The sequence below is a fragment of the Peromyscus californicus genome, unplaced genomic scaffold, assembly GCF_007827085.1.
Source record: "Peromyscus californicus insignis strain IS unplaced genomic scaffold, ASM782708v3 Scaffold_3__1_contigs__length_106647218, whole genome shotgun sequence".
Classification (NCBI taxonomy): Eukaryota; Metazoa; Chordata; class Mammalia; order Rodentia; family Cricetidae; genus Peromyscus; species Peromyscus californicus.
This window is the reverse complement of record NW_026294551.1, coordinates 96,609,183-96,676,561: the sequence shown is the minus strand read 5'-3', so window position 1 is coordinate 96,676,561 and position 67,379 is coordinate 96,609,183. Positions and strand designations below refer to the sequence as shown.

Below are 67,379 nucleotides of genomic sequence, written 5' to 3'. Positions count from 1 at the left end.
ATCTTGGCCATCGACACACGTGGATAACAAAAATATCCCCTCGCTAAGATCAGACCAAGCCTCTCTTTCCGCCTTCTGTCTCGCTACAGCTGCCTTTAATAATCTAACAAGTGAGATAAAAATTTGAACAAGAGGTGATGAGAAGTCTCTTCAGGTAAAGGTGCTTGCTGCCATGATAAGAGTTCGATCTCAGTAACCCACACAATGGAAGGAGAGAACCAACTCCCTCTAATGTCCTCTGACCTCCACACTCACGCTGTGACACTCGCATGCCCCTCCACACACATACACTAAATAAATAAAAGTAATTTGGATGAATATCCTAGTCATGTTGAGGAAAGAGACCATTTCCTAAAGAGTGTATACATGAGATCAGAGCTACACATGAGAACTGATCTTTGTTGGTAGAAGGGAAGAGTCCACAGTCCAAATGCTCCATTTAACAGAAGTGCCTTCCAGTGGGAAAATTCGCTAAGCAAAATGCTTATCTCTTCATGTGTTAAGATGCATGCATATTGATTACAACATTTCAATATAAAAGAGTGGAGCCAGGCACGGATAGCACATGCCTGAAACCCTAGCACTTTGGAGGAGGAGCAGAAAGATCAGGAACTCTAGGTCATCCTCAGCTTCATAGGGAGTTCAAAACCAGTCTAGTCAGCTTAAGACCAGATCTTACAAAAATAAATAAGGGGCTGGAGAAATGGCTTGCCAGTTAAGAACTCTTGCTTGTAGTCATGAAGACAGGAGTTCAGATCCTAACATCCGTGTAACAAGCTAGGCATCACCCCCAAGCCTATAATCCCAGCTGTGAGGGGGCAGAGGCAGGATGATCACTAAGCTTATTGGCTTCCAGCTTATAAGGAAAAACAGGAGCCTCAAGTTTAGGGAGAGAAAGAGCAGGCAAAGAGTTACAGAGAAAGACAGTCAGTACCCTCTTCCCCTAGTATATACACAGCATGGATACCCATGAGCTCACACATGCATGCACACACACTCACATAGACATACACACAAAAAAAACCCAAATAAATCTTTTTAAAATTAACTAAATAAATAAAATGAAAAACAGAAAGAAATAAACTAAGAAAAAATAGTAAAAACCATAGATTTTATTGGCACATACTGGTTATACACAGTCAGAGGTAGACTACATTTTATTATGACATATCTTTTTTATTTTGTGTGTATGAATGTGTTTGCCTGCATGTACATATGGGCATTGTGTTCCTGAAGAGGTCAGAAGAGGGTGCTGCACCCTCTGGAACTGGAGTTACAGATGGTGGTGAACTGCTGTATATGTGACGAGAACCAAACCTGTGTTAACAGCTGAGCCGTCTCTCAAGCTCATTGTGACAGCTCTAAACATACATGTAGCACATTTAGATCTTAGGTGGTTTGAACGAAAATGGTCCCTATAGCCCCATAGGGAGTAGTACTACTGGGGGTGTGGCCTTGTCTGAGTAGGTGAGGCCTTGTTGGAGGAAGTGGTCACTGGGGTGGGCTTTGAGGTCTCAGATGCTCAAGCCATGCCCAGAGTGGCAGTCACTTCCTGCTGCCTATGGATCCAGATGTAGAGCTCTCAGCTCCTTCTCCAGCACCATGTCTGCCTGTATGCTGCCATGCTTCCCACCATGATGATAATGAACTAAACCTCTGAACTGTAAGCCAGCTTCAGTTAAATGTTTTCCTTTATAAGAGTTGATGTGGTCATGGTGTCTCTTCACAGTGATTAAATCCTAAGACACTCATCATTTTTAATAGTCTCCTTTTCACTTTCTTATCTTTTTGCCCCCAGATTCCAAGTAGGAGAGAAAGTCCTGCTTATCTTTCTGAGTCTGGATTTTGCTTAACATAATCCCCTGTTCCATCCAATTTCTTGCAAATGACATAATTTCACTATTCTTTATGGCTGAATGAAACTCCAGTGTACAAACCGGACATAGTGACCCACACCTGTAATCCCAGTACTCAAGAGGTAGAGGCAGGAGGATCAGGTCAAGTCCAGTTACATATCAAGTTCTGGGCCAGCATGGGTTACCTGAGACCTGCCCTGCTCCTCAAAAGAATCCTCCATTGTGCATATGTCCCATGTTTTCTTTATCCACATCTACTGGTGACCATCTTGGCTGGTTCCATATCTTTTTTTTTTTTTTTAAGATTTATTTATTTATTATGTATAGTGTTCTGCCTGCATGTATGCCTGCAGGCCAGAAGAGGGCACCAGATCTCATTACAGATGGTTGTGAGCCACCATGTGGTTGCTGGGAATTGAACTCAGGACCTCTGGAAAAGTAGCCAGTGTTCTTAACTGCTGAGCCATCTCTCCAGCCCTCCATATCTTGTCTACTGTAAATAATGCAATAAACAAGGGTGTGTAGGTATCTCCATGGCTTGTTGACATAGATTCTAGAAGCAGTGTAGTTGAATCACATGGAAATTCCCTTTTTAGTTGTTTCAGGCACTGCATGTTGACATCCATATTATTTCCCATTATGTCCATCGGCCTTAGAGTTTCTTTTACTGTGAAGAGACACCACTACCAGGGCAACTCTTATAAAGAAAAAATATTTAATTTGGGTGGATTATATTTTTAGAGGTTTAGTCCATTTTCATCATGGTGCAACATGTTGGTGTACAGGCAGGCATGGTGATGGAGAAGTACCTGAGAGTCCTATATCTTGACTCATAGGCAACAGCATGTGAGTGATCTGAGACACTGGGTGTGGCTTGAGCATATATGAGACCTCAAAGCCCACCCCCACTGTGACATACTTCCTCCAACAAGGCCACACCTACTCCAACAAAGTCATACCTCCTAATAGTGCTACTCCCTATGAGTTTATGGGGTCTAATTGCATTCAAACTACTATAACATCTTTGCCAGCATCTGTTGTTTTCCTGGTGAAGCCCTGCTGTCTTTGCTAAGATAGAATTTCAGTGTTCTGATCTGTACTTCCTTGAGGGCAAAGTTCAGCTAATGCATTCTTTCACATAGTAAATTTTTAAAAAGTTCTTTCATTTTGAATTGTGTGTCTGTATGCGTGGGTATGTGCATATAAGTGCAAACTATGGAGGCCTTAAGAGAGTGTTGGGTTCCTTGGAAATAAAGCTACAGACAGTTGTGAACCACCAGATGTGGATGCTGGGAACCCAGTTCAGGTCTTTTGTAAGAATAGTGCATACTCTTAACTGATGACCCATAACTCCAGCCCCACACAGTGGTTTTTTTAAGTCTCATTTGAAGAAGGGAGGTCCCCATCTAAGAATTCAGTTCACAAAGTAGCCACAGAGGAATCCATGGTGTGTCCCACAACAGCCTTATGCTGTAGAAGCCATCCTCTTGCTGAGAAGCACCCTGAGCACATTGTGAAGCCACTCATATCCTCCTGGTAGGAGCTGCACCAGCTCATCTGAGGCATGCTTGGAGCCCTCAGTGGCCACTCCTGGACCAGTCCCAGTGTCCCCAGGGCTTGAAACAGGACTCGGCACTCTTTCATTAGCTTTTTATCATGGCCCATGACCTTACTTTTCACAGAAGTTGGTACCAGGAATGGGGTATTGCTGTGACAGGCCTAACCATACTGCTTGTTGGTGGAATGTAGACTTTGGACTGGGAAAGCAGTTGAATGCTTTAAGTAGGGCTTAATGGACCAAACTAGGAAGAGCATGGAAGACAATGGTGCTGAGGGTGATTTGAACTGTGGGAGCCTGGCTCAAGATGTTTCAAAGGAGAGGAATATTAGTAGGTGGCCTAGAGACCATTCTTGTGATAATTTGGTGAAGAGTGTGGCTGCTTTCTGCCCTTGTCCAAAAAAATCTGCCTGAGGCTAAATTGAAGAGTTTTGGATAAATAGTGTTGTCAGAGAAGATTTCAAGACAGCCTAGTATTGACGATGTCATGTAGTTAATGGTGATCATTTTTATGCAAATCCTCAATGAAAAGGAGCACGCTGAGTGTCTTAGCTGAAGAGACACCAAGACCACAACAGTGAAATTCTTATCAATGAAAACATTTAATTGAGGGGGCTCACTTATGGTTTTAGAGGTTCAGTCTATTTTTATTATGGTGGGGAGCATGATGGCATGCAGGCAAATGTGGTGCTGGAGCTGAGAATCCTACCTACATCTTGACTCAGGCAACAGGAAGTGAACTGACACACTGGGTGGTATTCCAAGCATAGGAATCCTCAAATCCCGCCCCCACCGTGACATACTTCCTCCAATAAGGCCACACCTCCTAATAGTGCCACTCCCTTTGGGGGCCATTTTCTTTCAAATCACCATGCTAAGAAAGGAAAAATACAAAATGTCCAGCTTGAGGAGATTAGGAACACCAGGAAGTGTAATGTTGGAGCCAAATCTAGTGCTCAAGGAGATAAAAAGTTTAAAGAAAAGTCTGGTACTCAATTGAATAAAAAGAAGTGGTAGCCTCAGGGCAAGAACCCACGAAGCTAAGCAAATTTCAAATTGTGAAAAGGAATTAAAGAAAAGCATACGCAGTGAAGAAAACCATCAGCAGCAGAAAGCTGGTGCAGATGTAAATCAACGAGGAGGCCAAGTTCCAGCCCCGTCAAGCAGCAGACTTGGCAGTTTTGACCAAGTGGTTCTGGCTTTAGAGTCAAGGATACAAGAAAGGAGTCATGAAATCTCCCTCCATAGCCAAGGAAAGCCGCTGAGGCCAGGCATGTATCAAGGGTGTCCCTGTGTAGAGGCCCAGAGAGGTCATTGTGTGAAGCTGTGAAGATGAAATCTGGATTGTGTTGGAGAACCCAAAATGTTGGAGATGCCAGAGTTGTGGGATAATGGACTAAACTTCTGAACTGTAAGCAAGCCCCCAATTAAATGTGTTCTTTTATCAGAGTGGCCGTGTCACGGTGTCTCTTCACAGCAATAGAACAGTGACTAGGACACTCCCTTTTCTCATTGGCTGCATGATCAGGAGGGTACAATCTGGGTCTTGTTTTTCCTTTTGCCACTTAAATTTGTCTTCTTATCATTATTTTCTTCAGCAAAAAACCATGCACAGGTTCAGCTATGGTCTGCATCCTGTTTATGTTAAAGTTTATCAGGTACATGACCTTATTGTGTCTGCAGATCATTAGGCACCTTGACTGTTAGCAGTTTTTCATTCTGAACATCTAGTTTTGGGGGTGGCCGTTAGACTAACTGTTCAATGGTAGTAGCTGTTCAGTTGGAACCTCCAGCTTGTCCAGCATGATCTGGAAAACCCCATTCCTGTCTCTTTATCTCCTAACCCCGCCCACTCAGAGTCTCCAAATGCCAAAAAGCCCAGTTCTACATTCTTGGCGCTTACTGCAACTGAAGTTGCCAGCCACCCAAGTCCCTGCCTAAAGAGCTCAGCTTCTGACCATACTTGGGCACAGACTCAGCTTGAGGTGGACACGTCATCACCCCTTGCCTACAACCTATAAAGTCTTTCTGCTCTAATTGTGGGGAGGCTTCTCTGTCCTCAATGTCTGTGACTAGAGAACTTACCTGGAAGTAGCTTTGCTCAAATAAACCTGTTCTTACACTTTTTCAATTCAGCTTGATCTGGCTTACGGAGTCATCAGAGAAACTTATCATGGGGCAGGTGGGAGAGGGCAAAAAAAACCTATTAGCAACTAGTAGACTGCCAGCAGGGGTCCAGTATCTTCTGTTTATCAACAATTGGATCTAAACTGACCCATGCTACTTTCATTTTGAAAATGAACCATTACATTTTATTTCTTATACTCTGTTCCACTGATCTACATCTTGGCACTCCTTTTATGTTTTTAAATTTTGAGTCAGGATCATTAGACTGCTCTGGTTAGCCTTGAACTCACTGTAAGTTCCAAGCTGTCCTCAAACTTGCAGTGGAATGTCCTTCCTTGCCCTCCCAAGTACTGTGATCACACGCATGCTCCACCACACCCAGTTTTGTGACTTAACTTCATAACTTGAAGTCTGTTCCCACTGGTCAAGTGACACACCAAGAAAGCTTGTGAAGACAATGTACCTGCTAAAACAAGCAAACCTGTTGACACAATGGCACACACCTTTATTTTTATTTTTTTATTTTATTTAATTAACTTTTTTCCATTTATTTTACATACCGACCACAATTTCTCTTCCCTCCTCTCTTTCCGTTACCACCCCAATCTACCCCCCTCCCCACCACTCCTCCTCCTTCTCCGTTCAGAAAGGGACAGGCCTCCCATGGGCTTGAACAAAGCATGGCACATCAAATTGGGGCAGGACTGCGCCCCTCCCCCTGCATCAAGGCTGAGCAAGGTAATCCAGCATGGGGAACAGGTTTCCAAAAGCCAGCCAAGTGCCAGGGACAAGTCCTGATCTCACTGCTAGGAGCGTTACAAGCAGATCAATCTATACAACTGTCACATATATGCAGAGGGCCTAGGTCCGTCCCATGCAGGCCCCCTATCTGTTGGTCCAAAGTCCATGAGCTTCCACAAGCTCAGGTCAGCTGTCTCTGTGGGTTCCCCCATCATGACGTTGACGACCCCCCTGGCTTGTCTGGCCTCCCTTTCTTCTTCTTCTTCTTCTTCTTCTTCTTCTTCTTCTTCTTCTTCTTCTTCTTCTTCTTCTTCAGATTTATTTATTATGTATGCAAGTGTTCTACCTGCATGTATGCAGGCAGGCCAGAAGAGGGCACCAGATCTAACTACAGATGGTTGTGAGCCACCATGTGGTTGCTGGGATTTGAACTCAGGACCTCTGGAAGAGTAACCACTGCTTTTAACCTCTGAGCCATCTCTCCAGCCCACCCCCCCCCCAGGGTCCTCCCTTTCTTAAACAGGACTCCTGGAGCTCAACCCACTGCTTGGCTGTGGATCTCTGCATCTGATTCCATCAGTTACTGGATAAAGGCTCTCTGATGACAATTAGGGTAGTCACCAATCTGTTTGCAGTAGATGACCGGTTCAGGCACCCTCTCCACTATTCCTAGGAGTCTTAGCTGGGGTCATGCTTGTAGATTCCTGGGGGTTTCCCTGGCACCAGGTTTCTTCCTAACCCCAAAATGGGTCCCCCATCAAGAATTCTCTTTCTTCACTCTCCCCCTCCATCTTGTCCCCAACCCGCCTCCCGAAACCAGCCCACCCAACCTGCTCCCTCAAGTTTCCATTTCTCCACCGCCCCCACCCCCAGTTTACCCAGGAGATCTCTTCTATTTCCCCTTCCCAGGGAAATCCATGCGTCCCTCTTTGGGCCTTCCTTGTTATCTAGTCTATGGCACATTCCTTTAATCCCAGCACTCGGGAAGCAGAGGCAGGCAGATCTCCGAGTTCGAGGCCAGCCTGGTGTACATAGTGAGTTCCAGGAAAGCCAGGGCTACATAGTGAGATCCTGGTGATGAAGAGAAAACTTTGGAATTTTTAGCTTTAGTCACCGTGGCTAGATCAGCAGTGGGAAACTAGATCAAGAAAGATAGGGGGGCTGGGGAGACAGTTCTCAGGTAGGGAAGTGCTTACTGAACAAGCATGAGGACCTGGGTTCAATCACTCAAGCCTACATGAAAAGTCAGGCATGATGACACATGCTTGTAATCCCAGCACTAGGATAGTGGAGACAGTAGGGTCCCTGGAGCTCACTGGCCAACCAGCCTAAACTACTTGGCAAGTTCCAGGTCAATGAGAGAGGCTCTATCTCAATAAAGGTGGATGGCTCCTAAGCAATGATACCAGAGGTTGGCCTCTGGCTTCCACATGTCATACATGTACACACACACACACACACACACACACACACACACACACACACACACACACCCCTACAAGTATATGCATCCACACAAACTCATACCCATACATACCCACACATAAAGACAAACAGCAAACCCCATATGCAGGACTGGCCTGACCAGGCCATGGCCCTGTGGCTGATCCCTGCAGCCCTGCCCTGGCACTTGTCTCCAAGTCTTCCTGAGGAAGAGAGGTGGAGGAAGAGGCGGGAACAAGGTAAATAAAGGATCTGGGAGGGTTCCTGGCATTTCAGGGTGTGGCCTTCCACCAACAGTAAGCCATTCATGGCCAGGTTCAGGCTGTTTCTACTCCTGCTGCTGGCCCTGCCACCACAGTCCTCCTCACTGCCATGGCCAGACACTGCACAGGGCACCATGGCAGGCCTGATCCTGACTGCGCTCGAGAAAGCCACCTTGTTCCTGGAGGGCAGGCTGCCTCTAATCAACCTGGATGGTGCAGTCGGATTCCAAGTGCTGGAAGGTATGTGAGCCTTGCTCCCAGGTGGATGCTAGGAAAGCCAGTTCCCCCAGGACCTGAGACCCTGGGTGAGGATCTGGGGCACTTCCTGAATGTGTGGTTCTCAGCCAGCTCTTATCAAACTTCACAGAATAAGGAAGGACTTAAAGGCAATATGAGAAAAGATTTGGCAATTATATTCTCGGAAGGAAAAGATTCCTTTGGCAGTCCTGACAGGCTGGAAACGGTAAGGGAATGCCACTCCCCTCGTCTAAGGGTGCCTGGAGACAAAACAGGAACCCCCCCCCCTTCATGCCCCACCTGCTTCCCTCCCCTTCCACCAAAGGCAGCTAAAGGTCCCAAGAAAACAGCCAAGTGTTTGTTAGCTTTGGGAGGCATAAGATCTGTAAGGAGTGGGCTGGAAACCGGCCAAGGCACACCAAGACACAATGGTGTGCATGCATTCAAGTACACATATGGGTTGCAGTGAGCTCCTGCCCAGTGTTGCAAAGATCCCATGCCTGGTGTCTGCCTAGGCCTGGGCAGTGGGCATCTCCATGGAGATTCCCATCCCCTCCAGGCTGAGATGAAGTGAGACAGAGACGTATGCAGCGGCACCAAATTCCTCTAGAAAATAAGAAGCATGAGCTAGATGTGGTGATGTGTGCTTGTAATCCTAGAGCTCAGGAGGCAGAGGCAGTGGTGTTATGATTTACACGTGCTGGCGGGTGGAGCCAAGGTGCCCCACGGCAGGTGAGAGACAGAGATGCCATGCAGACAGCGCTCAGTGGAGAGTTTTATTGGATGGGGGGGAAGAGAGAGGAGGAGAGAAAGAGGGAGAGAGAGAAGGGCAAGGGGTTCTAGAGGTACACACCTCATGGGAGGAAAGCGGAAAAGAGAGAAGAGAGGGAAATGGGCAGAGTTTTCCCTTAAGAATAGGCTTTTACGTCAGGGCATAGGGTGGCACCAAAGGTCAGGATCAGAATATTAACAGGAGGATCTCTGTGACACTGAGGCCAGCCTGATCTACATAGTGAGTTCTAGGACAGCCAGGGCTACATAGAGAGACCCTGTCTAAAAAATTTTAAAAAAAAAATTAAAAAAAAATCCAACAAAGAAACAAAGGATGGCCGGTGGTGGCGCACGCCTTTAATCCCAGCACACGGGAGGCAGAGGCAGGTGAATCTCTGTGAGTTCAAGGCCAGCCTGGTCTCTACAAAGTGAGTTTCAGAACAGGCTCCAAAAGCTACACAGAGAAACCCTGTCTTGGGGAAAAAAAGAAGAAGAAGAAGGAGGAGGAAGAGGAGGAGGAGGAGGAGGAGGAGGAGGAGGGGGAGGAGGAGGAGAGGAGGAGGAGGAGAAGAAGAAGCAAAGGATGAAGAAGGAGAAAGAGGAAGAGGAGAAGAGGGCAAGAGGGAGGGAAGGAGGAAGGACAGAGAGAGAAATAATAGTCATAATTTGCCTGGGGCTCGCTGGCTTTCCCGTTCGGCACAGCAGGTACGGTGCCAAGCCACCCTCCCATATTTTTAGGGACCTATGAAGATATCCTAAATGGTAGATGAGTAGACATTGGCTGTAAGAACAAATCCATGCCTCCAGATGCCTCCTGCAGTCTAGACTTCTCCTCTTACCCCTCACAGACTGCAGTCTCCTGAGTCAATACAAAAAGCTGAACTTCACTAAATGCTTTCTTTGTACAACAGAAAATGCTGTCTCCACACATAAGCTTACTTAATCCCTAAAACATCCCCTCAAGAGGTAACAGTTTATGATGATGAAGAAAGAGAGATTAAGTGACTTTTTTCTGGCCAGTTGATGAAGAAGCATAGAGAACCAAGATTTGAACGCAAGCCCAACTCTAGAATTCACGCTTAGCCACACCCACAGCCTAGATCAGCTTTATAGGAGCCTCATTTCCACTCAGGACCATGACTATAGCCTTGAGTGTTTCCCTGCTCACGTGTTTGGTCAGATGTTAGAATGAATGACTTCTGACCTCATCCTCCTCCAGTGCAACTTCGAGGAGTCCAGGGAAAATGGGCTTCCGACCCGCTGCTGCAGCCTCTCAGCTTGCGTGCTGGACAGCTGGCCAACACACTGTCTGTTCTACTCCAAAAATCCATCTTCTACCTCAAGCAGAGTGACCCCACATACCTAAGAGGTAAGAGCGGCGCGGGCCTACTGCATCAAAGGCAGCATCCTGGGCGCTCACTGAAATACCAGGTATGGGCACCTCCTGAAGCAAGGCAGGGTCAGGACAGTCTACATCAGTCGTCTGGAAGCCACAAGTGACCCAGCCACTTCCTGACTTTAATTCAGATTTCCCATCCTAGGCCAGAGGGACAGATCTGAGGTGGCCTGTCTCTTTGCACAGAGAATCTTAGTGCCTACCATTCTGTATTTTGCATCAAAAAAAAAAAAAGTTCATCACCTTGCCCTGTTTAAGCAGAGCAGTGGTTCTCAGCCTTCCTAGTGCTGTGTGACCCTTTAACACAGTTCCTCATGTTGTGGTGACCCCCAACCATAAAACTATGTTCATTGCTACTTCATAACTGTAATTTTGCTACTGTTATGAACCATAATGTAACTCTCTGTGTTTCCCAATAGTCTTAGGTGACCCCTGTGAAATGGGGCCGAGACCCACAGGTTGAGAACTCCTGCCACAGAGGCTCCTATCCTATCCTATAAGCCTGATTCATCTGTTCCTGATGAGGATAGGGCCATGTGCAGCACTGGTGTGTGCTGTGTGACACTTTTCCTGGGAAGACATGAATGTCTGTTCGCCCCAGATAGGGAAAAATGACAGACCAAAATAGCGATAGTAAACCGTGAGTTTTTCCGGCTTACTTGCAGGAGTGTGGGTGAGGGGTCACTCCCAGGAGTATGGAGGACTCACAGACAGCTGTATCCTTACAGCCCACCCCAGCATGGATGCCGATTACACAAGCTGGAATGTTACCGTCTGGAGATCTAGATCAGGTTCATTTTCCCTGCTAATTAAAGAATTAAAAGGCAGGAAGACTCTGGAGTACAGCAGGCAGCAGCAGGGAAAATCTCGGACAGCACAATCAGCAGAGGGAATAGGTGTGCACACGGCACAGCTCACGGAGAGTTGGCCCCCTTGCAAGGCAGAGGGGCTCTCCTGGAGGACTGGGGGTTTGAAGGGTGCTTTGTGAGCTGGAATGAGTCCCCTTCCCTTAATTTAGGATTGGTCAAACTGAGAGACACATACTTCAGATAAACATATCCTGGTCCAGCCTTGAGCACATCTGACTGGCCTGGACCAGTCACCAGAGGGGAGGCCTTACCAGCAGGAGAAAAAGCCACCAGGTCAGGGGAATGAGGAAGAAGCTGCCACCTTGAATGTCCATCTGTGGCCCCTCTCCCTGTGCCCATCAGATCTAATCCCTTCAGAACCAACGAGCTCTCCACATGACTTGTAGTCAGCTTGACAGGTCACATCTCTGCCAGGCAGCTTGGATGGTTTGAACCTCCCCACAGTCTTACTACACAGATGAACCAGGACCTTAATTAACACTGCATCCAGCCTTCCCAGAAGCCCCTGGCTGGCCAATGATTTCATAAGAGCTCCACTGGACACCCAACCCAAGAGGTCTGGAATTTTTCTATCAAGACCTCATAGTTCCATGGGATGCTGAGGATTTAGGCAAAGTCTGTCTGTAAATCCTTGCCATTGGTTAGGGGAAATGTTCATTCCCTGACAGAGTGACAGTGAGTGCATCTGGGTCATAACAGCTTCCTTTTAAATATTTTTAAAATGGTCATGTATGTGACTGTCTCACCTGCATATATGTCTGAGTCCCACGTGCATGCCTGGTCTCTGAAGGCTGTGTATTTAGGCAAATCCTATCCCCTATGGATTAGGGAAAATGTTCTGGTTTTGTTGTTTTAGAAAAGGGGACCACTGGGCAGTGGTGGCGCATGCCTTTAATCCCAGCACTGGGAGGCAGAGCCAGGCGGATCTCTGTGAGTTCGAGGCCAGCCTGTTCTACAGAGCGAGATCCAGGAAAGGCGCAAAGCTACACAGAGAAACCCTGTCTCGAAAAACCAAAAAAAAAAAAAGGGGACCAAGGGCTAGGGATGTAGCTCAGTTGGTAGAGGGCTTGTTGCCTAACGTGTACACAGTCCTGAGTTCCCTCCCAGCACTGTGTAAATCACTTGGGATGATGCACGCTCATAATCCCAGAATTTGCTGAGGTGGAGGCAAGGAGATCAGGAGCTCAAGGTCCTCTTTAGCTATATAGTTTAGTTTAAGGCCAGCCTGGACTATGTGAGATCTGATGGAAGAAAAGTAACTGGTGGGATTCAGACTTTATGCTCAGTCCAGGCAAGGCTCAGACAGAGCTGCCTCCTGCTGTGGGCTTAGGTCCCAGGAGGATGTCTTGCTAGTTTTATGTCAATTTGACAAAAGCTAGAGTCATTTATTTGGGAGGAGGGACTCAATGCTGACAAATGCCTCTGTAAGATGTTGGCACACTCCTTTAATCCCAGCACTCGGGGAGGGGGGCGGCAGAGGCAGGTGGATTTCTGTGAGTTCGGGGCCAGTCTGGTCTACAAAGTGAGTTCTAGAACAGCCAGGACTGTTATACAGAGAAAACCTGTCTTGAAAAAACCAAAAGTGAAAAAAAAAAAAAATGCCTGTAGGAGAGTCTGATCGATGATTGGTTGATTTGAGGGGGAGGGCAATCTCACTGTGGGTGGTATCACTCCTGGGAAGGCGGTCCTGGGTGCTATAAGAAAGCAGATTGAGCAAGCACTCCTCCATGGCCTCTGCATCAGCTCCTGCATACAGTTTCCTGCCCTGTTTGAGTTCCTTCCCTGACTTCCCTCAGTGGTGGAGCGTGACCTGAGAGTTGTAAGCTGAAATAAACCTTTTCCTTCCCAGTTTGCTTTTGGACATGGTGTTTCATCACAGCAGTAGAAACTCCACCTAAGGCAGAGGGGCATCCATTTTCTGGGCTGGGAATAACCATCAGTATTATAGCCCTTGGTTCCTGACCATTCAGCACACTTTCTGGAACCTCTCCTCTGCAGAGTTCCAACCAAGCATTCAGCCTGGGTTTTGGAAGTTGCCACATGCATGGACACGCACCAATGCCTCCCTGGTCTACCCCCAGCTGGAGCCCCTGGACTCATTCTCAGAGGAAAGCAGCGATGCGTGCCTGGTGCAACTGCTAGGAACCGGGTGGGTCCCCTATCTCCTCAGTACCTAAAAACCCCATGGTGTCCCCTGGGCCACAAGCAGAGCTTTGAGCAAATGTGCACAGGTACTCACCCTCTCCCACCCTGCTCCATGCAATCCAAATCTCACTTTCCCTGGATCACAGCATTTGAACTCCTCCTCAAAGTGGCTGAGTCCTGCACACAGGACAAAGCCTCAGTACCTGCCAGTCCCTGCAGGGCTCCAAGCACCTCTCACCCAGCCTCTGGGGGCAATACTGAACACAGTACCCAGCCTCTGGGGGCAGTACTGAACAGTCTTACGCCCCATTTCCTTCTGCAGCTGGCAGGCTTGCAGCAAGGTCTAGGGCATTTAAGTGCAGGGGGCAGGGCAGGATGGAGGGGGCATTGTCTTCTTAGCCTCTTTCAGAGAAGGTGCCAAGCCACAGCTGACCCACAGTGGGGCTGCACTCTAGGTGGTGACCTATACTGTCATAGAGGGTATGAGTAAGTATGTTGAGCCCAGACCACACTCCCCAGTTTGCTGGGTTTGGATGGTCCTTTATTTAGGAGACTGATAGGAAAGATACTTGGGGACTTCATGGAAGTGATAGGAAGTCTCAGACACTGGTGGCCTCCCAGTCCAGGACAGTTCAGCAGTACTTCTTCCTCTGAGCTAGATCAAGACCAGGACACAGTCAGTCATGGTATCATATACCTGTAATCCCAGCACTCAAAGAGGTTGAGACAGGAGGACTGGGCTACAGAATGAGACCTTGTCTCAACACAAAGTAAGACCCAGGACACCTGTATTTTGTTTGGCAACCTTTGTGCCCATCCCAGAACCCTCACCCTAATAACCACAGAGGGAAACACAGGGTGTGCAGGCTCTGGGTAGGATGGGAGGGAGCATTGTCCTCATCAGCCTGGTTTGTCTTCTCGCAGGACAGACAGGAGCCAGCCTTGCAGGCTCTCCAGTTTCTGCAGAACCCTTATGACCAAGGCCGGCTGCTCAGGCTACAGCCTGTCCCACCAGCTGCTCTTCTTCCTCTGGGCCAGAATGGTAAGCGCTGAGCAGAGAAGAAAAGCCTATTCTCAACTCCTTTTCTCTTCCCACAGCGTGGCGTGGTGACCTGTGAGGCTCCCTGGGCCACACTTTCTAGCAGCACTTGAAGCTGCCTTAGAGCGCCGCCTAGTGTTTGTCCTCACGTCAGGCACTACCGCTACCTACCTACATTGCCCACCCAAGCAAGATCCTCTCTGTCTCTACCGGTAGTGTCTAACCTTTGAATGCAGCACGACACAAAACTGTAATCCCACTTAAAACATTATAAAGTTTCTGAAATTCCTTTGTAACTCTACTGTGCAAATAATATCATCTCAGAATGTCAAAAGGTTGGACACACCTGCATGGCCTTCCCTTTCTGGAAAAAGACTTTGAGGCTCAGAAAGGCTAATTAGTGAGCCACAGTCACTCAGCTCCTAGCTGACAAGCCAGGATTTAAGCTGACTCTGATGACTCTGCAAAGCGGGCAGTGTGGCTGGGAAGGGAGGAGAGACCTGCCTCCAAATACAACCCCTGCCAGACCAGCTCAGAGCTGCAGGCCCTCCCTGACTGAGCATGTATCTCCCACACGCCCACTTCCTCATCTCCTACTGTCTGTCCCCCAGCAAGGGTGCACTGAAGGGCTGTTCCGCCAGAGCCAGCACTACATGAATGTCTTCTGTGCCAATATGATGGAACTGAACCGGAGAGCCGAGGCCATCAGATACGCTTATCCCACCCAAGACCTCTTCATGGAAAACAGTGAGCCTAGCCTTCTGCCCTCAGGGTAGAGTAGGGGGTGTTTACAAGGGGGCTGCATGCACATACTCCGGATTGCTAAATTAAGCAAGTAAACTCAGAAGGTACAGGTCTAGGGAGGTAGCTTAGTCAGTAAAGGGCTTGTGTTACAAGCACGAGGCCCTGAGTTTGATCCCCAGCACTCCTGTGAAAAAGTCAGGTATGGTGACACATGACACATGCTTGTAATCCCAGAGCAGAGGAGGCAGGGACAGGTGGATCCCCGGGGGCACTGAGGAGGTAGAGACAGATGGATCCCCCCAGACTTGGTGACCAGCAAGCTTAGGTGAATGGGCAAGTCCAAGGTCCTAAGAGATCCTGTCTTGAAAAATAAGGTGGGGCTGGCTAGACGGCTCAGGTGATTAAAAAAAAAAAGGTGTCCGCCTTTAAGCCTAAGGACATGAATTCAGTCCCTGAGATCCACGTGATGGAAGGGGAGAATCAGCTCCCACGAGCTATCCTCTGACCTCTACACATGCCACGGCACACACATGCCCACACACAATAGGAAAACAAATAATGTAATAAAAAAATAAGGTGGGCAGCTCTTTCTAGTTAACCTCTGGCCTCCACAGAAACTTGCATGCGTATTGCTTATTAGAGGCTTAAATGTAACTGACCATTGCATGTCTATTCGTCACAGTGACTGTTCTTTGCCCACCAAGTCTGATCTACTGACCAACTTGCAAATAGATGCCCCCCACCCCAAGGTCTTGGAGATAAAGAGAAAGGGAGCCCTTGGGTGGCTGCTTCTTTCCAAACACCACCTCCAAGCCTGACTCCTGCAACCCTGTGATAGGCAGTTCTAGGGCCTGGGAGCCTCTGGTGGCCAAGACAGAATATCCTTCCAGTCCCTGTATCCTAGAGCAAAGGAGACAGATGCATGCAGGTCCCTTAAGCACCCCCTCCTGTGGTGGCCCCAAGAACACAGGGCAGATGGTGGAGACAGACCTACAGAGGAGACTTGGTGTATTTGCAGTCATGTTCTGTGGTATGGCCGGCTTCTCCGACTTCTACAAGCTGCGCTGGCTGGAGGCTATTCTCAGCTGGCAGAAGCCCCAGCTGGGATGCTTTGGAAAGCCTGGTGAGTTGCCTGTCTGCCCTGGCTGGGAGCAGTGGTTGGTGGGGTCCAAGTTTTTGGGTCACTCAAGAAAAAAAATGTACTGGCACTGAGCACTAACTGTGATTTAGAACATATAAATAAATTCATTCCTCCAGCACTTCCTGAGCATCCATGAATGCACCGGACATTATCTAGGTGCTGAGAAAGTCAGAGCTGAAGGAAAGGGGCAGAAACCCCTTCCATATATAGATATGGTCATGACAAGTTCTGCCAAGAGCTGAGAAAGCACAGAACACTGGGGGAAGGCTCTTTAGACAGAAGGTATCAGGGAAGACCGCCAGGAGGGGATGACAGTTGAGAAGCCTGGATAAGCCTCTTCCAATCATGTGACATGTGACAGCAGGTTGTCTTCAATTTTCCTATCTGAAAATAAGTGAGCATAAGCATCACCACCTTCCACGAACCCCCAGATTGTGCCCGACAAAGGGCAGGCTCCCAGGAAGTGCCAATATCTCCATGAGATGCTTAGGGTCCTTAAAGCAGCAACCACATTTGAGATTAGAAGAAAGCTAAGGTGTGGTGAGGCCCTAAGGATGGATGGTGGATGAGTGGATGGATGGATGGATGGATGGATGGATGGATGGATGGATGGATGGGTATGTAGGTGGATGGATGGATACATGGGTGGATGGATACATGGGCTTATGTATGTATATATATGGATGGATGGATGGATGGATGGATGGATGGATGGATACATGGGTAGATGGATATGTGGGTAGATGGATGGATACATGGGTGGATGGATACATGGGTGTATATATGTATATATGGATGGATGGATGATGGATGGATAGATGGATATGTGGGTGGATGGATGGATGAATAGATGGATATGTGGGTGGATGGATGGATACATGGGGGGATGGATGGATGGGTTGATGGATGTATCTAAGGTATGCATGGTGATGTGCTAAGGCAATGGAGATGCAGCTCTGTCAACCTAGCCACTGAAGAGACTGAGGCTGGAGGATCAGAAGTCCAAGGCCTGCCTGGCCTCAGAGTGTGTTCCAGGCTGGCCTGAGCAATTTAGTGAGACCCTCCCTCAAAATAACAGTTGGGGTGCACTTCAAGTAGGCTTAGGGTGTAAAGACCTTTGCCACCAAATATGGTGACCTAGTCCTATGTGGTAGAAGAGAATTGACCCCCAAAAGTTGTTTTCTGTCCTCTATACATGTCACCCCCAAATAATTAAATGTAATAGTAATTTTATTTTTAATTTATCTGTATGTATGTGAGTATTTTTCCTGCATATATGTCTGTGTTCCATATGTATGCAGTGCCCACAGAGGCTGGAAGAGAGCTCAGGTCCTCTAGGACTGCAGTTATAGAAGGTTGTGAGCTGCCATGTTGGTGCTGGGAATCAAACCTGGGTCCTCTGGGAGAGCAGCCAGTGCTCTTGATTACTGATCTATTTCTCTGGCCCTGATAATAATTTTTAAAAGGGCGAGGTGGCAGAGGGCGGGCCCAGCATGTGCAAGACTCCATATTCAATCCAAAGTACCACAAACATAAATAAACAAAATAAGTAAGTAAAAGAAGTTTCAAAAACAGCTTTCAGTGGCTCACATCTATAGTACCAATGCTTGGGAGGCTAAGGCAGGAGGATTGATGTAAGTTCTAGGCCATGTTGGACTATGAAGTAAGAACCTATCTCAAAACAACAGCTTGGCATGGTGGCACACGCCTTTAATTCCAGCACTTGGGAGGCAGAGGCAGTCAGATCTCTGTGAGTTCGAGGCCAGCCTGGTCTACAGAGTGAGTTCCAGGACAGCCAGAACTACATAGTGAGACATGTGTCTCAAAACAAAACAACAATATTGTGGTTTATAGAATGCAGAGTCCTAGGACACTTGAAGAGTGAGTGGTCAGGAAGATAGACCCCTGCATTTCTTCAGAGTCCCCCTAGAGGTTCTGATATAGGGGGTGGAGCTTAGAGGACAAACATGGCCCTGTGGTGGGCTCTACACATAGGCACAGGCAGAAACCTCTAGACCAGTGGTTCTCAACCTTCCTAGTGCTGCAACCCTTTAATACAGTTCCTCATATTGTGGTGACCCCCTCCCCCCAGCCATGAAATCATTTCATTGCTACTTCATAACTGTAATTTTGCCACTGTTACAAACCGTAATGTAAATATCCCATATGTAGGATGTCTGATACAAAGCTACCAAAGGGGTCGTGGCCCACAGGTTGATAGCCCCTGCTCTAAGTCCCTAAGGGGGTCAGGAGGGGAAGAGGTTTATTGAGTGAGAGCTAAAGTCTATCCTGAGAACTTGGCCTTTGGCTCTTCTCCAGATGCAAAGGGGGAACTTCCGGAAGGCACTCCGCATCGGCAGGGCGTTCTGAGAAGAGTGCGAAGACGGGAAAGACTGTTCACAGGTGACAGACGCTCAGGGCTCGCTGACCCATCACCCAAGCACTCAAGGCTTCCGCCTGTTTGGTGGTGGTTGTTTTCCCCAGTACAAGGGGATAAGACCAAGGGTCTTGGGCATGCCAGTGAGTGCTCTACCACTCAGCTTTCCCACCTCTGTTTCCTCCCTTCTGACAGTTAGCTCAGTGGGAAAAGGCCTGAGCCTTACTTGTAGGGGCAAGGGAAGGGTCAGCATCTATGATGCTCTTCTTAGTTCTGAGCAGGACAGCAATATGCCTATCCAGTGCCTGGCAGAGCAGCTGGGGGAAACCCATAAAGCATTTATAATGGAGTGTACTGAACAAAAGGCCAAGTTTGCTCCCAGGACCTCTCTCCCCCCTACAGATGGCTGTTCTTGCCACAACACAGCCACCGCAGTCGCAGCCCTGGGTGGCTTTCTCTACATCCTGGCAGAATACCACCCAGACAATGGAGAGCCACATCCACCCACACCGTCACCAGAGAGCAACTATCAAGACAGCGTGTCCGTGCCTGAGGTCCAGAGGATTGGCAGGCCCCTTAGCATTTCTTCTTAGATCCTGGAGTCAGGGGTCACATGCTGAGGGGACATCTGCAGAAAGTGAGCAGCTATAACCTCATCACCACATCTAGGTGTTTAAAAGTCTCAAGAGAGCAGGGCCAGGGAAGGCAGGGTTGGAGAGTGGGGTTGACCAGATATCAGCAGAATACATAGAGCAGTCAATCACAGCTGAGTCTTTTGTCTTTTGTGTATACGTATCAGATCATTTGTCTGTTTGTTTGTTTGTTTGTTTGTTTGTTTGTTTGTTAAAATAGGGTCTCAATGTGTAGCCCTAGAACTCACAGAGATCTGCCTGCCTCTGCCTCCCAAGTGCTGGGATTAAAGGTGCATGTCCAGCTGTGCATCAGATCCTGATGTGTAGTCCAGATTGGGCTTAATATCTTCCTGCCTCCACTTCCTGAGTGCTAAGATCATAAGTGTGTGCTACCACACCCTGTTGGGAGTTGAGTCTTGTTTCTCAGCCATAAAGACAATCTTGGATGACTTCAGGGTCTCTGTTTCAAGTCCCCAATTTCAGTCGATACAAATCCTGAATGGACCCAGTGTCCTACTTTGTTCTTTGCAACTATAACAGAATAACTGAGTCTGAGTGACTTATAAGCAATGGAGGTTTATTTGGCCTACAGTTCTGGAGTCTGTGATGTGCAGGGGTATGGTACCAGCATCAAGTGAGGGCCTGTATGCTGCTTCCTAACATGGCAGAAGGGCAAAGAAAATGTATGGGATAGAGATGGGCAGAGACTGGAGTAAGCCAGACCCATGCCATGATAACAAACACACTCTTGACAGAGTGCATGGATCCTACCAGAAGGGCCCAGAACCAAATCTCCTCCTAGCAGCCCCTGTATCACTATAGGTTTCTGTTGCTGTGAAGAGACACCATGACCACGGCAACTCTTATAAAGGAAACATTTCATTGGGGTGGCTCCCTTACAGCTCAGAGGGGAGCACGTGTGTGAAGGCAGAGGTGGTGATGGAGCTGAGAGTGCTACCTCTTGCAGGCAACAGGAAGTCACCTGAATGTCACACTGAGGGAAGCTTGAGCAAAAGAGACCTCAAAGCCTGCCCCCACAGTGACACACTTCCTCCAACAAGGCCACACCTCCTAAAGTGCCACTCCCCTTTGGGGGCCCTTTTCTTTCAAACCTCCACTGTCCCACCTCAGGTTTTCTCATTTTGCTTTGATTTGGGTTTTGGTTTTATTTCTTCCCTAAAACAGTGCCTGGCACTGTAGCCCATGTTAGCCTCAAACTCACAGCACTCCTCCTGCCTCGGTCTCCCCAGCACTGTGGATTACAAGTGTGTGCCACTGTGCCTGGCCTGAGGTCCCACTTCTTACTACTGCTAGAGTGGTGATTAAGTTACAGTGTGGTAGCTGGGCTGGGTTAGTGAGTAGAGTGCTCCCCTAACATGTGTGAAGCCTTGGGGTCAATCCTCAGCACTGTGTAAACCAGGCACCGGTTTATACTGTGTGCCTGCAATCCCAGCACTCAGGAGCAGAAACAAAAATATTACAAGTTCAAAGTCATCCCTGGTCCCATAGGGAATTTGGGGCCAGACAAGGCCAGGAGACCCTGTCTCAAAAATACAAACTAAGGAGCTAGTGAGATGGCTCAGTGGTTAAGCACATGGTTCTTTCGGAGGTTCAGTTTCCAGTACCCACATGGCAGCTCACAGCTGTTTCAGTTTCAGGGGATCCAACACCCTCTCTGAACTCTGCAGGTACTACACACAAGTGGTGCACATACATACCCATGCAGGTCAAACATTAACATGCATAAAATACAAATAAATAAAAATCTTTTAAAAATAAAATAAAATAAATAGGACCAGCAAGAATGCTCAGTGGGTAGAGGTGCCTATTGCCACGCTGTGGCCTGAGTTTGATCACCGGGATTCAGCTCCTCAAGTTGTCCTCTGAACTCATACAAGTGTACGCACATGCACACACACACGCACACACACACAAATGTAATTTAAAAATTTTTAATTGCCAGGCGTGGTAGCTCAAGCCTTTAATCCCAGCACTCGGGAGGCAGAGGCAGGCAGATCTCTATGAGTTCCAGGCCAGCCTGGTCTACAGAGTGAGTTCCAGGACAGCCAGGGCTGTTACACAGGGAAACCTTGTCTCAAAAAAGCAAAACAAAAAAAAAATTAGTTAAAAAATAAAATAAATTGCAAGGTGAGCTCTTTGGAAAACCTTCAAACTGTGGCACCTTCACCACTATGAAAGTCTGTCTGTTCTGATGTCAACATTACATCTTTCCTGGCGGAAGAGGTGAGGCTGAGAACAGCCTGTGGCCAGGAGAGGCGGCTCATGCTGATTTCTACATCCTGTGCATGGAACTCTGAAGGGTCCTGAGGGCATGGTGTTTGCAAGTGCAGTGCTATGTGCCCAGTGGTCAGCACTGTGGCTTTGTGCACAGGCTCCAGTGTTCCGAGTCACTGGACAAAGTCCCTGACTTCCTGTGACTCAATTTCCCCTCTGTAACATCAGGATGATGACATCACTTATCTCACATGATGTTCACATCACATCACATGAAGATGATGTCTTTAGAGTGCCAAAAACTGCCTGTCACACTCAGTGCCAAGCAAGTGTCCTCTGGAGTTATGAGGTTAGAATGTCACAGACTGAGGGGAGTGTCCCAAAGCATCAGAAGGGGCAGCTGGCCCTCCCTGGAGTGCTCCCCCAGTTCTTCCTCTCCTCTGGCTCAAGAAGGTATCTAAATGCTTTAGCATTTGAGAAAAGATCTTCTAGGACATCCTTAGGGGATCAGTAGCATCTGTCGGGATGACGACACACTGTAAACACCGCTTCACCAGCTCAATAATGGAAAACAAGCTTCCAACTCAGTCCTAATCCAGTGGTGCTCTGACCCCACTGCTCCGCTTGACCCCACTGCCCCGCTTGACCCCACTGCCCTGCTCTGACCCCACTGCCCCGCTCTGACCCCACTGCCCCGCTCGGACCCCACTGCCCCGCTTGACCCCACTGCCCTGCTCTGACCCCACTGCCCCGCTTGACCCCACTGCCCTGCTCTGACCCCACTGCCCTGCTCTGACCCCACTGCCCCGCTCTGACCCCACTGCCCCGCTTGACCCCACTGCCCTGCTCTGACCCCACTGCCCTGCTCTGATCCCACTGCCCTGCTCTGACCCCACTGCCCTGCTCTGACCCCACTGCCCTGCTCTGACCCCACTGCCCTGCTCTGACCCCACTGCCCTGCTCTGACCCCACTGCCCTGCTCTGACCCCACTCTCCTGCTTTGACCCCACTGCCCTGCTCTGACCCCACTGCCCCCCTTGACCCCACTGCCCTGCTCTGATCCCACTGCCCTGCTCTGACCCCACTGCCCTGCTTTGCCGTTAAGTGGAAAGGCTACTGATATTCTTATGTGACAGCTGAGCCACACCAAAGCCTGAGAATTAACACATGCCTTGTGCAGTCAGTCAAGTGTAGCATGACTCTTAGAGGTCTTATTAATAAAATCAAGCCTGAGGCCAGTTATTGGGGTGAATGCTGGAAGATCAGAGAGACAGAACAGGCCACAGCTTCCTCACCTCGCCAGTTCCTCAGCTGATCCTGTTTCCTCAGACTGGAAGCCTCTGAGTCTTCATATCCGAATGGATCTCAGCTGAACTGCTGCTAGAAGCCTAAAAGCTTAACCAGCCAAATGCTTCTAGTTTCTGGTCCTCACACCTTATATACCTTTCTGCTTTCTGCCATCACTCCCTGGGATTAAAGGCTCGCTTTCTGGGATTAAAGGCATGAATCACCATGCCTGGCTGTTTCCAATGTGGCCCTGAACTCACAGAGATCCAGAGGGATTTCTGCCTCTGGAATGTTAGGATTAAAGGTGTGTGCTACCACTGCCTATCCTCTATGTTTAATCTTGTGGCTGTTCTCTTCTCTGACCCCATGTAAGTTTATTAGCGTGCACAATATTTTGGGGAACACAATACCACCACAGTCAAGCATGATGACACACACCTGAAATCCCAGCACTTGGGAGGTGGAGGCAAGAGGATCAGGAGTCTTAGGTCATCCTTGACTACATACTGAGTTCAAGACTAGCCTGTACTACATGAGACCCTGTCTCAAAAAGTCAAAAAGGAGCTAGTCATGCAATCCTGACAACCCAATTTCAATCCTTCCATTAAACAAACAAACAAACAAACCAGATATGGATGGGGCCTGATGGCGGACGCCTTTAGTCCTAGTACTTGGGAGGCAGAGGCAGGCTGATCTCTATGTGTTCCAGGCCAGCCTGTTAGCTAGATCTTGTCTCAAAAATATCAGATGTGGGATCTACAAGATGACTTACCAGGTAAAGACACTTGCCTGATGATCTGAATTTAATCCCCAGGACCCTCATATGGTAGGAGGAGAGAACCCACCCCTCAGACTGTCCTCTGACTTCCACACCACAAGCCCCTATGCACAGCCGGGTAGTGCATATCTGCAACTCCCACACTCTTACCTGGAGGTGGGAGGCAGAGACGGGAGGCTCTCCTAAAAGCCCAGTGGCCAGCTAGACTAGACAGCGCAGCAGCAGAGTGAGAAAGACCCTGCATCAGCAAGAAGGAAGCTAGGACCAACTCCTAGAAGCTGTCCTTTAACCTCCACACCACATCCGAGAGTGCGCACACAGACGCATGCTAAATAAAAAATTTAGGGAAGAGATGTCTTTAACATTTTTAATTCAATAAATAACCAACCCCTCGTTCCTGTGCCCAGCTGAAAACCAGTGGTGGGGCTGTGGGACTGATCTTTTAAATCCCTTTCACCTACTCTCTCCCCACTGTCCCCGGGACACTTTACCACAATCCCTCTTAAGTTGTCAGGCCCGGGAACAGTGCCTGGAATCAACGGCGAGTTTGACATGCTCCTGCGGCTGCTGTCTTCTTAGGGAATCAGGAGCCAGGATTTAACACCAATTGGCCTTGAAGGATTTCCTTTGCAGTACTTCATCAACACAAAGTTACCAAGACAGGCTCTCGAGTTTGGGAGAAGTCGGCTGCACATAAACGGATTACAGGAGAATTATACCCACCCCATCCTTCCTGAATCTGAGCTGGGTTAGTGACTGAGCTGGACAATGAGGTGGTTCCAAAGCTTAAGTTACTAAACCAGGGCTGAAGAAGGTAGGAAAGCCTGTGCTGACAGGTCAGGGCACCCTCTCAGGGAGCCACAAGCTGGAACTGCACTGAGGGCTGGGGGGAGGCCCCGAGTTCAGTCTCCAGCATCATGTTAAGAGCAGGCATAGTGGTACATACTTTGATCCCAGCACTTCGGAGGAGGATCAGGAAGTCAAGGGCAGACAAGAGACAAAAACACCGAGAGTCTGTCTTACCTAAGTCAGAATGGCTGTCATCCAGAAACACCGACAAACGTGGGTGAGAAGGTGAGAAAAAGGAACTTATGCACTCTGCTGGCAGGAATGTGAGCTAGCACAGCCACCGTGGAAATCAACATAGCTAAATACCCACGGCTCCCTGGGTAAAGGTGCTTGCTGCCAAGCCTGACGACCAGAGTTCTATTCCCAGGATCCACGTAGGAGAAGACGAGAACTGACACCTGAAAGCTGTCTTCTGACTTCCACGTGCACACTGTGCTACACATGTGAGCAACACATGCACATAAATATAACTACATATGATTTATTATGTAATTTAATATAAAAACTAAAAACGGGCATGTCTTTAATCCTACCCCTCAGAAGTCAGAGGCAGGAGGATCTCTGTGAGTCAAGGCTAGCCTGGGTTACATAGTAATTTACAGGCTAGCCAGGGCTACATAGCTAGTCCCTGTAAAAGGACCAGTATTGGCACAGGATACCCCAAGACCAAGTTCTCAGCACAAAGGAGATTTATTTGCCCCAGAGGGACAAAGGGCAGGGAATAAGAGACAAAGACAGGAGGAGACGGAGGACGAGGGAGAAGGGGACGGGAACGGGGTGGGGGAGGGGTATTTGTCCTGGAGGGGCACAGGGACCGTCTCTGGATAGAGAGAACACAGACTCGGCCTGCAGGCAAATTGAAGTTTATAAAGGGAAAGGGGGAAACTTCATGTTAAGATGAGTTGGTTAATTTTGATTGGGCATGTTAATTAGGGCAGCCAAAAAGGGAGCTTTTGATAGCTGGACCATGGTGGTCAGCCTCAGGAGGAGGAAGTGGCCAAGTAAGGGAACAGACCTCGGTGACTAGCTTTAGGAGTGTAATCTAATGGTTTTTAGCAAGGCAGAGGGAACGGGGGAAGGACAAGGCCTGCCAGAGTCATGTATGTCATGCTCGGACCTGCTAGGGTCCTTCACCATGTCTCCAAAAGCTAAATACAATAAAGTAAAATTAAATAAAAAACTTACAATAGATCTACCAGATGACTCACCATTCCTGGGTATTTACCCCAAAAGACGGTAAGTCAGCACATTCGACTACCCATGTTTACCACAGCCCTGCTCAGCAGCTGAGATAGGCATCGGTCTAGAGGCCTGTCAGCAGATGATGAAGGAAACGAGGTGTATGCACAGTGGAGCTCTCTTCAGCCGTGAAGGGTGAATTACGTCCTTTGCAGAAAAAAAGGCCAATACAGGAGATCATCACTTAAGTGAAATAAGTCAGACTCAGAAAGACAAACACTGCATGTTTTCCTTCATGTGTGGAATCTAGACTTTTATTATTATGTCATATACATACACACATCTATATATGTACATGTATACATACACACACAAGACATAAAAGTGGAACCATTGGGCAAGCTTGAAGCCCTGGGTTCTATCCCATGCACTGTATAAAAACAGGCATGGGCATGATGGTACAAGCCTACAATTTTAGCACTTGGGAAGTGGGGGCAGGAGGATCAAGGTTCATCCTTGGCTACACAGCAAATTCAAGACCAGCCTGGGCTACATGAGACCCCCACCCCCCAAAAAAAAGATTAATTCTAGAATTCACTGTGGGAGCCCGTTTTCGGGTTCCTCGTGGCTTTACCCAGCATGTGCACATAGAGGATGATTAGGACCATGGGCCTGAGTGCAGGTGTCTGAGATGGTCTGCACTTGGCTGTGCTGGGGGAGGAGGTCTTTTGCTCCACCCCTTGGCGTCTCTATAAAAACCCTGGGGCAGAGACAGTCGGGGCCCGTTGGAAAAGGTTCCAGGTCCTCTCGAGGCTATCCTTTATTTTCTATCTGTTTATCTCCGCAAGATTCTCCTCAATAAATCTTTCTATCTATTATTTCCTGCTGCTCATACTCAAGAAAACTCTGGGGAGCTGTGGGGTTGGTGGGTAAACGCCCCACAGTTCACTCAACTGAGCCATACGTGATGGGCTGTTTTTTTCTGCCTCGATGACAGCTGTGGTGTGCCCTGATGACGACTTCAGTGAGGGCACCATGGTTGCCTATATCTGCGGAAACATGAGGTTGCCTTTGCTAGTAACACTGACTCTTTCCCGGAGTCCACAGATATGAGGGATGACTAATGTGAGGTAAACGTCCTGGCATCTGTCTTCACATCTCTCTGTCCCCTGGACTGCAGATGCTTATCACTTAATAAACGTTTTATTGCAAACGCCAACACGGGTGGACCCACTGCGACTGCTAGTGTCCCTTCCGCCCCTCCCTGTGCTTCCTCCCAGCTCACACACGACCATCCCCACCTTTATCCGAAGGCCCAGACTAAACCACAGGGCCAGGAAGTTACACAAGAGGATGAGGCTGTGGCGGGAGGAGCCCTGCAGTTCTGGGCTCACCACGGCACACTGGCCGCAAAGCTGAAAGGCACAGGGCACAGGGGAACAGTGCCTGCTGGAGCGGGCAGGTGCCAGACTTTACTCAGTCCCCAGAAAGCTAAGACAGACAGACAGACAAGCACAAAAACCGATGCTTTCCGTATCTGATGTCAGTCTCTTCCTGTCTCCAACACGCCACAGGCCTGCAGCAGCTGAAGTCATGAGCACAGGAAGACATCCCAAAAGAGGATGAGATGGGGCTTGTGCTAATGGATGGCTTGGCCTTTTTTTGTTTGTTTTGGGTTTTTTTTTGTGTGTGTGTTTTGTTTTGTTTTTTTTTTTCCAGACAAGGTTTCTCTGTGTGAGCTTTTGCAAGTCATCCCCCATGTGGGGGAGGCCTCTTCAGTTGCTGCAGCTACCTTTTAATCAGTCATGCTTCTGTAAGGACCCTCAATAAACTCACGGGCTCACTAGGCTGGATGTGGAAGAATTGTCCCTTCAGTCTGTTGTTGGTGCCCTGAGGTGAACAGATATTTACTCATTTCCCCCAGGAAAGGTCACACACACTGTTGAATACACAAACAACGAGAAAACTCAGTCAAGGACATGGACAAAGCTATCTCCAGCTGAGAAGGAAGTCCTCGGCCCAGTTGTCTGGGTACTGTCCGTAGAAAACAATGTGTGTGCTTGAACCCTAGCCTTCCTGAGAGGTACTTCTCGAGGCCTGTGTGTGATCAGAGTCGGCCATCTGTATTGGATCATGTCCCTCCCAAAATTCGTGTTCTTTGCAAGACCCCAGAATGGGTTATTTGTACGTCTGATTTTTTTTAGACATAATTAGTTCATATGAGGTCTTCCTAGAGCTGAGCTGAGTGGATTGCAAACCTCGTCTGACTGTTGTATTGAGAAGAGGAAGCAAGGCCATATGGAGATGTAGCAGCCACTGGAGTGGGGCAGCCACAAGCCAAGTGATGCCTAAGGGGTTCCACAGCCTTAGACACTCAGAGGCATGCAGCAGTCTCTGTTCTGTGAACTAAGCTCAGATTCTCCTGAGATTTCAGAGAGAGCCTGGATGGCTAACACACTGATTCTTAGCTTCAACAGGATAGCACCTTCGAGGGAGAAGCAGGCATTGAAATAGAGAATACCAAAGCCAGAACCTGCCTTGTTAGTGGCCCACTCCTGACAGTCGGAGAGAAGAAAGGACTTTTGAAGGAAGGGAGGGAAGGAGGGAGGGAGGGAGGGAGGGAGGGAGGGATGATGCAGGCAGGCCTGGCTTGCTGGCCAACTGCCTTTAGCAGCCCAAAGCAAAGAACAGAGAGACACGGTCCCTCCACATCCACGTAGTGGTATGCAACCAGATCATTTAACACTGCATTTCCCGGAAGAGCAGCCTCTCTGAACAGTGTTCACTGGAGTGAGCTATGGCTACTTTAGGCCTCCATCATTTGTGAAGAGCCATTCGCTGGCCTTGACTGTATGAGCTAAGAATCAGTGTGTCAGCCATCCAGGCTCTCTCTGAAATCTCAGGAGAATCTGAGCTTAGTCCACAGAACAGAGACTGCTGCATGCCTCTGAGTGTCTAAGGCTGTGGAACCCCTTAGGCATCACTTGGCTTGTGGCTGCCCCACTCCAGTGGCTGCTACATCTCCATATGGCCTTGCTTCCTCTTCTCAATACAACAGTCAGACGAGGTTTGCAATCCACTCAGCTCAGCTCTAGGAAGACCTCATATGAACTAATTATGTCTAAAAAAAAAAATCAGACGTACAAATAACCCATTCTGGGGTCTTGCAAAGAACACGAATTTTGGGAGGGACATGATCCAATACAGATGGCCGACTCTGATCACACAAAAAATCAGACGTACAAATAACCCATTCTGGGGTCTTGCAAAGAACACGAATTTTGGGAGGGACATGATCCAATACAGATGGCCGACTCTGATCACACACAGGCCTTGAGAAGTACCTCTCAGGAAGGCTAAGGTTCAAGCACACACATTGTTTTCTACGGACAGAAAGGAGCTAGACCTACTCAAATCCCTGCAGGAATTGTTAGACTTGCAATGCCTCCTGAGGAGGTCAGGCACTGAACTTTGCCTTGGGTACTGCCCTGGGAGAAGAAGCCCCAAGAAAAGCAACCTCTGAAAGGAAGTGTGGCCGGGCGGTGGTGGCACATGCCTTTAATCCCAGCACTCGGGAGGCAGAGCCAGGCGGATCTCTGTGAGTTTGAGGCCAGTCTGGTCTCCAAAGTGAGTTCCAGGAAAGGTGTAAAGCTACACAGAGAAACCCTGTCTCGAAAAACCAAAAAAAAAAAAAAAGAAAGGAAGTGTGAAGGCAGAGATAAAATATAAACTGTGCTTCCTGGTGACATCATGGCCTTGAGGGTCCCAGGTGCAGGACTTGCTTTAGCATACTACACCACACACCTGGGGATTCTGCGTTAGTTATTATGCGTGTGTGGTATGGGTGGGTTCATAAGCCATGGTGCACATGTGGAGGTCAGAGGACAACTTTCTGGACTCGGTTCTTTCCTGCCTCTCTTACATGGCATCAAACTCAGGTCACACACCAAATACGTTTACCTGCCGAGCCATCTCAAGAGGCATCCCTACATCCTAAAGGCCAGGTAAAGGAAAACTGGTTTCTTCGGTCAAGAGGAAGAACTTTCTCAAATGGGTGGAGACCTATCATTCCAAGATAGGTCTGAAACAGAGCCAGGCTCGGTGACCTGTGCCTTTAATCTTGTCACTTGGGGATTAGGCAGAAGCAAGAGAATCTAGACCAGTCTACACAGTATTTCAAGAGAATCTAGATCAGTCTGCACAGTATTTCAAGAGAATCTAGACCAGTCTGCACAGTATTTCAAGAGAATCTAGACCAGTCTACATAGAATTTCAAGCCAGCCTGCCTAAAATAGAGAGACCCTCTCTCAAAAACAAAACCAAAAATAAACCAAGCTACCCAAAACACAGAAGAGATAATCCAGTCAGACAGGTCACTCACCCGGCAACGCCTACCCCACCAAGAGGCAGGACCACTCTTAGACTCACGGGTGCACCATAATCCACACTAAAGAGACACAATGTTTAACTCTTTGATGAGCTAATGTACATCTAAAAAAACCTCACTTTTTTTTAATTTTTAAAATTCCATATGTATAGGTGTTTTGCCTACATGTATGTCTGAGCACCACATGCATGCCTGGTGCCTGTGGAAGCCTGAAGAGGGTGTCAGATCCTCTGGAACTGGAGTTACAGATTGTTGTGAGTCACCATGTGTGTGCTGGGAATCAAATCCTGGTCCTCTGGAAGCGCAGCCAGTTCCCTTAACCGCTCAGCCATCTCTCTAGCCCCACCAACCAAGCTTCTTTGCTGTGGGATGTTCTGTTTGTCAAATGTGTTGCTGTCATTGGTTAATAAATAAAACACTGATTGGCCAGTAGCCAGGCAGGAAGTATAGGCGGGACAAGCAGAGAAGAGAATTCTGGGAAGGCTGAGGCAGAGAGACACTGCCAGTCCGCCATGACAAGCGAGATGTAAGGTACAGGTAAGCCACGAGCCACGTGACAACTTACAGAATAATAGAAATGGGTTGATTTAAGATATAAGAACAGTTAGCAAGAAGCCTGCCACGGCCATACAGTTTATAATATAAGTCTCTGTGTGTTTACTTGGTTGGGTCTGGCCAACTGCAAGACTGGGGGGTGAGAGAGATTTGTCCTGACTATGGGCCAGGCAGGACCAGGAAAACTCTAGCTACACTTCTTTCTTACAATGTTTTTTTTTTTGTGTTTGTTTGTTTCTCAAAGTCTCATGTAGTCCAGACTGGTCTCAAACTGGCTATATAGCCAAGGATGACCTTGAACTTATGATTGTCCTGCCTCCCCAGAATGTTGGGAATATATGTCATGGGCCACCACTTCCGGTTTGTGCAGTGCAAAAGATGGAACCTAGAGCTTCGAGCATGCACTGTACCAACTTACACGTTCCCAGGCCCCCAATTCTTGAAATTTTCTATGAATTTGACATCATATAAAAATTAAAAGTTGCCAGGCGGCAGTGGCGCACGCCTTTAATCTCAGCACTCAGGAGGCAGAGCCAGGCGGATCTCTAAGTTCGAGGCCAGCCTGGTCTCCAGAGCGAGATCCAGGACAGGTACCAAAACTACACGGAGAAACCCCGTCTCGAAAAACCAAAATAAATAGATAGATAGATAGATAGATAGATAGATAGATAGATAGATAGATAAAATAAAAAAAATTAAAGTAAATAAATATTTAAAGTTACCTATCGCCCTTCCAGCCTTACCCTCCCTGACGGAATTTGGAGGCTTAATCTTATAAACAAGGTGTCCAGGCCCTTGGTACCTGGAAGTACACACCAGCTGGCCTGGAGTCACATGGGGCGGGCCCACGTGACCAGAGTCCCCATCCAATATGGCGTCCCCCAGGATATGCGGGCTGCTCTTCCTGCCCTCGCTGCTCGGCTTGCTAGGAGTGGCGTGGTGCAGCCTGGGCTCGGGGTGAGTGCAGCTGCCGGGGCCGGCTGGCTGGGGTCCCCCTGTCCTGCGTGCTCTCGGGCACAGCCCTTTGAGCTCACGATCGCCCCGTCCCCGCAGGGTTTCCCGCGACGATGACCTGCTGCTGCCTTACCCACTCGCGCGCACGCGTCCCTCGCGGGACTGCGCCCGGGTGCGCGCCGGCAGCCGCGAGCAAGAGAGCTGGCCTCCGCCGCCCGCGACCCCTGGCGCCAGCCACCGCGCGGCCGTGCGCACCTTTGTGTCGCACTTCGGGGGCCGCGCGGTGGCCGGCCACCTGACACGGGTCGCCGCGCCTCTGCGCACTTTCTCGGTGCTGGAGCCCGGGGGACCTGGAGGCTGCGCGCAGAAGCGCCGTGCCACCGTGGAAGACACAGCCGTCCCGGCAGGTTGCCTCATCGCCCAGAACGGTGGCTTCTTCCGCATGGGCACCGGCGAGTGCTTGGGGAACGTGGTGAGCGACGGGCGGCTGGTGAGCAGTTCCGGGGGGCTGCAGAACGCTCAGTTCGGGATCCGCCGCGACGGGACCTTGGTCACCGGGTGAGGAGGTCGAGAGCCCGGGGCTGTCCCGGGCAGAGGGTCTCCGATGTGCATTTAGAGCCGTGCCCTCCGTGCCCAGATCACCTAACCAAGCTTCCTATTATTCAACTTCAGAGTGGGGATGCTGACAACTTCCTTGAAGTTTACTCGTGTGTTACTGAACGCTTGCTCTGTGATCAGGCCGTGTGTGGGGCCCTGCGGAGGCGACCATGAGCCTGAACGCATAGTTTGTGCCTTAGCGAACTTTCCCTAGGATTAGAAAAAAACGTTTCATGGTCAGCGAAGCCATGGAACCAATTGGAAATAATATAGAGTTTATGGAGAAGTCCTAGACAGCTAGCTGGAGGCCTTTTGCTCTCCCGGATAGAAATCTTGGGTAGGCAAGGAGTGGCATCTTTCAGTTTCTGACTGTATCGCTTGAGATTTGGCAGCAGCCAGAGTAGAAGATTGCGCCATCTAGTGTCCCAGCTCTCTTGCAAGAGGTACAGTTTTGCCAAGGCCGGAAAGTGGACTTTGCCGAGCTCTTAGCAGCCCCTGGTTGCAGTTTCTGGGCCTGCGCAGGCGTCTGGTTCTTCATCCTTCAGCAGTAGCCAGCCCCAGAACTGTTGGTCTTGTGTTGTCAAAAGCCCTAAAAGTTCTTCCAGTGACCAACGCCAGCGGTTACTCTTCCCTGGTTCTGTCCTTCAACCTCAGTCAGTGCTTCTTCACCTTCTCCACACTCCCACTGTCTCCCTTGTCCCTCTCTTGGGCTCCCTTCTGACTGTCAGCTATCTTGTTGCCCTGGCCACTGTCTCAATTACCCCTGCTGCTCTTTCTATGATGGTCTGCTCCCATCCTTTTTTGTTTTTTTCTTTCATGTGTGCATCCGTGTGGGCCCATGTGGAGGCCAGAGTTTGATTTCAAGCATCTTCCATTGTTCTCTGCCTTATTTGCTAATACGGTCTGAATCTGGAGCTCACTGATTCAATTAAACTGGCTGGCTAGCAAGCCCCAGCTGGCCTCTTGTTTCCCTAGTCCATCCCCCACACTAGGGTTACAGCAGCTTTTGCGTGGGTGCCGGGGATCTCTAAACTCAGGTCCTCATGCTTGGGTAAAAAGACTTTTTTTACCCATTGAGCTGTCTTTCCAGCCCATCCTCCCACTTGCTAGCTGCCACGCAGCTGCCTATTCTGACCGTTTGTATTATTAGGTCAGCACATGTTACTAAAGATGGCAAGAGAAGAAGATTCTTTCATTATGTCTAATGTAGGCGCACAGAGGAGGCAGCACAGGAGAGCATCATCCAGCTCACTCCCCAGCTCAACTGAACATCTGCTTAAACATCCAGAGAAGCAGTTCTCGCACCAGTCACAGCACACCTCGAATCCTAATGAAGGCTTGCATTTTCACCAATCACAGCCTTGCCTCTTTAGCACCCATCACAGTGGTCCTGCTAGACTACCAAGGGATATGCTCTCCCTCTGGCCTAGGTAGAAATAGTTGCAGGGTCACCAAGCAAAAAGTTTGGCACAAACTGTTTCAAACAGCCCTGGCTGGGCAATCGGGTGCAGTCTTTGTGTGACTGCCTTGAAGTGTCTGTGGAGCAGCTGCTAACGAATTAGCAATTAGGAAAATTACAGAAAAACTTGGAGCTGTTCCTGCCCATGAGTGAGCCCCTTGCCTCCCTGCTTCCAGGTACCTGTCTGAGGAGGAGGTTCTGGACACTGTGAATCCGTTTGTGCAGCTGCTGAGTGGAGTTGTGTGGCTCATCCGCAATGGAAGCGTCTACATCAATGAGAGCCAAGCCACCGAGTGCGATGAGACACAGGAAACAGGTCAGGAAGGGAGTCAGCGTGGGGCTTTCTTTTTTATTGTTATGTTTTTATTTATTTACTTTGTGTGTGCAGAGGACGGGGGCACATGCCATAGTGTGTGGGGGAAGGTCAGAGGACAGCTAGTTCTCTCCTTCCACTTTGTGAGTCCTGAGGATTGAACTCGGGCTGTCAAGCCCAATGGGAGCCACTGAGCCACCTTGCTGGCCCCAGCACCAGCTTTCTTGAGACCCAGGAACAGTGTGAGTAGGCTACTCTTCAGTGTTCCCAAGCATTTACTGAGAAGCTATTCAGTGCCTAGTGCTATGGTGGGAGTCATGGAATTCAGTCTTACTTAGAATATATAAGAAGGAAAATACTTCGGAAGAATTGACAAGTGCCAAGAAAGAAAGAAAGAGGAGAAAGGGACCAGTGGGGAACAGACGCACAGGTATGAGGAAAGTGCTTCGGGTGTGTGCCACAGCGACCTCCACATAGCCTTGGAGCTTGTCGTAAATACAGAACCATGAGTCCACACACCTTCGACCTCCCATTCAGGAACCACTGGTTAAGTCCTAACAAGCCGAATGTGCAGGCTCTCCCTTGGTGACTCTGATGGATGTTCAAGTTTAAGAGCCACTTGGGGGTGGGCTAGTGAGTTGACTTGATCAGTAAAGTGTTTGCCTTGACAGTGTGAGAACCTGAGTTCGAGCCCCAGAAAACACATAAAAAGCCAAGTGCCAGCCGGGCGGTGGTGGCGCACGCCTTTAATCCCAGCACTCGGGAGGCAGAGCCAGGTGGATCTCTGTGAGTTCGAGGCCAGCCTGGTCTACAGAGCGAGATCCAGGAAAGGCGCAAAGCTACACAGAGAAACCCTGTCTCGAAAAAACCAAAAAAAAAAAAAAAAAAAAAAGCCAAGTGCCAAGGTGTACACTTGTGGTCCCAGGAATGGTGAGATGGGAGGTAGAGATAGGTGGATCTCTGAATAGCCAGATAACCTAACCTACGTAGGGACATTCCAGGCCAACAAGAGACCCTGTCTCAAACAGAAAGTGGAAGACATCTGAGGAGCAACACCTGAGGTTGTCCTCTGACCCCCACAGGCATGTGCACATGCATGCACACCTCCAGAGTATAAAATGCTGGGGTGTGAAAGGATGCTTTGGTCCTGAGATTCTCTGGCTATTTCAGGGTAGAGAGTGGGGCGAGGGGGTGGGGCGTGTGACTGAGGAGGCTGTCTTTTACAGTTCCCAGCCAGAGTGCAGAGTGCAAGGCCCTAAGGTAAAGAGTAGCTGCTAGGTGAAGGGGAACCACAGAGATGAGGCCAGGGGCTTCATGCAAGGCCTGTGGATTTTCGTTTGCCAACACAGAGGTTTCTACTGGAGACTGAGGTCACATGAAGAGTTTTCTGGCTGTGGCATGGAGGCTCACTGGAGGTGGAGCTGGGATGTGGCTCAGTAATCTAGTACTTGCCTTGTCCACATAAGGTTCTGGGTTCCTTCCCCAGCAACAGCAAAAGAAAAAAAGTTGTAGAGCTTAGAGGGTCCCCTGCAGGGCTGGGTAACGAGCCAGGCCCCTTCTCCTTCAGGTTCTTTCAGCAAATTTGTGAATGTGATATCAGCCAGGACAGCCGTGGGTCATGACCGTAAGGGGCAACTCGTACTCTTCCATGCAGATGGACAGACGGAGCAGCGTGGGTGAGTCCCAGGAACCCCTGGGGATGTTTGCACTCAGTTTCCCCCACCTTCTAACAGTTTCTGGGACAGTGGGTGGGACATTACAGCTTTGGGGCTATTTTAGAAGTTTCCCTCTGCCCCAGTAGGAGTGATAGTGTTTACCTACTGACCAAAGGGGGACAGTTAAGCCAGAGCCCGAGGGGACTCAGCTACATACCCCCTCTGCACAGCATCAACCTGTGGGAGATGGCAGAGTTCCTGCTGAGACAAGATGTGGTCAATGCCATCAATCTGGACGGAGGTGGTTCCGCCACCTTTGTGCGCAACGGGACCCTGGCCAATTACCCCTCGGATCACTGGTAAGAGCACCTGAGCCGCCTTTGTGAGGAAATGGCTGGCCAGCATTGAGGGAACCTTCCACCAGAAGGCACAGTGTAGCAAGGGAGAGAGCAGCCTATAAATGGCCCAGTGAGGCTGGAGCAATCGCTCAGCAGGAGAAGGATTTGTCTTGCAAGCAGAGGACCTGCGTTCAAGCTCTAGGACACACATGAAAAGCCAGATGTGAGTGACACATGCTTGGAATCCCAGTGTTGTGGAGGAAGAGACAGGTCAACCTGACACTCAGGCCAGCCAGCCTAGCCTACTGGGCAAGGTCCAGGCCAGAGAAAGATAAGTAAAATAAACATTTAAATGGTGGGTACCTCAGGTTGTCCTGACTCCATGTGCACATGTGCATCCCCTAATGTGTGTGTGAACACACATGCGCATGCAGGAGTGCACGTGTCAGGATGGAGATGGAGGCAGGCTGGAGCAGCCTTCTAGGCAGCAGCAGGGACTTAAGAGGCCAGCTGGGGCCAGCACCAAGGCCAAGACCTCTCCTCACAATGAATCCCCCGCAGCCAGGACAACATGTGGCGCTGTCCCCGCCGTGTGTCCACCGTGGTGTGTGTGCATGAACCCCGCTGCCAGCCACCCAACTGCAGTGGCCACGGGACCTGTGTGGATGGTCACTGCGAATGCACCAGCCGCTTCTGGCGGGGTGCCGCCTGCAGCGAGCTAGACTGTGGCCCCTCCAACTGCAGCCAGCATGGGCTGTGCACAGAGAGTGAGTGGGGAGCCCACAGGGAGGGTGGTGCTCTGACGGGACCCCAGTTCTCTTACACCAGGCCTGCCTTGGCCCTCACCTGGCCTCCATGGTCTTGCTCTTTGCAGCTGGCTGCCGCTGCGACGCTGGATGGACAGGGTCTAACTGCAGTGAAGGTGAGAGCTGCCAGTGGCCTGCCGAAGCTCCTGGAGGGGGTGGCCTGGCTACAGGCAGCTGCTACAATGTCTTCTTCCTCCTTCTGGCTTGGAAGTTGCCTTCAGAGCCTCTTCTCACTGCATATGCAAATGTTATATCCTCCCTGGATTTGCTGAAAAAGCCCCACCAAGTAGGAGGCAGATTTCAGCACTGTCCACTCAATTCCAAAGACCAACAGCAAAAACCAAGATGTGGCCAGGCCACACCCCTGAGGGAGATCCACCGAAGTCCTTAACACCTGGAAAGCAGGCATGGTGTTCCTAGGCATGGGTACTGTCACTCCAGTGTCAGCCTCAGTGGACTTCCCGTTCCCTGTCTCTTTATTCTTTTATGGTCACCAACTCTATAGCCCACCTTAAGTCCAGATGATATACTTGTTTTTTATTTGAGATGGGGTCTTAATGCAGCCCAGACTATCCTCTAACTCACTGTGTAGCCAAGGATGGCCTTGAACATCCTGCTTCCACCTCCCAAGTGCTGGAATTATAGGCATGTGCCACCATTCCCAGCTTGTAGGGTACTGGGAATCAAACCCAGGGCCCTGTGCATATCAGGCAAGCTTTCTCTAGAAACTGAGCCATAACCCTGTTTACAACTGGGTTATCTTTGAGGACTAGCCACAGGGATCAGGGGGCATCTCTTTCAGCATGGCCCTGCACACATCCAGAAGCCGAGCTGTCCTATAACAGTCCCTGCCACCCAAGGAGAAACCTACCCACCACGATTTCCTCTCCACAGAGTGTCCCCTGGGCTGGTACGGGCCAGGTTGCCAGAGGCCTTGCCAGTGTGAGCATCAGTGTCCCTGCGACCCCCAGACTGGCAACTGCAGCATCTCCCAAGGTACAGGGTCTCCTGGAACCCTTGGGGCAGGTCTGGGGTAGGCAGACCTTCTCCAACCCTGCATCTTCTGTGTGGTGTCTTACAGTGAAGCAGTGTCTCCGGCCAACTGAGGCCACACCAAGGGCAGGAGAGCTGGCCTTTTTCACCAGGTAAGTGTTTCAGCAGAGGCAGAGCCCTCACACCCCATCCATGAGGTTTGGCATCTGTCCAGGCACCAGCCAGGCCAGAAGGGTGCAGATGATCCTCTAGTTTGCAAGCTCAGGGACAGTCACAGGTGAAACTGGCATCTAAGAGTGCAAGTGAGAAAGACGGGGCACTGCCCAGTGGGAGTCAAAGGTGGCAGACTATGGGCTTGATCTCCCTGGCCGTAGAGAGTCAACTCTGATCCCGGAGCTGAGCTGTAGAGACAGGAAGGACTCGCCTCACTTCTGGGCCCTTCTGTGTGTTCAGGCTTTGTGTTACTGTTGCTTCCTTTCTGCTGCTTCCTGGGTCTCCAGCTCCATCCCCAGAGGGCTCATGGGAAGGATTGTGAAGTTGGGCATGTGGCTCAGTTGGCAGATGGTTTGCCTAGCCTGAGGAAGCTCTGGGCCCAGCCCCCAGCACTTCATAAGCCAGATGTGGTGGCACGTGCCTATAATTCCAGCACTAGGGAGGCGAAGCCAGGGGAATCGGGAGTTTAAGGTCATCAGGAGTCTGAGGCCAACCTGGGATACATAAGACCCTGAATAGATAGATTCTTGAGCTGGGCTTTCTGGCATAAGTCTGTCATCCCGGCTATCGGGAGGATAGCAACTTCAAGGCCCACTTGAGCTACAGAGTGAGTTCAAAACCAACCTGGGCAACTTAGTGAGACCCTGTTTTAACATAAAAAGTAAAAAGGGGACTGAGGTGGTAGCTCAGTGGTAGAGCATTTGCCTAGCATGCACAAGGCTCTAGGTTCAACTCCCCGTACTTCAAAAATACATTAGTGACATCTGAAAAGCAGTAATGTTCACATTAGAAGTGTGTGTGTGTGTGTGTGTGTGTGTGTGTGTGTGTGTGTGTGTGTGTACATGCATGTGTAAGTAAAGGCAAGCAGATATCTGAGTTTGAGGCCAGCCTGGTCAACAAAGCGAGTTCCAGGACAGCCAGGGCTCCACAGAGAAACTCTGCCTCAAAACAACTAAAAAACCTCCTAGGGGCTAGAGAGGTGGCTCAGTGGTTCAGAGCACTGGCTGTTCTTCCAGAGGACGCAGGTTCAATTCCCAGCACCCACTTGGCAGCTCACACCTGTCTGTGACTCCAGTTCCAGGGGATCTGACACCCTCACACAGACATACATGCAGGCAAAACACCAATGCACATAAAATAAAAATAAAGAAAGATGTGTGTATGTGTGTGTGTGTGTGTGTGTGTGTGTGTGTGTGTGTGTGTGCGTGCCAGATCACAACCTTGGTTGTCTTTCTCAGTACCTGTCCACCTTGTTTTTCATTGGCCTGAGACTCGAAGGTTAGGTTAGACCAGCTGGCCCGTGAGCTCCACCTTCCAGACAGTGCAATAACAGTGTGTACCATTGTTCTTGGCTTTTAAAAAGTACTTTCTAGTGATCAAACTTGGTTCTTCATGTTTACAAGATAAGCATGAGCTATCTGAAATATTTTTAACATCCTTCAAACATCAGAGAATGTCTCTCTTATTCCCCGCGTGTGTCTTCAGTGTGCTCCAGTCCCCACCCAGCCCCCTGGGCTCAGCATTCCCCGAGTGGTCTCTGCCTGCCCGAGACTGCCCCTCAGCCCCCCACTCACGAGTCCCTTCTGTCCTAGGACCACATGGCTGGCACTTACCCTCATCCTAGTTTTCCTGCTGCTGATCAGCACTGTGGTCAATGTGACCTTGATCCTGGGCTCCAAGGCAGAGAGGAACCGACATCTCAGTGGGGACTATGTGTACCACCCACTGCAGGACATGAATGGGGAACTGTTGGCTGCAGAGAAGGAGCAAACAGAAGACACTTGCAACCCCTTCAGGGACTGACAGACCTGGGCTGCCCAATGACGTGCTCCAGATAACATTGTCCCTGCTCTTCACTTTTACGGGGAAGGATGTGGGGCCACTGGCATGGATGCTGCACGCTCTACTCCTTGCCTGGCCATGCCCCACCTGTCCCTGTGCTGTGGCTCATGCCACCCCAGCAATACGGAAGTCTGGAGAGCCTGCACCTGCACCTGCTTCCCTGCCTGCCTATGTCTGCTGCCCAGAGGCCTGTCTCCCACAGGGGTCTCACCACTGCCAAAGACTCCAGGAGGCAATTAGCAAATGAAACTCTGTAGCCCCATCAGGACAAGAGTGGCCAACTCTCCTGGGCCATCCACACTCTTAGAAAGACTAACCTCCTGGCCCAGCCATGGCCTACTGCCTTTCATGCAGCCTCGTTGCCGGATTGCCAACTAGAATCCCGTCACAGGAAGCTCCTCATGAGAAGGGATGGGGAAGGAAGGAAGTCACCTTGTTTACAGACTTTCTATTTTTGTTGTCCAGCTCCCTAAAGGAGTTTTCTAATACTTGAATAAATTGGGATACTAAATTGAGCCACCCAGTCTGAGTCCTGGGCAGGGGCTCCTCAGGGGGACTCAGCCACTTCCAGTGCCTTCCGTTAACCAATCTTGCACAAATCTGGCCAGGCACAAGGCCACCCAGGGACCATGTGAAGCCATGGTTCTCTGTTCCGGCAAGTGCCGGTCAATGTTGCTGCAGGCTAAGGTGCACTTTGAAGGCAGGGATTTGATTGGCCCTAACCATTTTCCATAGGTGGTTGTCTAGTTACTTTGCTATTGCTGTGATAAAACATGACCCAGGCAACTTATCAAAGAAAGCGTTTGATTTGACTTACAATTTCAGGGTGTTCAGATCCATGATGGTGGGAGCAAAGGAAGATCTGAGAGCACCTCAAAACTTACCCGAGTGATGCACCTCTTCCTCCAAGGCCCTGCCTCCTGATCCTCCCCAAACAGTTCCACCAACTGAGGCTTCAAATGGGCCTATGGGAGGCATTCTCATTCAAACCACCACCTTCCAATCCCTGGTCCCCATAGGCTTGTGGCCATATCACAGTGCAAAATGCACTTAGTCCAACTACAAAAGCCCCATAGTATTCCACAGTCTCAACCCCGTTTCAAAGTCCAAAGTCCCTTCTGAGACTCAAGGCACTCTCTTTATGGTAGCCCCCTGTAAGATAAAAAAGCAAAGTACATAGGTCCAAGACACAATGGCACAGTATGTGCATTACTATTCCAAAAGTGAGGAAGCTTCCAAACCCCTTTACTTGTGTATCCTTCGTGACTCTAAAGCCAGAACCACATGGATGACACAGCCAAGTCTGATTGCCTACTTGGGATGGAACCTGGTCCCGTTAAGTCACATTTGCAGAAACTTTCCTTTGGTTGCTTTTTAGCAGGAAACTCCTTAGCCCTTTCCTTTTTACAAGTTGAAAGAGTAGCTGTGTGGGGTCCTGCCCTGAGGGCACCCCTCCACACTTCCTTTATTCCCTTTCTCCATCAGGCCTCTCCTCTGTTTCGGAACAAACCTTGGCACCAATATTATGTTTCCTGGTTTTCTTTTTCTCCTCGAACTGTACATTTTATTTCTTTTTGCCCCACTTGCTCTTTTTCATTCTAGACCTGCTTAAGAGTGATTACTAATAACCAAACAACAGAGTCAATATTAGACCATCTTGAAATCCCCAACAAGCTGGGCAGTGCATACTTTTAATCCCAGTACTTGGGAGGCAAAGGCAGGTGAATCTTTTAGTTCAAGGCCAGCCTGGTCTACATAATGAGTTTCAGGACAGCCAGGGCTACACAGAGAAACCTAGTCTCAAAAAAAGAAAAAAAAAGAAGAAGAAAGAAAGAAAAGAAAGAGAAAGAAAAATAGAGATAAAAAAATAAATATCGGGGCCTGGAGAGATGGCTCAACGGTTAAGAGCACTGGCTGTTCTTCCAGAGGACCTGAGTTCAATTCCCAGCAACCACATGGTGGCTCCCAACCAAACATCTGTAATGAGAACTGGTGCCCTCTTCTGCCATGCAGGCAGAACACTGTATACATAATAAATAAATCTTTATAAATAAATAAATCTCCTCCACCAAAGCAATTACTGTTATTTTTCAATTCAGCCTCAGGCAAATTCTTAGGACAAGAGCAAAAGTCAGCTACATTTTTGTCAACATATTGCACACATGATCTCTGACCAGTTTCTAATATTACTCTCTCCTGAAACCTCTTAAGCTAGGCCTTCATGGTCCACATTGCTTTTAGCATTGCTGTCCTCCAAATTCCAGCTAGTATAGCCCCTTAAGTCTTGTTTATGGCATTGAACTATTTTCCTAGTCTGAAGTCCCAGTCTCTTCCACACTCCTCCAAAAACAGCATGGTCAGACCTATCACAGAAATAGCTCACTTCCTGGTACCTACTTTTGTCTTAGTTACCTATTGCTGCAATGAAACACATTGCCCAGGCAACATATAAAGAATGTGTTTAATTTGAGTTATGGTTTTAGAGGGCTAGAGTCCATGATGTAAGAGGGAAGAAACAGTTGAGAGATAGCATCTTGATCGGCAACCATCAGACCAGCAGGCAGAGGGGAGAGGAAGAGACAGACAGACAGAGACAGACAGAGACAGAGAGAGACACACACACACAGAGAAACACTGAGAATCCCATGAGGTGTTTTTTTTTTTTTTTTTGAAACTTCAAAGATCATCCCAGTGCTACACATCCTCCAAGGCCAAACCTCCTAAACCTTCCCAAGCAGCTCCATCAACTGGAAACCAAGTATTAAAATATATGAGCCAATGGGGGCCATTTCTCACTGGTGGTGCTGGTCTGGTTTGGTTTGGTTTTGTCAAGACAGGATCTCATGGAGCCTAGGCCAGCCTCATACTTCTTACATAGCTGAGCAGTTTGGTTTTGTTAAGACAGGATCTCATGGAGCCTAGGCCAGCCTCATACTTCTTACATAGCTGAGCATGACCTTGAACTCCTGAGTTTTACCTCCACCTCCTGAGTTCCAGAAGTGCAGGCATGAACCACCACAGCCAGTTTATGGAATGCTAAGGATGGAACTCAGAGTTTTGTGCACGCTAGGCAAGCACTCTGTCAACTGAGCCACACCCACATCCCTAAATTTAAGTCAGTTGTCCATGTTTAAAGTCAGTGCCCCAAATTCTTGGTTTCCCTTTAGAAGAGACGACACAGACACCCCTGCTGTCACTCAGGGTAGTGACTTGCTGTGACTAAGTAGCGACATTCTTCCCTAGCCCTTTGTCTGGATGCCTTCCCCAACCTCCCAGCCCAGCAACAGTGTCCCCAGTCTGCGACCCACCCCACCTAGTATGCCTCAGAGCTGATCACTCCTGGCCCAGGAAGGGGCTTCAGGAAGGGCCCAAAAGGTTCCCCATGAGTATGTGATACTGTGCGCTTAGCGTCTGTGAGAGGAGCAGAGCTTTCCAGACATGTTTGTGTTTATTATCTTTTCACCATGCAACTTCCTGGGAAGATGTGCACTGACATCTGTGTATGCCAGGCAGGCAACTCTGACAGAAAGGGTCTGTCTTGGCATGCTCTGGGGCCCTGGTAAGATGACTTGAGTAAACTAAGCCACGTGAACCGCCCTGTGCCCTGCAGAATATTTTTTATTTTGCCAAACAGTTCTTTCTGAAGTGTTTGTCTACCCAACATCTAGTTCCCCTTTTAAATTTTGTTTTGTTGAGACAAGTTCTGTGTAAGAGTTGGGGGACCCCTCGGGGTCAGTGCAGAACACACCCAGACACCAAATTCTCAGCACAAAGATTTATTACCCCGGAGGGACGAGTGGGGCGGGTTGGGGGGGAGTGGGGCAGTTACCTCTGGGTTGGGCAAAGGCAGACAGCAAGCAGCTGGTGTTGTCTGCAAGGGTGGGTTTTTAAGGAGAAAAGGGGAAGTCTGTGTTAGGGTGAGTCGGTAAGACCTGATTGGACAGGTTAGCCAGCATAGCCAAATAATGAATTTTGGTTGCTGGACCTTGGGGTTCAGTCTCAGGAATGAGACAGTGGCCAAATAAGGGGATAGACCTTGGGGGCTAGCTTTAGGAATATAATCTAAGGGTTAGCAAGGGAGAGGGGAGGGGAAACGGCAAAATCTGTCAGTGCTTGGGCCTGTTAGAGCTCTTCCTTCCGGCTGGACTAGAAATTGCAATGTAGCCCAGGCTGTCCCTGAATTCACAGTGTTCCTCCTTCTTGGTGAACCACTAAGCCTGGCTTTTGTTTGTTTTTGAGTCAGTGTCCTGATATGTAGGCCAGGCTGGCTTCAAACTTAGGATCCTCTTGCCTCTGCTTCCCAAGTGCTAGGATTACAGTTGTGTATCACCGTGCCTGGCTCAGTTCCTTTTCTTCTAATCACAATCCTGTGTATCTGGCCCACCCCAGAAGGACCTAGGCAGTGGTTATGTAGGAGGTGGCCCCAGAAAGTGCTGGTAGGGGACAAAAGGGAAGGTATCCTGTCACAAGAGGACATTGGCACTTCCCAAGGCCAATTTCTACACTTAAAAGCCTGATATAGAAATTAAACCCGTGTGTGTGTGTGTGTGTGTGTGTGTGTGTGTGTGTGTGTCCATGGCTCATAATAGATTCTCAAAGGAGTTCATGTCTTGGGAAAAATCTGGAATCCAGGGAACAGCGCCAGGGTTTCACACTATGTTTCCTAGGAAACATCTTGGTAGGTCCGGCAGGATTTGGAACATCTGTGGAGTAGTCAGCCCTAGCTGCCTCTGCCTCCCTGTCAACCACCTTCATCTCCTAGCAGCTGTGGCTGCTGCCCCCAAAGCCCTGCTCAAATCCCATGGTGGCTGCTTCTGCCAAGACAGTACCCTGGTATCTGAGAGGTAGCACCTCAGGAGCAGCTCTGGGCCACAGGGAGACTGGGGCAGGTTTTGCCCTCTCTGGCCCAGGCTCCCAGAGGAGGCCTCAGGGGAGAGTTGAGGGCTGAGGGAGATGTCAGTGTGGCCAGCAGCTCAGCCCTGAGCCCAGCCCAAGGCTCTCTTGGGAGTTTTCTTCCTCAGGTACACCTTTCTCCGAGGCTGCAGAGAAATCTATGGGAGAACAGCAGTAACTGAATGAGTGAACAGGTGAATGAATGAATGAATGAATGAATGGGTGAATGAATGGATGAATGAATGAATGAATGAGTGAGTGAATGACTGAGTAATAAATGAGTGGGCGAGTGAATGAATGCACTGGTAGCAGGTGAGAATGGTCCTCCTCGGTTAGATGATGTTGCTGAGTTCTAGGATGTCACACAGAGGAATCAACCATCCTCTGCTCTTCCACATGACAGCTCCAGTACCATGCTGTTCCACTCAGCAACAAGCACCCCTGCTCTTAAGCTGTGAGGGGACAAGGCCAAGCCTTGTGCAGGACCCTTGCACTTCACTGAGGCAGAAAGATTAGCTGCTGCTAGACCCTCAGGAAAATCGGCTGAGAAATTCTTGAGTTTGGTTTTTTGTTTTTGTTTTGTTTGAAACAGGGTCTCACCTTGTAGCCCAAGCTGGCCTAGAACTCACTACACAGACCAGACTGGCCTCAAATGTGTGGAGATGCACCTGCCTCCACCTCCTAAGAGCTGGGATTACAGGTGTGCCCCACCACAGGTGGTTACAGATAAGAAATTCTTGACTGGCACCGGGGTTCTAGGAAGTTGACAGCAGATGATATTTAAACATACAATGTTTAATGCCTCTGTTAATTCCTAGGATCAAGCAAATATTCTGCTTCTCCAGCAGCCGGCTCACTGAAAAGGAAGATGTGGTTGTTGTTGACCGATTAGTTTTTCAGAGTTAGGAAAGCCCTTCTTGTTGTACAGCTACTGGTCCTGTGGTGGAGACTGCCCATGAATTCATATGGAATGTTTGGTGCTTCTAAGTTGTGAGACCCACAAGAGAGTCCCATCAAGACATCATGCTGCATTTTCTTCCTGTGGTACCCTCCCACGATGGAATATCACAGGGAGTTACAATAGAGGGTCGTCCTCTGTGTGTCTTGAGGATGCCTTGCTAAGGCACTGGAGGCTGTGCAGATCTTCACACGGCCTCTTTCCCTGATTTGAATATGTTGTCTTGTCCCTGTGTGTCATACATGGACCTGCTCTGTGATGATGTCTCTCTGGGTTTTGAATTGCAATTCTTCTGAAGATCACATCTGTCTTGTTCTTTAAGACCCCTCAGACACTGATTGTGCCTTCCAAACCGCCTTCCAGAAATCCCCCTGCCAACTACATACACTGGTGTGAGATCACTTCTTCACCTAAAGAATTTTCTGCAGTCACTTACCTAAAATGGATCCCTGCCCACATTCTCCTAGGTTCCCTGCCTACTCTGACTCTGCTGCCCTTATATATGGAGCACACCTTTAACCATGACAGTGACCCTCATGTGAGGTCACAGAGACCAGGCCTCACTCTTTGGGAAATCTCAAAGGCTGTCCAGGCACATGGGTTATATATTTTAGGTTAGTACTCATGGGAAGTATCTGAAGGCATCTTTTATGACCATTTTATGGGAAGAAGCTCAATTCAAGGCCTCCTCTTTCTCTAGGGAACTTTACCCCCAGGAAGAGCAAGTCCAGTGGGGATGAGGTATGCATACTCAGTCCCAATGTGCAAAGTGTAATTCTTGGTTTATCATTTCAGAGAAAAGAAGAGTAGGTAGGCATCAGTATTTTCTTAAACAAACAACATGCCCCGCCCCCCCCCAAAAAAAACCACACAACAAAATGGAGAGATGGAGAGAGGTGGGGCTCTGTGAGTTTAGTGCTCACCAGTCTATATAGTGAGCTCCAGGCTGTGAGACCCTGACCTTTTTTTTTGTGGGGGGGAGGCTATGTTTCCAGAAGTGTTGATTGGCTTTTGTTTTATGGTTGGTTTTTGTGTTTTGAGATGGGATTTCACTCTGTGATGCAGGCTGCCCTTGAATTTGGGGCTTTGGGGATAGTGTTGCCCAAAGTCTGGTTCCTGACTTGTGTTATTCTTTTGTTTTTTATTTTTGCGCCAGGGTCTCTGGCTGGCCTAGAACTTGCTTTTTTGATCTTTTAAGGCTCCACAAAGGTAGAAGAAATGTTTGTTAGGCTCTCACTTTTCTTTTCTAAACGACTCCATGAAGAAAGCCAGAGCCTTTTTTTTTTGACCCTGTCTTGGGCATGTCAGAGCCGGGAGCTCCCACTGACTCCCCTGGTGTAAGCAAAGCTTGGAGCTGTGCCTCTCAGTCACTGCCTTTGTGGCTGGTTTAGCCAGGCCTGAGGTCCTGAGTGAGGCTTCAGCACCGGGCCAGGGAGTTTACCTTAGCCTTGGCCTGTGCTACACATTACAGCTGCTCTGTTTTCTGAGACTCCTTCCCTGGGCTCCCAGCTGCTGACACTTCCACCTTTGGGGATCTGGTGGCATCTGCCTTGCAGTCATCAAACACTTTCCACATTCTGTGTTTTCTCTTCCACCTCAGTAACTACTACTTCAGATGCCTCTTTCCTGAAAATGTGGAGGATTCTGGCTTTTTCTATCACCTCCTCATGTTTATGTCATCGTCAAGCCCAAGGCTGAGCTACAGGTTTGGCCTGCGGCTCAAAGGATGATCAAGTTGTGTTATTGCTTATTGGTAGTGACATTTGAAAAGGTAGGTGATGAGGCGATGGGCCTCCCTGGCCTGTGTCTGATCCCCGGCCTGGAGGCAGTGGAGCAGAGAGCCGGGTCACTTGCTCCTCCCTGTTATCTTACAGCCCTGCTGTTCCATGGATTGTTTGACTCTGGAGCGAAGTATCCAAGGGACTGACAGGGGACAGGTGTTTCCCATGCCCATCTTGGAGCTGAGAGGGACCAACAGTGTGGGGGTACTCCTATCTGTGCCTGTACCATGGCCCTGTCCTCTGCTTCTTGCTTTTTTAAAAGACAAAAGGGCACCCTGGGGAACTGTGGGAATCCCTGGTTCGAGGAGGTGCCACCACCCTGGCTGTCCTGTGGTGACAAATTTCCCTCAGGTGGGCAGTATCATGGTTCTAGAAGTTCCCGGAATAGCTCAAGAGTGTTGGCACATTTGGATTACCTGGGGGAGCTTTCTAACCAGCACCCCCTCCTTGGTGCCCAATCCCTCCCCTCAGGAGATGTGGTAAGAGTGAGGCTTCTGTTCAAGTGGGACCTCTCCAGGTTCCATGGAACCATGCTTGGGACTCTCTAGCTGTATGTGGTCAGCTTTCTCTGTTCAGGGGCGTGCTGGACACCTGAGAAAGTTGTTTTCAGTGTTGCCAAATGGCAGGTAAAAAGTGGTTCCTGGTTGCCTGTTTCTACTGAAAAACATATAGGCAGAGTGAAAATTCCATTTGGTCAGGGGTTAAAGACAAGCGAGCAGCCCCTCCATCTCATCAGGTGACCCCAGGCCTCCTGTTTGACTTCTAGGGACCATGCTGGTGGGAATGAGAAGCTGGTGAAGCTGCAGCCTGGGCTGAAGGTGTATGGAGGTGATGAGCGCATTGGGGCCTTGACGCACAAAGTCACACACCTTTCCACACTGCAGGTGCATAGTGAGCCACGGGGAGAGCTCGGGAGGCCCTGCCAGGACGATGAAGTGAGGACCATGGGAGATACTTTGAGAATTCCAGGGAAGGAAAACTGAAGGAAAGCAGCACTTTAGCAGCTATCCATGCAAGAATAACCAGGCTGGTCCCATGGGTGTACCTACTATTATTATGCTAAATGGACTGGGTGTGAAAATGTCTCCATATTCCTGTTTACTCCCATAGATTAGTGCAGCTCTCCGACCTCGTCAGTTTCTTTGAGCAGTGTAGGGTGGTTAACAGAGAAACTCACAGTTGTTCAAAAAGCAGAGAGCAAATGCCAACGGAGTGCTCAGTCACTAATGGGACATCTCCATCACCCTCTTCCCCTTCTTTGCCCCAAGAGCAAATGGCGCTTGGAGGTGACTGCCGGTGCGCTTCGGTCCCTTTCTGGAAATACAGGAGGCAGGAGGCCATGTGGCAAGCTTTCGATTGTCTCAACCATTTAATGGATCCATGTGTATGTTCCAGTCTGTAAAATATGTCCTCCGTGTATCCATGATTAGGCAGTGGCTGGTAGTGTGCTCACCACGGCATTAGCACCGGGGGGTGAACATTTAGGGAGATGGTCATGTTCTCCTCCTTATGGAGGACTGGTGTCATTGCAAATAAGGGCCTGTTGGAGTGAATTTGCCACCTGAGTGGCAGGTAATAACCTGGTGTTTATCTCTGACTTCTGTCCTATCATTTACCTGTGAGAGGACAACAGAAAGTTATCTGAGAAGCCGGATTCCAGACGCTGCCATCTTGCTCTGTATCTTTGCACCCACAGAACTGAGAAGGTACATTTTCTTCTTTCTCTCTTTCCTCTTATTTATTTTTTGGTAATGTTTTCAAGTATGATGTTTTGTTGAAACACAATCATATATTATCTCATAACTTTATTTTGAAATATTAACCTGGGGTAGAAGGTAGAAAATAGTTTTCACCTTGTTTCCAACATTTCCTGAGTTAAGCTGATATTTTTCTGCACTACCTGCATTTTACTACTAATTTTGCTAGTGTAGCTATTGACTTTTAAAAGTTGATTGTTACAGACTATTGCCATTGATCTTGGTGGTGCACCAGAACTTGAGGTTAAGACCCCACTGCTGGAAACACTACAGGCATTAGTCACAGGACATAGAGAAATCAAATATGTCATGAAAAGATGTTTTCTCCACAGTGGCTAGATTTATAGTACAAAAATGCTCTATTTAGGTTCATGGATGGGACCAGCACGAGTTTCCTCCAGCTGTATTCCTGTGAACTATAAATGACGACCAGTGTGGCAAGATGTACCTATTGGGGCAATAGTGCTTGAATGTCACGGGCATGGCTGTCTGATTTACTTGGTATTGTGACGAGACACAAGGACCAAGGGCGCTCACGGAAGAAAAAGTTATTAGGGCCTTACAGACTCAGATGATGAGTCCATGGCCATCATGGCAGAGATCATGGCAACCGACTGGTATGCGTGGTGCTGGAGCAGCAGTTGGGAGCTTACATCTTGGAATAACAAGCATGAGTCAGAGAGAAACCTCAAAGTTCATCTCTAGTGACACACCTTATGAGGCCACACCTCCTAGTCCTTCCCACACAGTTTTGCCCTCTGTGACCTAATCAAGCATAGGAGCTCATGGGCCCATGCTCATGAAGAACACTGCAGTGACGAGCCACATTCTCACTGGAATTAAAATCCAACCCACAAGAACAAAAGCCCGCATCATAGTGCAAATCTAGTATAGTACCTGTGGCTGGCACACTCGCAGGCCCCCAGGTGAGCCTACCACAACTACTGTGTTAAATGTCAGGTCACACTGCCTCTGAATTCACATCTCTATGTTAAATGTCAGATCACACTGCCTCTGAATTCACATCTCTGTGTTAAATGTCAGATCACACTGCCTCTGAATTCACATCTCTATGTTAAATGTCAGGTCACACTGCCTCTGAATTCACATCTCTGTACTCGCAGGTTAGTGAGCTCAGTCCTCATCAAAGAAGTCTCCTAATGCAGGAACTGTCCAAATTCAGAGATGTGGCATTCACAGGCATAAATGTGAATTTATGTGAATTTATTACACCTTCCTCTGAGTCTCAGAGACCATTCCGGAAGAGTGGTGGACAGATTTTAAGATCCAGAGGTCTTGGAATTGCAATAAAGCTCTGTCTACTTTACATGACAGTCCTGCTGCTTTTAGGAACTCTAGGATGAAGCCAGTCAGTATTCTAGCATGGAAGGGAAAGGAGCTCAGTGGCCCCTCCCCCAATGAGAAGCTGTTGACAGTTGGTGGCTTCTAGAGGAGGAAGAGTGAGTTTTCCTTAATGTGACGATGCAATGGTAGGTTGAGCAGATCTTGTTGGATAGCCCTACACACGAGAGGACGGGCGTGAAATGCTGCCTTAGGTAGGTTTTGCCCCCACCCCCCCAAAAAAGACACCAAAATGGTGCAGCTGAGTGTGAGATCAGGCAGGATTTGGAGAAACGAAGCAGACTATGTAAAAAATAAACTATGTTTATATATGAAATTCCCAATTAAAATATATTATTTAAAATTTCATTTTTTAATGCTGCTAAAATCCGTGTGAAACCTTTTTATACTTTAAAGGAAACGTGTGAGAATTCACTGTCACTGACTATGCAGTGGACGTCATTGTCACTGCTGTTCAGCCCTGTGTGCTGTGGAGTAAGAGTTTGGTGCAGAGGCAGGTGGTGGGTGGGCTCAGTTCATTTCCTTATGCTTTTCGACCATTTTCTTTTTCTCAGGAAATGTGAACTGCTGCCTTGTGTGTCTTCACATGGCCTTTGAAAATGTTTCCTCATCTTCGGGGAAAGGTAATGTTATTTCATTTCATTTCATTTCATTTTCTTTGTATTTTGGGGAGTAAATACCTTAACTATGAAGTACCTGGTACCTAAATAAAACATGAATGATGGAAAGTCCTGAGACTCAGTTACTTGGTTTTAAGAAGATTCATTTTTGTCTCTACCCTGTGGCCCTTACAGGACAGAGTGTTACATTTCAGCACTCACGGGTGCTAGTGACACTGTATTTGTTCAGGTGAAACCTCCTTAGCTCAGCAGGAGCAGAAAGACACCACCACAGTGTTCTAATAAGTCATCCATATGCCCAGGCTGATGAGATTTACAAAGTTACAAACAGAGGCCACCCTTCCTTGTAGAATCAGTCTAGTGACTGAAAAATATAGGTAAGAAGATGAATTTTCCAAAATGACTTAAAGAGCTGTTTCCTATGTAAAGCAGAACTGCATAAGGTATTAATTTTCATTGACTTTTATATGAAATTGTAGTGTATATTCTTTGATCCTTCTCCTAGTGTGTCCAACACTGGTGATGCTCATCAGTGTGACCTTCGGTAGATAGGCAGAGGAGCCCAAGTCCTGATGCACTGATGTGTACTCCACCTGTTGTTGGTCCCCGTCAGAGCAGAACCCTTTCCAGCTTCCACGCTGAGGTCAGGGGAGAAGAGTGCAAGCCTTGTGTGCTCATGTGCTTCCATCTGCAGCTGTGCCTCTAATTGCAGATGTTAGGAACAGAGCCAGGGTGGTGGCCCCTGAGTCTCATCACTTGAGGGAGAGAGGAAGGAGGAGTGCTGTGAGTTCAAGGCCAGGACTGCCCATGTAGCAATACCTGGTTTAAAATCAATCCAGGTATTAGAAGTGGACAAAATGATGTTAACTACAGAGTTGGATGTTCTGGATATTGAAAACCACATGTTAAGAATTCTTGTATGATTTGGGCACTCAATGTGTACTAGATGGAACTTAACAAGCAATATTATAAACAAATTCTTTATGTTCCCAGAGCCTTTCATTGGTTTTTCACAGTAAATTACATACATCTCAAAAGATTTATTCTTGACACGAACCAACTATCCATAGTATTTGCATAAAAGTGAAAATGGTTTAATATTTATGTAGATAATACAAAAGCCTTATAAGTGCATTTGAGGTGTGGGGAAATAGTTGAGTTATATCTAAAAATAATTAGGAAATTGAAAAACACATTTATAGGCTAATTCCTGGCTTTCTGGAGTCTGACTCTGGTACTCAGTACTCAGGTACCTGTATAAACCTGAAACAAAAGGCCGACCAGGGTTCTGCTGCTGCAGTGAGAAGTGAGCTGCTCGCAGTCCTCGCTTCTGTGTTACTTCCCTTCCAGATGAAGGCCGCACAGTGGGAATTGGTTTAATATGAGAGATGGGGATATGTGTGGGTGGCATGGTTTGTAGGAGAGGATAGAGCATTAATTATATCCTGGGGTGTCAGCTGATTTAAAGGCTCAAGGTAACTCTCCCTGTCACCACAGAACCCCATGTCCAACACGATGTTGTAATGTCTGTGCGAGTGTCTTCTTGGGAGAAGGGAGATTAGGTGTGGAGACAAGAGTGTTGAAATAACTGTTTCACTGCATAAATATTACAATAGGAGTATCTCACCCAGCCAGTCTTCCATTAAATAGTTACATTTATAATTTGTAGAATGAAAACAAAACCACACCATTGCACTGTCCTTGCTCCAATTGTTGCCCATTTTCCTTCTCTCGCCCTCTCAGAATGATGACGGCATGTTTCCATTATTGGCAGATGTTTACAGAAAAATGCTAAGATTTAAACCTACCATAGGCTGCGCCTGTTCAGTGATGCTCGCATGTGTGTTTTCAGGTCTGAATACTAGGTACTGGATAACCAGGTAGGGGAATTCATCTCTCTGGACAACTGATTCCCCTCCATCGGCAATGCTTAGTTCCCTATAGCTCCTCGTCTCAGGAAGAGTCCCCATGAGTTTCCCCTCCTACCCGTAAAAGCACGTCCAATGGCATTCCCCTTGTTTCTGTCTCATTTTGGCTCCCATAGTTTGTGTTTTCATGGGTGCAGTTTCCATGTCATTTCTACAAGACACCCTCCCCGTGTCTGAGTATCAACATGGAACACACCAACAAACCTGCCACCTAGACCTCCCAGGATCAACAGGAGCAAGCTCAGAGCTGCAACCCGCCAGCCTCTAGTTCTCAAGCTGAAGGAGCAGAGCACACTTTACTGTTCCTTGGACATGAATCTGTCCGTGACTGTGTTGTGGCACCATGCAGAGGATACCAGTGGAGGTCCATTCATCTTCCTGTGGAGTCTCACTGGAAGACCATTTCCAATGCCTGGTGTCCTGTGATCCACACTGAGCCTTCTCTCACTCCTCTGCCTCCCAGACCTTCATCAGCACCTCTGTAGCAATGGGTGCTAATCTGATTTCCTCACTGGATGGGGTTGGGAGCTGTCCCTCTAATTTAGAAATTTTATCCCAGTGATTTTATAACTAGGTGAGGGCTCCTACCTACTTGACGCCTTTCACTAGCTTTTTATTTAATTTTTTTTTTTTTAGTAGACCATCAGATATATTGGGAGTGTGGGGGGCTGGAGGCAACTTCACAAGTGTCTCCTTGTAGGAATCGCCTCTGCAACTTGCTAGGCACTCGGGTACTAGAAGTTCATGGGGCTCCTCCTCCAGCAAAGATCAGCTCCAGGGCTGCTTGGATATCCCCTCCAGTGGCCTGAAGGGCACGGAGGCTCAGTTGGTCATCCTGGATGGCCATGTCACGCAACTGCTGCAGCTGAGGCTGCCACTGGCTCTGAAGACTGGGCTGCCCAGAGGCCTGCAGGGCATGCTGGAGGGCTTGACTGAAAAGATCATTGGTGGTGGGCGTTCCTGACTGGACACCAGAGGACATTGGCGAGGTGCCTGAAGAATGGCCCTGGGTGCCAGGAGTTGGTGCGTGAAAGCTGCTCTCTGGAGTCCTGGCCAGGGCCAGGGCAGTGGCCAGCTCACTCTGGGTGATGGGACGGGGCCCAGCAGCTCCACTGTACCCCAGGGAGGCCAGGCAGAAGCTGGGTGTACTGCTAGAGGGCTTAGACCAGGTGCTTGGGTGAAAGTCGTCTTCATCATCCGAGAGCCCATCAAACAGGAAGCCACCTGGCACATCTTGGTAGGAGCTGGAGGGCATGCTTCGGGAAGAGGAGTCAGCTCCTGGCATTGGAGTGCTGCCTGCTACCGAGTGCAGAACCAGGATGTTGGCGTTGACCAGGGCTGGGTGAGCAGGCACCAATGTATCCAGCATGTCGGGATCAGCAAAGACAGAGAAGAGGTCCTTGTCCTGGAGAACCCCTAGAGCAATAGGATCACTGCTGAGGCCCGGAGTGGCCACAATGATCTGATCCAGAGATTCTTTATTGCTGAGCATCTTAAAGACCTCCTCTCTGTAAGAGGAGCTGCTCTGCAGGGCACTGTGCAGCACCCGGAACTCCTTCAGGGCAGCCACTTTTTTAAAGAGACTCCCACAAATGGCAAAGGATACAAACCATGGACAGAGGTGCTTTGATCTTCAGGATGAGGTCTGAGCATAGACATATGTGCTGTATACATGGAGCTACCTAACTTCCTGTTTGTGAGTAACCATCACAGCCTGTTCTTCAGTAGCTCAATGTTATCACTATAGGGAAAGAGTCAAAATAAACGTTTCAGGATCAGCCATGATTGTAGATAACATTTATTAAAAACTATAAACACATTGTTAGGGCAAGACGTGTGCAATAAGGCTGATGACTAAAGGCTTTAGATGAGTGTTGTTGCTGCTGTTGGAGTTGTGACTGTTGTTGCTGATGCTGCTCTTTAGGTAAACGGATAGGCCCAGGCCCACATCTCTTCTTGTTTGGGCCTAGGGCTCTTCAGGGCCAGGTATAGACCAAGGCTCAAATATCTCCTTGTTAGGGCCCAGGTTTCTTCAGGATCAGAAATAGGCCCAGGCCCACATTGCTCCTTGTTAAGGCCCAGGCCTCTTCAGGTTCAAGAATAGGCCCAGGCCTACATCTCTTGTTGTTTGGGCCCAGGCCTCTTCAGAGTCAGGGATAGGCCCAGGTCCACATGTCTTCTTGTTAGGGCCCAGGCCTCTTCACGGTCAGGGATAGACCCAGGCCCATATCTCTCCTTGTTAGGGCCCAGGCCTCTTTAGGGTCAGGGATAGACCCAGGCCCTGTTGTCTTCTTGTTAGGGCCCAGGCCTCTTCAGGTTCAAGAATAGGCCCAGGCCCACATCTCTTGTTGTTTCGGCCCAGGCCTCTTCAGGGTCAGGGATAGGCCCAGGCCCACATGTCTTCTTGTTAGGGCCCAGGACTCTTCAGGGTCAGGGATAGGCCCAGGCCCACATTTCTCCTTGTTAGGGCCCAGGCCTCTTCAGGTTCAAGAATAGGCCCAGGCCCACATTTCTTGTTGTTTGGGCCCAGGCCTCTTCAGGGTCAGGGATAGGCCCAGGTCCACATGTCTTCTTGTTAGGGCCCAGGCCTCTTCAGGGTCAGGGATAGGCCCAGGCCCACATCTCTCCTTGTTGGGGCCTGGGCCTCTTCAGGGTCAGGGATAGGCCCAGGCCCACATCTTTTCTTCTGAGGGTCCAGGCCTCTTCAGGGTCAGGGATAGGCCCAGGCTCACATCTCTCCTTGTTAGGGCCCAGGCCTCTTCAGGTTCAAGAATAGGCCCAGGCCTACATCTCTTATTGTTTGGGCCCAGGCCTTTTCAGGGTCAGGGATAGGCCCAGGCCCACATCACTCCTTGTTAGGGCCCAGGCCAGTTCAGGGTCAGGGATAGGCCCAGGCCCACATCTTTTCTTCTGAGGGCCCAGGCCTCTTCAGGATCAGGGATAGGCCCAGGCCCACATGTGTTCTTATTAGGGCCCAGGCCTCTTCAGGGTCAGGGATAGGCCCAGGCCCACATCTCTTTTCTGAGGGCCAAGGCCTCTTCAGGGTCAGGGATAGGCCCAGGCCTACATCTCTCCTTGTTAGGGCCCAGGCCTCTTCAGGGTCAGGGATTTGCCCAGGCCCACAGCTCTTCTTCTGAGGGCCCAAGCTTCTTCAGGGTCAGGGATAGGCCCAGGCCCAAATCTCTCCCTTTTAGGGCCCAGGCTTCTTCAGGTTCAAGAATAAGTCCAGGCCCATATTTCTGCTTGTAAAGGCCCAGGCCTCTTCAGGTTCAAGAATAGGCCAAGGCCCACATCTCTCATTGTTAGGGCCCAGGCCTCTTCAGGGTCAGGGATAGGCCCAGGCCCACATGTCTCCTTGTTGGGGCCTAGGCCTCTTCACGGTCAGGGATAGACCCAGGCCCACATCTCTCCTTGTTAGGGCCCAGGCCTCTTCAGGGTCAGGGATAGGCCCAGGCCCACATCTTTTCTTCTGAGGGCCCAGGCCTCTTCAGGTTCAAGAATAGGCCCAGACCTACATCTCTTGTTGTTTGGGCCCAGGCCTCTTCAGGGTCAGGGATAGGCCCAGGCTGACATGTGTTCTTATAAGGGCCCAGGCCTCTTCAGGGTCAGGGATAGGCCCAGGCCCACATCTCTCCTTGTTAGGGCACAAGCCTCTTCAGGGTCAGGGATAGGCCCAGGCCCACATCTCTTCTTCTGAGGGCCAAGGCCTCTTCAGGGTCAGGGATAGGCCCAGGCCCACATGTCTTCTTCTTAGGGCCTAGGCCTCTTCAGGGTCAGGAATAAGCCCAGGCCCACCTTTCTCCCTGTCTGGGCCCAGGCCACTTCAGAGACAGGGATAGGCCCAGGCCCACATCTCTTCTTCTGAGGGCCCAGGACTCTTCAGGATCAGGGATAGGCCCAGGCCCACATCTCTTCTTCTGAGGGCCCAGGCCTCTTCAGGGTCAGGGATATGTCCAGGCCCACATCTCTTCTTCTGAGGGCCAAGGCCTCTTTAGTGTCAGGGATAGGCCCAGGCCTACATCTCTCCTTGTTAGGGCCCAGGCCTCTTCAGGTTCAGGGATAGGCCCAGGCCCACATCTCTTGTTGTTTGGGCCCAGGCCTCTTCAGGGTCAGGGATAGGCCCAGGCCCACATGTCTTCTTGTTAGGGCCCAAGCCTCTTCAGGGTCAGGGATAGGCCCAGGCCCACATCTCTAATTGTTAGGGCCCAGGCCTCTTCAGGGTCAGAGATAGGCCCAGGCCCACATCTTTTCTTCTGAGGGTCCAGGCCTCTTCAGGGTCAGGGATAGGCCCAGGCTCACATCTCTCCTTGTTAGGGCCCAGGCCTCTTCAGGTTCAAGAATAGGCCCAGGCCTACATCTCTTATTGTTTGGGCCCAGGCCTTTTCAGGGTCAGGGATAGGCCCAGGCCCACATCACTCCTTGTTAGGGCCCAGGCCAGTTCAGGGTCAGGGATAGGCCCAGGCCCACATCTTTTCTTCTGAGGGCCCAGGCCTCTTCAGGATCAGGGATAGGCCCAGGCCCACATCTTTTCTTCTGAGGGCCCAGGCCTCTTCAGGATCAGGGATAGGCCCAGGCCCACATGTGTTCTTATTAGGGCCCAGGCCTCTTCAGGGTCAGGGATAGGCCCAGGCCCACATGTCTTCTTCTTAGGGCCTAGGCCTCTTCAGGGTCAGGAATAAGCCCAGGCCCACCTTTCTCCCTGTCTGGGCCCAGGCCACTTCAGAGACAGGGATAGGCCCAGGCCCACATCTCTTCTTCTGAGGGCCCAGGACTCTTCAGGATCAGGGATAGGCCCAGGCCCACATCTCTTCTTCTGAGGGCCCAGGCCTCTTCAGGGTCAGGGATATGTCCAGGCCCACATCTCTTCTTCTGAGGGCCAAGGCCTCTTTAGTGTCAGGGATAGGCCCAGGCCTACATCTCTCCTTGTTAGGGCCCAGGCCTCTTCAGGTTCAGGGATAGGCCCAGGCCCACATCTCTTGTTGTTTGGGCCCAGGCCTCTTCAGGGTCAGGGATAGGCCCAGGCCCACATGTCTTCTTGTTAGGGCCCAAGCCTCTTCAGGGTCAGGGATAGGCCCAGGCCCACATCTCTAATTGTTAGGGCCCAGGCCTCTTCAGGGTCAGGGATAGGCCCAGGCCCACATCTTTTCTTCTGAGGGTCCAGGCCTCTTCAGGGTCAGGGATAGGCCCAGGCTCACATCTCTCCTTGTTAGGGCCCAGGCCTCTTCAGGTTCAAGAGTAGGCCCAGGCCTACATCTCTTGTTGTTTGGGCCCAGGCCTCTTCAGGGTCAGGGATAGGCCAGGCCCACATTTCTCCTGGTTAGAGCTCAGGACTCTTCAGGGTCAGGGATAGGCCCAGGCCCACCTTTCTCCCTGTCTGGGCCCAGGCCTCTTCAGGTTCAAGAATAGGCCCAGGTCCACATATCCTCTTGTTAGGTCCCAGGCCTCTTCAGTGTCAGGGATAGGCCCAGGCCCACATCTCTCATTGTTAGGGCCCAGGCCTCTTCAGGGTCAGGGATAGGCCCAGGTCCACATGTCTCCTTGTTAGGACCCAGGCCTCTTCAGGGTCAGGGATAGAACCAGGCCCACATTTCTCCTTGTTAGGGCCCAGGCCTCTTCAGGATCAGGGATAGGCCCAGGCCCACCTTTCTCCCTGTCTGGGCCCACTACACTTCAGAGTCAGGGATATGCCCAGGCCCACATTTCTCCTTGATGGGGACCAGGCCTCTTCAGGTTCAAGAATAGGCCCAGGCCCACATCTCTTGTTGTTTGGGCCCAGGCCTCTTCAAGATCAGGGATAGGCCCAGGCCCACATTTTCTTGTTAGGGCCCAGGCCTCTTCAGGGTCAGGGATAGGCCCAGGCCCACATCTCTCCTTGTTAGGGCCCAGGCCTCTTCAGGGTCAGGGATAGGCCCAGGCCCACATCTCTCCTTGTTGGGGCCTACGCCTCTTCAGGATCAGGGTTAGGCTCAGGCCCACATCTTTCCTTGTTAGGGCCCAGGCCTCTTCAGGATCACAGATAGGCCCAGGTCCACATGTGTTCTTATAGGTCCCAGGCCTCTTCAGGGTCAGGGATAGGCCCAGGCCCACATCTCTTCTTCTGAGGGCCTAGGTCTCTTCAGAGTCAGGGATATGCCCACACCCATATCTCTTTTTTTGAGGATCCAGACTTCTTTAGGTTCAAGAATGGGCCCAAGCCCACATCTCTCCTTGTTAGGGCCCAGGCCTTTTCAGGGTCTGGGATAGGCCCAGACCCATATCTTTCCTTGTTAGGGCCCAGGGCTCTTCAGGGTCAGGAATAGTCCCAGGCTCACATCTCTTTTCTTGGCCCTCGGCCTCCTTAAGTTTATGGATAGGTCTATCCCTATGTTTTTTTCTTCTGTTGTTTTGGGACTCTTGAGGTTTAAGGGTAGGCCCAGACCCACATCTCTCCTCATTTGGTTCTGTGCCTAATTCAAAATATTGTTAGGAATCATCTCAGCTCCACATTGCTTTTTGCATTCTGCTCACCCTTTCAGGGTCAGGCTCAGGCCCACTCACACTATTTTTTTAAGTTCCCAAGGCCTCTTTCATTTGAGCTGCTGGGACATGCCTACATATCTTACCATTGAGGGTCTGGCTATCCTCAGGGTCAAACATACCAGTTTCTTACAGCTGATGTAGTGGATCATTCTGAGTTCTTGTAGATCAAAACTTACATTTACATTAGTGTTCATATATGGTCATCATCTGAAAAAAAGAGAAAAACAAAACAATAAATAGACTTGTGGATAATTATAGAGGATAATATCGATGTTCTTTTATGGCATGTCATTGACCTGTCCTCAGGGGAATTGCACAGACACAGACATCCATAGCCCACCATCCAGATGATACAATTTTATATCATACAAATAGAAAGATGAAATATATAGGGAAGAAAGAGAGTTAGAAAAGACCTTCGTGTTGCACAGCTCACTGGCCATGCGGTGGAGACTGCCCATGAATTCATATGGAATGTTTGGTGCTTCTAAGTTGTGAGACCCACAAGAGAGTCCCATCAAGACACCATGCTGCATTTTCTTCCTGTGGTACCCTCCCACGAAGGAATATCACAGGGAGTTACAGTAGAGGGTAGTCCTCTGTGTGTCTTGAGGATGCCTTGCTATTGGAGGCTGTGCAGATCTTCACAAGGCCTCTTTCCCTGATTTGGATATGCTGTCTTGTCCCTGTGTGTCATACATGGACCTGCTCTGTGATGATGTCTCTCTGGGTTTTGAATTGCAATTCTTCTGAAGATCACATCTGTCTTGTCCATTAAAACCCCTCAAACACTGAATCGTGCCTTCAAAATGCCCTTCCAGAAATCCTCCTGCCAACTACATACACTGGTGTGAGATCACTTCTTCACCTAAAGGATTTTCTGCAGTCACTTACCTGAAATGCACCCCTGCCCACATTCTCCTTGGTTCAAATCCCTGCCTACTCTGACTCTGCTGCCCTTAGATATAGCTCACACCTTTAACCATGACAGTGACCCCTATGTGAGGTCACAAGGCCAGGCCTCACTGTTTGGGAAATCTCAAAGCCTGTCCAGGCACATGGCTATATTTTGGGCTAGTACTTATGGGAAGTATCTGAAGGCATCTTTTATGACCATTTCATTGGAAGAAGCTCAGACCCATGCCTCCTCTTTCTCTAGGGAACTTTACCCCCAGGAAGAGCAAGTCTAGTGGGGATGAGGTATGCATACTCAGTCCCAATGTGCAAAGTGTAGTTCTTGGTTTATCATTTCTGATGCCCTGGTTATCAGCAAGTGTCTCTCATCATGAGACTTGGAGTATGCCATCTTCTGGGCTCTGGGTACCAAACTGATTGATAAATTTGTCCTGCAACCTGTTCCTTCACCACCATTAAATGCAGCTTGAAGTAGGATTGCCCAGAAAGCAGAATGTCATGAAATTTCTGTACCTGGCCATGCAATGGTAATCAATGACTTCTGAGAGTGTCACTCACTGGAGAACAGCACAACAGCAGAACTTCACCCTGTACCAGTCTGCAGTACAGGCTGGGTGTGGCCATCCCTGGGCCTCATCGTCCGATGAGTTGCGGGTGTCATCTCTCTGAGTCCTTATTTGGACAATTTCTCGGCACACATTCCACTGATACTGTAACTTTTCCACTGCTATAGCACAGGTCCTATTAAAGGTCACCTCAAGGACCACATTGTGCCTCACACATTACACCCTCCCACTTTTCAGTATAACACACTGTTAATTAGGCCTTCATCCCAGGAATCCTGTATGTATTTTTCCCACCACATAGCCCAAACCTCACTGCACACCTGCAAGCAACTCTTTCTGAATCCCGGCCCACCCCAGTAGACACTGACTTCCCTCACATCAACACCACAGCCTTTACCTTGGCAATGAGCTATTATGTGAGGTAACAGAGGCTTGACCACACCTCTGTCCAGCTTATTCCTCTGTGCCTGAGTGCAGCATGAGGAACAGCCATGCTTTCCCAAACTGTGCTGAGCACTCTGTCCCAGCACTGTGGAAGGCTTTCCCTGTGGTGAAAGGCTTTTCCTTTGTTCATTTTATGAACAAAGCCTGAACATAAAGTTACCCTGTCTCAGATAGCAATGTGTATATTGGTAGGGAAGATACGTGACAGCATTCAGTGTCCTCTATAAGCACTTTCACACATATGACATGGACCTGCAGACAGAGCACACACACGAGCACACATACAAAGCGCAAATGTTCATAATCACAGAATCAGAGGGTAGAGTGCTTTCATGGTGTTTCCTCTGATGGTGACATAGATGTTTCTTTCCATATTGTGACAGCTGAGTACAAATGATAACATTGCTACTGCAGGGACTGGAGTCCTCAGGGACGAGCAGATGGCATTTCCCCACCTGCTTTTCCTACCTTCTCTGGAGAAGCTGTGCGTGCTGGTCTAATGTGGCCATTCAAACAGGAATGGATCCTTCTTCGTTACCTATGCTGGGTGCTGAGTTCTGGTCTAGATACACCCGTGCAGATTCATCTTAAGGCCTCTCTCCCTGGTGAGACAAGGGGGTTCTCTCCCTGTGGTCTTGAGGGACCAGTCCCACTGCAATATGATGTCTGACCCCTGATCTTTCTAGTTCTTAGGATGAGCTGTCCTCAGGCAGGAACATTTCAATGACCTCACTAGATTTTATTCTCCCCATTTAAGGCCTCAATGAAGAAGTGCCCCACACTGACTGAGTCACTCACACGATGAATTTCAGGTAGCATCTGTCCCAGAAAACAGCCCAAACTTACCCAGAGACTTGGGCCTGCTTCGAATCCCAACCCTCCTTGGTGGACTCTGTGTTGCCCCCAGGCAAAGAACACTGATGTTTCTGCAGTAGAGATTTACCTGTGAGGTCACAGAGGCCTCACTTCACTTCATTCTGAGAATCACAAAGGGCATCCTGGCCTCAGTTACCTCCCAGCTTGGCCCATCCTTATTCTCTCCCAAACTATGTCAAGCATCCTTGGAAACACATAGATTTGGGGAAGTAGCTGGAAGTGTTTCAGAGACACCTCCATGGGAATCACTTACATATATCCTATGGCAGCCCTCCATCTCTCCTGAGGTCACTGCATCCTTGAGAGGAGGCACACAGTTGACAGTGCTGCCTCCTCATCTCAAATGTCTGAACTCACCCTGTGTCTCAGCATCTCAGATTCTCCATAGGCATCATGGTTTATTGCTGGCATTCACCTGCAGGGTGCCATCTTCTGCCCCTTGCATCTGGCTCCAAATGTAACCATACCTCCTTTCCTATTTTCCCTCTGCACCACTAATCTTTTGTGGTGGGTGGTGGGTTATTAGCTGAGTGTTAGGCTGCAAGGCCAGTGGCCCTTACTTTTAGAGGGAACAGTACAAAATATGTCGATCAGTAGTGAATAAATACACAGCATTCATGAGCCACAGTAGAATGATTTGCAGACAGAGCCCAGAATGAGGTGTGGGAATCCTGGGAGCGCATGCTTTCACTTGTCCTATCCTCAGTGGACTTTCCACCTGAATAACTGTGTTTGTGAATAATCATCCTGTCTAGATAAGTCTCAAGTCACTGTCCACATGCACTTGCAGTTTATGCAGCGTTGGGAGCTCGTTCTGTTAGCCTGCTCTTTCCTGGGACTCTGTCAAGTCCATGCTTCCCCTGTGCAGGAACTGCAGTCTCTCAAGCACCAGATTTCCAGTGTTTCTCATGACGGGGTGGTGGGTGTAAAGCATGACTGACACCCAACACTGGGGATTGCTGGGCACACATGGCCATGGGGCCACTGTGCATTCTCAGTAGTTATTCAGAATGTGGAAAGTTCAGTGGATAAGTGTGAGAAGCTTTAAACCTTGTCTCAATTAGCCTGGCTCTCCCTCTGGAGACCAAGTGTCCAGGTTCTGGCATGAGGACGTTTTAGGAGAGTTGCACTGTGTTTTTGCATTCAGATAGGCTCCCATGTTACATGACTCATGAGCATGTGGACCCTGTGGGTGTCATCTGGAGACTGTGGGAAGTCAGAGTGCCTGATAGAAGGACAGGCTTTTACAGCAGGTGAAGGAGTAGCCATTGTTGGGTCCTGAGTCTGGCCATGTGCTGTCTCCTGCACAGGCTCATTGTGGCTGTAGCTGGCCATCTGACATGGAACACAGGTTATGTATGGATATATTTGGGCACAGAGAGACCCGTATCATTCATTATTGTGATAAGTTGTTCCCTCTCCTCAAAGTATCACCCTCTCGTGAAGGATGCAAGGACAAATTCTGGCCAAACCTGGTTAAAATCCTGGAATGAGAACTTAAAGTGGAGTAATTGTCAAGTCACCTGCACCAACATCAAAGGGCACACTGGTGTGTTAATTCTATGTTGAAACTCACACTTACGTGTGGTTCAGGTTTAATGACCCCTGTAAATTTACTTCTCAGTAGCTGAAGTTTGGGTCAGTTTTCAGCCAGCCTAGTCTCTCCCAGGATCTGCAGTTTCAAGTCTCTGACAGTAGAATTAGGGGGAGCCTAGCTGTCCAGTGTTTCCTGGTGGGAATTCAGATCTTCCACTGCCCTATCCCATCTCATATAGAACGCGGATTTCACACTGCACATCTGCATTAAAACTGTCACGAAGCAGCAGGTTCATCATAATGATGAACAGAATGAGTGACGTCACTAAAAGCACAATGTAAGCCACAGGTTGCTGCTACTCATGCATAGACCATGGTCAGTGTTCGCTGTAAAGGAGCAGTACGTCTAACTTTGTAACTGGAGGTGGAGACGGCTGAGGAGTTCCCACTGTGTCTATCCCATGTCTTTCCTGTTCAGTACATCTAACTTTATAACTGGAGGTGGAGACGGCTGAGGAGTTTCCCACTGTGTCTGTTCCACATCCTTCCTGTTCACCAGCTGACAGGCACTTGGTGGTTCCCAGTTCTTGGCTATTGTGAATGGCACTGCTGTGAGCCTGTGAGCAAACCTCTGACACACTGTCTGTGTCCTCTGGATCTCTACCCAGGAGGGTGATTGCTGGATCTCATGGTGGCCAAATCACTGTTTCATGAATAGCCTCCTTTTATTTTTCCATAATATCAGGATATTCATGTGCATAATTTTTGTTACTATTTACCAGAGAAAATTCATTCAACTTTTAAAAAGTACTGTGAATCTGTCCATGAGCCCAACCACATGGATGGGGAGCTCACTGGTCCCACGGGTGTACCTACTATTATTATGCTAAATGAACTGGGTGTGAAAATGTCTCCATATTCCTGTTTACTCTCATAGATTAGTGCAGCTCTCTGACCTTGTCAGTTTCTTTGAGCAGTGTAGGGTGGTTAACAGAGAAACTCACAATTGCTCAAAAGCAGAGAGTAAATGCCAATGGAGTGCTCAGTCACTAATGGGACATCTCCATCACCCTCTTCCCCTTGATCAGGGAACACCATGAAAGAAGAGCAGAGAGGACCAGAGTGAGACAGTGTGTTCTGGACAAGAGCAGACCGCTGCACTGACGAACTCACAGCATCTGTGGCTGCCTCTATAAGACCCGAACAAGATCAAGCCTGTCTACATTCCAGCACAGAGGGTCAAGGGGCTCATGTGCCCTAGTCGCTAGCTGAGGAGCTGTGGGGAGTTGATGGTTTCTGCTGAAGGGGTCAGTAGTCTCTAAGGGTGTGGATTCTGTTAAGTTTCCTGTGCTCCAGTGGGTGGACACATACCCTGCAGTATATGTACAGCTCCAATCTGTCAGTTTCATTTTATTTTAGCAGGAACAAAGCTGGCAGGTAGGTAGCTGATGGTTGATCTGGAAGGAGTTAGAGGAAGGATTCTAGGGTAAATATGATCAGAATACATTGTATGAAATTCTCAAGGAATTCATAAAAATGTTTTTAAAAACTCAATTTAATTAAACTGAGAGATGAAAAGGAGACATGCTCAGATTCCTTACTGCTAACGAGTGTAACCAGGTCCCCTGTGGCTGTTCCTGCATCCACAGGCTTTAGGTGTGAACTGCAGTCTAATAATCCAGAGGCTGAGAGAAGCCTCTAGGACATGTTTGGTAATCAGCTGGTGGACCACAGCTAGTCCATCTGGGGCCCCAGTGTGCAGGAAGCCTGCTGCCACACCTCCCTTTCCACCCCAGCTGCTGTCCTGCTCGCTACAGGTCGGGGGCCAGGACCTGCTCTGAAGGTTGTCCAGTTTGTGAGCAGATCAGTGTGGTGATACATTGTGTACCCTGATAAAGGTTACCTGGGGATCAGAGAACAGAACCAGCCACTAAATTAGACATAGAGGTCAGGCAGTGGTGGCACACACCTTTAATCCTTGTTTTGGGAGGCAGAGATCCATCTGGATCTCTGTGAGTTCAAGGCCACTCTGGGCTACATGAGAGAAACAGAACCAGGCAGTGGTGACACACACCTTTAATCCCAAGAAGTAATATGGCAGGACACAGAGAAGTATATAAGGCATGAGGAAACAGGAACTCTCTCTCTCTTGAGGCTGAGGAGTTCATAGAGGTAAGATAGAGGCTGGCTGTTCTGCTTCTCTGATCTTTTAGCTTTCACCCCAATATCTGGCTCGGGTTTGTTTTTTTTTTTTTATAAAACCTTTTAAGCTTCGTGTTACATCTGGCACCCAATGTTTGTGGCACAAATACACAAAAACAAAAACAAACAAAAAGACTCTTGCCTGTGTCCTTGCAGGTCCCAGCTCAGTCCTGAGCTGCATGTGGCCAGAGTCTCCACCCCATGTGGGTCGGAGTCCCTAACTAGCTGGATCCAGCCAGCTGGATATTTCTCTTCTTCTCTCCTGGTGAGTTGTGGGCTCTCCCTGGATCCCCATCACTGGCTGCTACCACTCTAGGTAGCTGCCTTGAAACCCACTTGGGCTTCTACTGTTCTACACAGTCAGCAGAGTTGGTGAGTCAATTAAGATTTCTTCAAGGAAGAAATTAGTTAAAAGAGAATTTTTTACCACATTAAAAAATGGGATACATTTTTACAATGGAGGTTGTTTGGTCTCTGTTTGATAACACATTAGATGGTCTGAAAATGGAACAATTAGATGAGAGGATAATTAATGTTGGTGGGATAGATGTAATGTCAATTATAAATATTATTTGTTTGATCATTTCTGTTTTATCATTTAAAAAGTTGGTTAATGTGAGTGCCAAATAAAAAATTTTAGAAAAACTTGTTAGAACAGATCATAGAGAAATTCAGACCCAGATAGAAGAATTTAAAGGTGAAACAATCTCAACATTGCATTACACAGTTACAGAGAAACGGCCTAAGGTTTCAAACAGCCAACCTTAATCTGTCCAGTAACCTTACAGGAACTGACAAATGCTCAAGGCTGTGTATTAGCTGATTGGACTCTTGCAAAAATGTTAGATTTGAGGAGATTCAAAGAAGCTATAGTCTCATATGGTATGCACTCTCCATTCATGAAGTAAATGTTAAACTCATGGTCAACTTGTAATAGAGCCATCCCTCAAGACTGGAAAGATTTAGTTATAGTGGTCTTAGAGGTTGGTCCCCACTTACAATGGAGGACTTCATGGCAAGATGAGGCTAAGACCATTGAACAACAATATAGGGCTAGAGGTATGGAAATTTCCCAAGATCAACTTCTTGGAGAGAGCAATTATGCTGATATACAAATGATGACCACACTCTAGTTTAATGCCACATGGCAGCCTTGAATGCTTGGGATAGAATTGGAGAAGTAAGGGGGGAAGTGAGTGATTTATAAAAGTTATACAGGACCCAAAAGAAACCTTCACTGATT

The 67,379-nt window shown here is 48.9% G+C and overlaps 3 protein-coding genes across 7 annotated transcripts; 2 read left to right on the top strand and 1 right to left on the bottom strand.

Moving 5' to 3' along the window:
- Positions 1–7,821: 7,821 nt before the first annotated feature.
- Positions 7,822–19,472, top strand: CUNH16orf89 (chromosome unknown C16orf89 homolog). Its single transcript, XM_052759357.1, has 8 exons — positions 7,822–8,228; positions 10,216–10,365; positions 13,260–13,410; positions 14,331–14,448; positions 15,057–15,192; positions 16,208–16,312; positions 18,650–18,733; positions 19,110–19,472. Exons 1-8 carry the CDS (start codon positions 8,033–8,035, stop codon positions 19,298–19,300), a joined length of 1,131 nt encoding a protein of 376 aa, XP_052615317.1. The 5' UTR covers positions 7,822–8,032; the 3' UTR covers positions 19,301–19,472.
- Positions 19,473–31,453: 11,981 nt separating this feature from the next.
- On the top strand, positions 31,454–65,515 carry Nagpa (N-acetylglucosamine-1-phosphodiester alpha-N-acetylglucosaminidase). 5 transcript variants are annotated; one of them, XR_008222601.1, is made up of 13 exons: positions 31,454–31,566; positions 31,663–32,121; positions 33,796–33,935; positions 35,500–35,608; positions 35,818–35,946; positions 36,487–36,692; positions 36,800–36,847; positions 37,626–37,727; positions 37,813–37,876; positions 48,178–49,117; positions 51,085–51,153; positions 52,894–53,030; positions 65,023–65,515. XR_008222601.1 is itself a non-coding variant. In XM_052759355.1 (10 exons), exons 1-10 carry the CDS (start codon positions 31,481–31,483, stop codon positions 45,576–45,578), a joined length of 1,431 nt encoding a protein of 476 aa, XP_052615315.1. In that variant the 5' UTR covers positions 31,454–31,480; the 3' UTR covers positions 45,579–48,167. The 5 variants fall into 5 exon arrangements, 3 of the variants coding, with proteins under 3 accessions (XP_052615315.1, XP_052615316.1, XP_052615314.1); XR_008222600.1 differs by lacking the exon at positions 52,894–53,030; XM_052759355.1 differs by lacking the exons at positions 48,178–49,117; positions 51,085–51,153; positions 52,894–53,030; positions 65,023–65,515 and adding an exon at positions 45,491–48,167.
- LOC128122646 (ubiquitin-like protein 7) lies at positions 53,753–60,514 on the bottom strand. Its single transcript, XM_052758273.1, has 2 exons — positions 60,492–60,514; positions 53,753–54,709 (listed from the first exon to the last, which is right to left on the bottom strand). The coding sequence occupies exons 1-2, from the start codon at positions 60,512–60,514 to the stop codon at positions 53,821–53,823; spliced, it is 912 nt and encodes a 303-aa protein (XP_052614233.1). The 3' UTR covers positions 53,753–53,820.
- Positions 65,516–67,379: the final 1,864 nt, after the last annotated feature.

What these genes read in the sequence shown, in the direction of transcription:
- CUNH16orf89 (XM_052759357.1), top strand. Translation starts at nt 8,033, where the DNA reads ATGGCCAGGTTCAGGCTGTTTCTACTCCTGCTGCTGGCCCTGCCACCA. An exon ending in TGACCCCACATACCTAAGAG is followed by an intron (nt 10,366 to 13,259) that starts GTAAGAGCGGCG and finishes TCTCCTCTGCAG; the next exon opens with AGTTCCAACCAAGCATTCAG. An exon ending in GTGCAACTGCTAGGAACCGG is followed by an intron (nt 13,411 to 14,330) that starts GTGGGTCCCCTA and finishes GTCTTCTCGCAG; the next exon opens with GACAGACAGGAGCCAGCCTT.
- Nagpa (XM_052759354.1), top strand. Translation starts at nt 31,481, where the DNA reads ATGGCGTCCCCCAGGATATGCGGGCTGCTCTTCCTGCCCTCGCTGCTC. An exon ending in GACGGGACCTTGGTCACCGG is followed by an intron (nt 32,122 to 33,795) that starts GTGAGGAGGTCG and finishes CCCTGCTTCCAG; the next exon opens with GTACCTGTCTGAGGAGGAGG. An exon ending in CGATGAGACACAGGAAACAG is followed by an intron (nt 33,936 to 35,499) that starts GTCAGGAAGGGA and finishes CTTCTCCTTCAG; the next exon opens with GTTCTTTCAGCAAATTTGTG.
- LOC128122646 (XM_052758273.1), bottom strand. Translation starts at nt 60,514, where the DNA reads ATGTGGGCAGGGGTGCATTTCAG. An exon ending in TGGGCAGGGGTGCATTTCAG is followed by an intron (nt 54,710 to 60,491) that starts GTAAGTGACTGC and finishes CTCATCCTGAAG; the next exon opens with ATCAAAGCACCTCTGTCCAT.